This window comes from Rhipicephalus sanguineus, chromosome 4 (assembly GCF_013339695.2).
Source record: "Rhipicephalus sanguineus isolate Rsan-2018 chromosome 4, BIME_Rsan_1.4, whole genome shotgun sequence".
Lineage (NCBI taxonomy): Eukaryota > Metazoa > Arthropoda > Arachnida > Ixodida > Ixodidae > Rhipicephalus > Rhipicephalus sanguineus.
The window spans coordinates 202337699-202409787 of record NC_051179.1 but is presented as its reverse complement, the minus strand read 5'-3'; the positions used below and the strand labels follow the sequence as shown (position 1 = coordinate 202409787).

The 72089-nt window shown below is 47.0% G+C and overlaps 1 protein-coding gene across 1 annotated transcript; it reads right to left on the bottom strand.

The window, feature by feature from the left end:
• Nucleotides 1-38469: 38469 nt before the first annotated feature.
• Nucleotides 38470-44001, bottom strand: LOC125758373 (uncharacterized). The gene is made up of 3 exons (XM_049415466.1): nucleotides 43774-44001; nucleotides 42233-43646; nucleotides 38470-38660 (listed from the first exon to the last, which is right to left on the bottom strand). Exons 1-3 carry the CDS (start codon nucleotides 43999-44001, stop codon nucleotides 38470-38472), a joined length of 1833 nt encoding a protein of 610 aa, XP_049271423.1.
• Between the last annotated feature and the right edge of the window lie 28088 nt (nucleotides 44002-72089).

Sequence of the window (72089 nt, the reverse complement as noted above, 5' to 3'; positions counted from 1 at the left end):
TACGGTCTCTAGAATTACGTATCTATGCATTTTCTATTAAAGGAACACATCACCTAATACTTACCTAGTGATGTTGCGCCTCAGATATGCGTAATGTTTGCTTTTTGATCAATCATGTAGAAAAGTATGAACCTAGTGAGCCGTTCACGATGGCTGGCCCTTGTGCAAGTGGTTCAACTTTGGCCGAGTGGCTGAATCGAGGGACGTGCCGACAAACAGAAAGACAGACAGACAGAAAGACAGACCAAAATTTCTTCAAATCAAATCAAATCAAATCAAATTTTATTTCAACATACAAGCGATGTCGTGGACAATGAACTAAAAGCCAGCAAGGCTTGACAGGGTCCATTGCCCATTTTTCAGGCAGTGACAAAACGGGAGAAACAAGAAATACACCGGAATTAAACTATAAATATATCGCTTGATATTACAAGAATACAAGAATTACATGAAACACAAGAAATAAACAAAAAATACACAAGAATTACACTATCAACACACCGAAACATATAACAGGAATGCAAGAATAACACAAGAAGTACCCAGCATTATAAGCACTAATACATAAACATTGGCATTGCAGTAAATAAACATAGTACATAAACATAGGCATTGCAGTTGCATACATGTTTTTTTTTTGACATTATGAAGAGTTATGTTACATTTTTTGTATTTAAGTGATAGGGTAGTCTATAACGTAGCATCTGATAGGTATAGTTCGTTCTAGACCTCGGTAGTTCCCATATTTCAGAGCTCCTTGTATTGGCCATTTTATGCTTTCGCGGTAAATTAGAAATACGTTTTAGAGTGTCATTGTTCTTTTTAATAGCATTCTTATAACTTCTTATTAACAGGTTTTCGTAAATGTTAGGCATTGGTACCAAATTTAGTTTTTCGAACAGAGGACTAGTTGGCGTTAAGTAAGGCACATCTAAAATGCAACGCACGGTTTTTTCTGCGTTCTATGCAGGGTAATGATGTTAGTAAGTGTCGTAGTGCCCCAGACGAGATGACAATGGTGTACGTACGACAGGAACAGGGATTTGTACAGTAGAAGTTTAACACTTTCAGGAAGAAAAAAGCGCAACTTGCATAGTATTCCAGTTAGCCGAGAGAGCTTACCTACTACCATTTCCACATGAGCATTCCATGATAAATGTTGCTCAAATACAACACCCAGACATTTAAAGGTAGGCACAATAGGCAAAATAGAGTTATTGAGATGCAGATTTGTTGTAGTAGCAATGTTTCGATTTTTCGGCCTAAAAAGTACGGCCTTTGTTTCACTGACATTTATTTTCAACGAGTTAGCGGTGCTCCAGGATGATAATTTTGACAGTACTTCGCTGGCTTTAATCATGACATCTTCAGCATCTTTCGCGGTTACTAGAATTGTAGTGTCGTCTGCATATATAATAAATTTTACGTCATTATCAATACTAACTACGTCATTAATATAAATACAAAAAAGCAAGGGCCCCAAAATACTTCCTTGGGGTACTCCTGCAATAACTGGTTTCAAATCGGACACGTGACTATTTATAACTACTTTTTGCATACGGTGCTGAAGATATGATTTTAATAATTTCAAAAAAACCCCGCGAAAGCCATAATATTTAAATTTTTCTATAAGTGTGGTATGATTGATGCAATGAAACGCCTTTGAGTAGTCCACAAAAATACCCAAAGTACATAGCTGACGTTCGAAAGATCTAATATAATTTCCTTCTGTGTTAGAAGCGCAGTTTCAGTAGACTGCCCTTTCGTAAATCCAAACTGCATATTTGTCATTAATTTATGCTTAGTTATAAATGATGTAACACGGCTGTGAATTAATTTTTCCAGCGCTTTTGAAAAAAATGGTAAGACTGATATTGGTCTATAGTTAGTTAGCGCGTTTTTATCTCCGCCCTTATGCAACACTATAACCTTAGCAACCTGGAGTGCTTTTGGAAAGGTACCATCAGATAGAACTAGATTGTAAATATGGGTCAGTGCCGGAGTGATGGCATCTAATACGTACTTTGCGGGTCCGATTTCGAAACCATCTATATCGCAACATTTACTATTTCTAATGGATAAAAATGCGTCAGTTATTTCCTTAGGTGTCGTAGGAGCCAAAAATGCAGACTGGCTGGTCCGCGAACTTAGAAAATTTAAACAGTTGGGATCGTGAGAACTCTTTACCAAACTAGTAAAATATTCATTGAAAGCTTCCACCAAGTCCTTTCCTGACATTATATTGTCATCAATCGTAATCTCCTTAATAGTCTCCTTACAGACATCTCGGCCAAGAACAAAGTTAATGCGTTTCCAAAGAATATCTGATTTTTTCGTAACGTCAACGTTAAATAAATGTTGTAAGTATAATCTTTTCTCACGACGTAGAAGGCTGTTTACTTTATTCCTTTGAACCCTAAACTGGCGCAGGGTTTCCTCAGACCGCGTTGAAATAAAATTATGAAACAAGCGATTTTTAATGCTTATTTCCTGTAAGCATTGTTTTGTGACCCATGGCTTTCTACTTCTGCGCGCAGGTTTAACTACCTTGTACCTAAAACATTTTTCATAAGAAACTTTAAACTTCTCATGAAAATAATCGTAAGCGGTTTCGGGGTCGGTAATGAGCAGTAAAGGCGACCAATCAATGAGCAATATTTCATTACGAAATATCTGCGTTTAAGTTCCCCAAGAAAGACTATCGTCTTTAAAATTCGGCAGATCCCACCTGCCATGGGCATCGACGTGATGCGAAGCATGCGCAGGATGGTGACTGTGGCGTAATTTTTCACGTTGAGCGAAACGTTACGGAATGACACTAGAGAAATGTGGAAGTGGTATACGCACACTCATATGTTCAAGAATAGCATATGTATTATATAACCCGTTGTTTACAGTTGCGTAAAGATGCCAACAGCAACATGGGTGTTACCAACACCAGAGGCGGTAAGCTTATATTCTTCAATACTGGATAGCACGAATCCGAACAGGACAAAGAAAGAACACAGATGCACAGGACCGGCGTTACTCGCAACTAAGCTTCATTCAGGATAGTTTCCCTAGATATATACATAGCCGAGTGCCACGCGCAGGCGCACTGCACGTACCTTACAGTCACAGTTACAGTTGTTATGCTTATACTTTTCCGTTATGACGGAGAACGCACGCACGTTTCACGAACCCGTGTGTATGTGTAAAGGGGTTCTTGACAGTTCTTGAACAAGGTCACCGTCACAGTGATCAGTGAGCACCAGCAGCTGGACCGGACTTGTTAATCGGATCCGTTCGTGATCGCGGTTATGAGGAATCTAAATGTAGTGAAGTGCGAGACATTGTGAAGCTGGTGGAAACGATGAAATGATCTATGATGCCTTCTGTCGTGGACGTGGCAGCGAGGTCTTTTGATGCCCTGTCCACATCCAGGCCGTCTTTCACACAGTATAAGCATCAATCATCGTTGGGTCTTGATAAATCAATGTTGAAGTCACTGGTAATAATGAGAGGCCTAGTTCTCTTAGCAGATTTATTGTAGAAAGCACTGACCCAGGTTTTTGCGTAATCCACGTGGTCCACGTTGCGGACCACTTGGACGAGTGGATGGTAGTTGAGCGACTTCCACGGGTGTTCTGTCTTCAGCTTCCTCACTTTCCTTACGTCCGCCGCGGTGGTGTAGCGGTTACGGTGCTCGGCTGCTGACACGAAGGTCGCAGGTTCGATCCCGGTCGCGGCGGTTGCATTTCGATGGAGGCAAAATGCTAGATGACCGTGTACTGTGCAATCTCGGTACACGTTAAAGAACAGCCAATGGTCAAAACTTCCGGAGTCCTTCGCTATGGCGTCTCTCATAATCATATCGCAGTTCTGGGACATAAAAGCCCAACAATTATTAATATTATCACTTTCCTTGCGTGTCAATGTGTGTGTTCGCGGTTACTGTGTTGGTTGAGACTTTGCATCACCTGTGGCACATACCCGCATAACATGAACTCTGGTGTACGGGTATGTGCCACACGTGACTGAGAGAAAGGGTTTCATGACGTACGCGACAGGTATTTTGCGTTATTCATGGCATGACCAGTGAATTGTGTTCGTCATACACTGATCCCCTGCTACGCCAATCTTGGCATATTACAAGTTATGGAGACGACCAGGAGAGCGCCGAGACGTAGGCGGCTAGACAGATATCTAGATAGATAGATAGATAGATAGATAGATAGATAGATAGATATCTAGATAGATAGATACGTAGATAGAAACGGCCAAAGTGCCTGAGGTTCGCTAAGAAATGCTTCACATTTAAAATTCGTACTGCGTTGTCTGTGCAAGGGGAGTGCCAAGTACACATGGACGTTCACAACCTGAAAGTACAAGTGCATTAATTTTTTATTTTGCGGGAGACATGTCACTGGTAAATTTGTGGATGTTGTGCTTTACCAACATTACTAGATACGCTTGACATCGGGGCACGCTTTTGGCATGCGCTTTGACGCGGTGGTGTGATGCTTAATAATAACGGTTAATTAGTAAGATAGTAGGTATTCTACGAGTATGAAAGCAACTAAATACACAATATTACTTATAGAGAACCTCTGTATGCCACGCTAAAGCGCGAATTGCAAATAAGTACCAATTGCGGAACTACATTATCGTTCAGCTGCTCTGAAGGCGCTGTTGCCCCTGATTGCAGCTCGCGACAGTATAGGCGCGCTTTAAATGCACCTAATATTTGCGCGTTACAATATCCTTGTAACTCTGGCGTCTACATGTGTGACTTTTACATGCTATGGGAGCGGCAGCCGCGAGCGCGCCGACGGTAGAAGAGAACGATGGACACGGACACGCTCGCGGTTCGCGCTCAGTGGCCGTTGACAGTGAGTCATCGAGTTATTACACTTGCTTTCCCACAGTAGAGGTTGCTTGATTGACAACCCTCGGTATATGTTCTCGGAACGGGATGAGGACCAGGCTTTGCTGGATAGGACGGTGCAGCTGACAAGGGGAGAGGGAGAGAGGGTGGCCTGCGCGGAGGGAGTCGGCCGCCGAGGAGTGAAGAGAGACGTTCAAGCAACGATAAACGAAGGATCCTTGTTTATTTCTCTAACAGTTCTAAATATGCAAATAAACAATTTGTTCTCATTTCCAAATCTAGCGTCATCGAATTTTTTAAATCGAACCGTTTTATAACAACCAACATGGCGCAGACCAAGCCACCCGAATTGTGCGAAGCATTCGGCCGCGTTTGGAAAAAGGAAATCGTTACGTGCACCTTGTGGACATGGCAAGCGACTACAAGCGTCAACCAAGGTTGTCATCGACAGCAGCAAGTTCCGGGAACCTTAAAGGGACTATCTACCGTCCTTCATCGTTTAGTTTTTACAGCGCGACTGGACGCGGACGGAGAAGGAACACGCAAACACACACACACAGCGCTGTGTTCCTTCTCCGTCCGCGTCCAGTCGCGCTGTAAAAACTAAGCATGAACAACCAACTAGCCTGTCAACGCACTGTAGCCCTTCATGGCTTTCTGTTTTGTACCGCAATAGAAAGCGTACCGTCTGAAGTGTCCAATCTTGCAGCGGTTTCACTGGAAAATGAGTAGAAATTTTTAAAAAACAGAATTTTTCGATCTGCGTTCGGTCTTCTTCCATTGGCGTGAAACATGTTCACAACACTGTTTGGTGGACGCGATGACGATTGTAGTGCCGGTAAAATGAAAACCGAAAGCAGATGTGATTTCTGTAGGATTACTTTATTTTCGCTGAACACTAATGTAATGAATGTAACAGTCGTTTTCAGCGCGCTAGCGGTTAAATGAACCCTTATTATACGATTACAGAACACTTGCTTTGCCGTAATCCCAGTCTATGAGTTTATTTTAGCACTGCTGCCGCAATCCAAGCCAAGTTGATTCATCAAAAAGAGACGATATATCCACCCCTTCCCAGCGCAGTACATGTGAGACATCCTAACAACAATACAGCGGCACAGTACGACCAGCGTGGAGGGCCGCATGGTACGCGCATGATATGAAGCAGACGAAATCGAAGATGGATGGATGCTATGAGCGTCCCCTTTTTAACGGGGCGGTGACAAGTGTGCCAGCAGGCTCGACAAAAAAATCACGCCATATCCACGCAATGAATGATGATAAGTGGGTGAAGCTCGAGAGGGGGAGATCATCGGTAAAACCGTAACCCTCCCGTGAAAGTTCGCCCATTACATAATTAAGAAAGACGTGAGACTCTGTGCGTATATGCAAATCAACTTTTATTTTGTTCTTTTATTTTGTTCGTCTACTGTCTACAGCCACTTGCTCCATCCGGTGACTCGCTGCGAAAGAGGAAGCGCGTCAAGAGCGATTGCCTTTTATTGCGTCAGTCACGTGCGAGTGACGTCATCATGACGTCACTCACACTAGCGCCACCTGCTGAGTGAGTCATACAACTAGGTGGTTGCGAGCCGGTCACAGAGGAAGGACAGATCCACGACGTAGTAAAGAAGAAAGAACACCACACAGGCGAACACGCACGAGAGTGTCACTTCTCAATGTCGTCTTCTTCTTCTACTGCATACCAGAACTGCCGCGCAGTAAAAAAGAAAGAATGCCACACAGGCGAACACGCACGAGAGTCACTCGTCAACGTCGTCTTCTTCTGCTACTGCATACCAGAACTGCATACTAGCTCGTGAGAAGCGCGCGTTCTGGTATGCGGTAGAGGAAGATGACGTTGACGAGTGGTTACAAACCGGTCACAGAGGAAGGAGAGACCCACGGCGTAAGGAGCTTCGCCCCTAAATAAATCTTTTTGTAGCGTTAGCTACACTTGCCTTGCCGGAGCCGATTTCGCGTGGAGCGTCATGAGCCGTGGTGCGCATGCGCGAGGATCAGTGATGTCACACAGCTGGGTCACCGGAGCCGGCATCTCACGCGCTCTCCGCTACCGCCGCGCGCGGCTCACCGCTGCTGGTGGCGGAGAGCGGGAGGAGTGGCGTCGTAGGCGGGCAGACATACTGGCGCCGGCGCGCGCGACTCGCCGCTGCTGCTCTGCGCATTCGAGAGGGGTGACGTCGTAGCCATGGCGCACGCAGCTATTCGCCTTCGCTGTGCAGTCGCCGTCTGACAATGCGCTGGTGCCGCTTGATAGCGCCTCTGACTGGCGTTTGCAGGTGAGTAACGCCATGCAGAAGGAGAGCGCAAATGCTGCTCAACGACGCAGAAGAGCCGAGAAGCTTATCTCATCGGATCCCGAAGTAGTTGCCTGGAAATTAGCGATTCAGCGTACGAAGAATGACCAGAAGAAGGCTAAACTGCTGCGGAGACACTGAAGGAAAGGGAGGAACGTCTAGCAAAGCGGCGTCGCCAGGATGCTGAGCGACGGCAGCGTGTTACTTCGCTGACCACCGAGCCGTCTTTGTGGCAATAGAGAAGTAACCTGACGTTCAATAAAAATAAATATGCATGTGCCACATAATACGTGTACCGTGTGTGTGTCATTGCAGCAGCAGTAAGCATGACAATCAAGCTAATCCTAGACAATCTGGAAAGCTAAGAATAATCAGCTTAACCTTTGCTAACGCTACGTATATCCTGGCATAGCCGAGCTAAGCCACTGAAATTTTTCCTTTTTCTTTTTTTTAATGGCCTAATGCCTCTGCTTCGATAAAATATATCCTCCTACAGGGAAAAAAACGTAATTTCTCAGCCCAGTTCTCTGCACTTTACGGCAGGCTGTCCTTATTTTTCGAATATTTATTGTTGTCATTTCTCTCAAATTTTCTGCCACCAATGCTGTAACCGTCTCTTACTTATTTCAATCGCGGGTGTGTTCAGCTTTCTATTGTCGTCCTTAAAACACAAGGCTTCATGTAGGCTCGTGCCCAAACGTACACCCGGGTGGATATCTCCACATCCAATCAGAACATGCTCCGCCGTTTCCTTATCTTCCCCGCAGCACGTGCATTGTTCTTCTTCTTTACTGAATCTCGCTTTATAACTATGCGTTCTAAGGCAACCCGACCTCGCTTCAAACAGTAAAGCAATTCCCCTTGAATTATCGTAAAATGCCTCCCTCCTCATTTCATTTTTGCTCTTTCGGTAGTTACTCAAAGCCGGTTTTTTCTCCATAGCTGCCGTCCAGTAAGTCATCTCCGCCTCTCTGACTTTTCGCTTAACGCTCTTTGTTGACATATTGCTTACACTACCAGCCGTATATTTACTAGTGAGCCTCCTAGTTCTTTTTCTCCACTGTGTGTCCACGCTCTTCCTATACAAGTAACGGAACACCTTCTCTGCCCATCTACTCTCCTTCATATTCCTTAGCCTTTCTTCGAACCTTATTTTGCTCTGAGCCTCCCTCGCCTCAAAACCTGCTCGTCCTATATCGCGCTTTACTGCCTCATTTCTCGTCTTCCCGTGAGCACGCAACGCGAGGCGTCCCACAGTCCTTTGAATTATATCCATTCCCGATTGTACCTCTGCCCTCATGCACACCACTGATTTCCCAAAAGTAAGCCCAGGAACCATTACACCTTACCACAGTCCTTGAAGCACATCGTACCTATTGTATCCCCACAACGCTCTGTGCTTCATTATTGCAGCATTCCTCTTTCCTTTTGCTGCCGAGGCTTTTTCCTGTAGCTCCATGTACCTGTCACCCTCATTTATCCATACTCCGAGGTACTTGTACTCGCTCACACTCGGTATTTCTTGGCCCTGTATTGACACCCCCTGATCACAAGGATCATTGAACACCATCAATCCACATTTTCTTACACCAAATCCTAGTCCTAGAGCTCCACCTTCCCTTCCGCACATCTCCGCCAGCTGCTGTATATCATCTCGACTGTCAGAAAATAAGACAATATCATCAGCACAAAATAATCCTGGAAGCTTCTGCTCAATCATCACGCCGCCCTGTTCGTGTGACAGATTAAAACCAATGTTGCTACCTTCTAGCGCTTTTTCCATATTCACTATGTACAGCATGAATAACAGCGGGGACAAAGGACATCCCTGTCTCAGCCCCTTGCTAATATCAACGTTCTCTTTGCTACAAACTCCTTCCCATTCTGTGCAAACTGTATTTTCTCAGTATACCTCCCTTAAAAGCTGTATACAGGCGTCGCCTGTGCCCATTTCTTTCAATATATCCCACAAAATTTCCTGATTAACGTTGTCGTACGCCCCAGTGATGTCTACAAAAGGCACGTTTTCTATTTTAGATATTTCTATACACTGAGTGAGAACAAACAGGTTATCGTCTAAGCACCTGTCGACTCGAAATCTCTTCTGGACTTCTCCCAAAATATCGTTATGTTCTGTCCACGTTTCTATTTTCATTTTTACTGCTTGCATCGCCAACCTATATAGTACGGATGCAATGGTTAGTGGTCCATACGAGCGAATCTTATCATTTTATCCCTTGCCTTTATAGATTAAGTTCATTCTACTTTCTCGCCAACTGTCCGGTATTTGCCTGTCCTGTAAGCCTTTTTCTACGGCTGTCAACAATGCTTCTTTAGTGTCATGTCCTAGTTCGTTAATTAGGCTAAAGGGAACCCCATCTAAACCCGCGGCAGTGCGCTTTGGGATTTTTCCTTCGGCCGTTTTCCAGATGAAATTCTCCAGTACTAGCTCTTCCTCGGTTGCCCTCTCCGCCACACTTTTACTCACCGGGGAAATCCCCTGGACGCTCTTTTTAAACTAATCGGCGGTTACCTTTCGGATGTAACCTAGCGCTTCGTACCCTTCTGTGATGAGTGGAGTGCGCGTTTGAATTGAGCGCCTTTGGAAAGTGCGCGTCACAAAGAGAGACGACAAGGAGTGCGAGCGCGGAGAGGGGCACAGTGCCGAATGGAAGACGACGACTACGAATACCTTCGGCGCGAGGCGCAAGGATTCGACGTACAAGTGGCCCAATAAGAAAACAACACGGATCATGTCAGGGGCCAATCACTTGCCAACACCGAGGTCCAAAAGTCTCCAATGAGGAGCGGACAAGTGTGCCCGTGGGCAGAAAAAAACATGGTTGATCCATCCGTCATAGGAATCGAAATAGCACGAAAGTAACGCGTGCCCTTACAGAATTAACTGAATGTTTGCCGTACATTGATATAAGAGAGTTTGCACAGTGTATATTGATGTCTCGCAGCTATAGCACCGTTTAACGTGGATGTGCCCACTTTGATGATTGGTGGTACATCTCCATCCCGACAACTAACGTCCATGTTAAATGATTACACAAAACCTTGTGGTAGCTGTAGTAGTTGACGGTGAAAGCGTAATCAGACTAAAAAGAAACAGGGCGTGCAAACACGGACAAAAGAAAGAAATCAGGACACCACAAACGCCGACTAACAACTGAAGAGACGCATGACGGCTGAAAAGAAAGAAGGCACGAAAACTTATCTGCGCATGCCCATGCAACCGGCGAACCTATCAATCCGGCACGCGTGGCGGTCTACGTGGAAGATAACTGTTAAGGCATTTGATTTCATCTTTATGCAAGTTAATCGACGGTTGGCTCACGCATGCGCTACCACTATTCTCGATATGCCATGCTTCAATCATCAGGCGCGTTTCTTCACTTCTATGCCGGTACAACACTGCGCATTCATCGAATTTTGGCGTGCACTTACAATCTCGACAATGTAAAGATAGATTAGAAGGTGAGCCTCCTGTTAGCGACCTCTTATGTTCCAACAATCTCTGGTTAATGCATCGGCCCGTCTGTCCTACGTAGAAGCGGCCGCAGCTGAAAGGAACCTTATACACCACACTCGTACGGCAATCAGTCAATTTGTTGGTGTGTTTTACGAAACAATTATCGGTCCGCTTGTTGTCTTTTACTCGCTCATTCTTCCTCTGCACAGCGGCACAAATCTTACCTAGCTTATTGGCAGCCGTGAAAACAACATTAACGCCGTATCTACTTCCTACTTTCTTTAGCCTGTGAGATATGCAGTGAATGTACGGAATACCTACGACACGTTTCTTCCTATCGCTTTCTGCAACCATGCTCGGACTTAACACAATATACTTCTTTAAACGCTCAGCGACCGTGGCCACTGCATCACGAGGATACCCTACATCTAAAGGACGCGTAACCTGTGCGCTAAAGCTATCACTCATTTTGTGCTCACACGACTTGCTGAGGGCTGACCTAAGGCAAGACATGGCGATGCCGTTTTTTACAACCTTCGAGTGCTTCGACGAAAAATTTAACAGCGGTTTGGAAGATCTAGGAGAATACTGCCAGCACACGTGGTTCTTCTGGAACGTTAAGGAAATGTCTAGAAATTGTATTCCATTATTCTGAGGCACCTCTTTAGTAAAGCTCAGCCCTCCTCCATTTAATTCAAATTTTTCGCTCACGGCAGTTACCACCTTTTCAAAGTCCTCATCACTACAAAAAATCAAGTAATCGTCCACATAACGAAAAACCTTAATAACCGAATTACCTAAGGCGCCTTCCAAAAGATTGTCAATCTTGCTAAGGTATAAATCACTAAGAACCGGAGCAACCTTAGAACCAATACATATCCCTGATTTCTGCACATAAACGCCTTCCCTCCAAGCTACCAGCGTCGACTTTAAATACATGGAAAGGATTTCTAGAAATGCCCCGGTAGAAACACCACATTTATCGGTGAAAACCGTCTGGTGCCCTTGTTCGTTAATACATTCATTAACACATTTTAACAAGTCCTTATGCGGCAAAGAATAATATAGGTCTTCAATATCCATACTAAAAGCTTTACAACAGCCGGGGTTCTCCTCTGAGAGGAGCAATATGAAGAATTGAACCAAAGCAGCGGCGAAACTGAAACCGAAACGAGGAAGCGCTCAACTGCCATATTCTTCTGAGACGCCCAGAATGAGTGAGCGTCGTTATATCGAGCATCAACCGCCTTCGTTGTGCTGGTGTGTGGGCTACGCCTGCTATTATAGCACGCATGGCGCACATACATTAACGAACGCTGAAGAACTAGACCTCTGTACTCGTTCTCTCGAACAGCGACGTCATTCTGGTCGTCTGCTTGTTGCGCTCATCGGTGCTTCGGTTTCGGTTTCGCCGTTGATATTGGTTGAATTTCATTACGCTGCAATAACTAATAGAGGTCGCTTTTTCTTTATCTCAAAGCTGCGATGGGTTCTTCGCATAAAGAACTTGAATTCTCCCATTTGACAAAACCGCCTAACTCCACTAATATTAAAAAGGTAATTAATCTAACTTTCCTAATTACAGTGCCAAATGATGTCTTTAACCATTTTTTTTATTCACATACCCTAAAGGCCCTTGCCGGGCATTACATAGGGGGGGGGGGGTTACAGTAAACGGGGTGGGGGTGAGGTTACATTTGAATAGAAATACACTTGTTAACACCAGTATAAGCGAGGCAAACAATAATGAACACTATCGCACACAAAATAATTTACAAGGTTCGATATACAGGTCTTAAAAAAATAAATGATAAAAAACATTCTTTTCTTGCTTTTTTTATACAATATTAATCGATTTTTTTAACATTTCTACAAGCGCGTCGTGGTTTTTTATGGACACAACATCGTGTGGTAGATCATTCCAATGACGGATGGCACACAACAAGGGCGAGTTATATAAGATGTTAGTGCGCGCATATGGTGCTAAAACTTTGAAGGGGTGATCTAGGCGCGGAAAATAGCGATGGGCAGGCAATATGTAAGCGGTAGCAAATGACGAATGATTATGATAAAGCTTGTGAAAATGAGATAGCAGTGCTAGAAGTCTTCTTTTCTCTAGTAATGGGAGGTTCAGTGATGCTTTGATATTAGTGATGCTCGAATGACGTAAGTAGTTTCTCGTTATGAATCGGGCAGCTTTATTTTGGAGAGATTCAAGTTTGTTAATTAAGTATATCTGGTGTGGATTCCAAATGAATGAGGCATATTCTATTTTAGATCGAACCAGTGAGGTGTATGCTGTAAGTTTTGTCTTCCAGTTAGCTTGATGTAAGTGGCGTCTAATGAATCCAAGTGTTTTAGATGCTTTAGATGTTATTGTGTCAATGTGGGCATTCCATGTCAGGTCGGCGGAAAGGTGAACGCCTAAGTACTTTATTGATGAAACGTGTTCTATTGGCATTGCGTTAATTAGATAGGAATTCAGCGGGGGGTTGGTAGTATTCGTAAACTTTATAACTTTTGTTTTAGAAGTGTTAATTTTCATTTGCCATTGATCGCACCAAGTAGAAATGCTGTCGATGTCTTTTTGTAAAGCAGTGTGGTCGTCTCGGTTAGTAATCTGTCTATAAATCACACAATCATCGGCAAATAATCGAGCAGTAGATGTCAGGTTTTTAGCAATGTCGTTAATGTAGATGAGAAACAGTATCGGTCGAAGTACTGAGCCTTGTGGTACCCCGGATTTGACTTTAATCAATGTAGATGAAGAATCATTTCCAGCCACGAATTGATAACGCTCACACAAAAAGTTATTTATCCAGCTGGTAACGTTTCGGTTTATGTTAAGGCAGTCTAGCTTCATTAATAGACGATTATGGGGGACTTTGTCAAATGCTTTTGCGAAGTCGATAAATACGGCATCAATTATTGTAGACGCATGAACGGCATGATGGAGGTCGGTAACTAATTCGAATAATTGTGTTTCGCATGAACGCTCGCGCTGAAAACCATGTTGGTTAGGAATAAAGTAATTATGCTCAGTTAAGTACTTCATTACTGCAGATGATATGATGTGTTCAAGTAATTTGCAAGGTATGCTGGTGAGTGAAATGGGCCTGTAATTTGATGGTATGGTTGAATCACCCGATTTGAATATTGGCGTCACGCGAGCGATTTTCCATGTGTCAGGCACACATCCAGTATCTATTGATTGTTGAAATAAAGCTGCAAAAACACGGGATATGACTGGCTTAGTGATTTTAAGTAACTTCGGACATATACCATCGGGTCCAGGTGATGAGTTGTTTGCAAGGCGTTCAATAGCCGATTCGATACCTTCTGGAGTGATCACGATGTCATTCATTGTGGCGTTAATGGAGTCAAATTTTAAATCGGCAGAAATGGGCTCCTCCTCAGTGAAAACAGATCCAAAGAACAAGTTGAGTTCTTCTGCAGCCTCTGACGGTGACAATAGTTTATCGTCTTTAGTTAGATGAATTGACTGTCCAGAACAATTCCCAGGATTTACCACTTTCCAAAATTTTTTAGTATTCTTCGTTAGCAGCGCAGGTAAATCTTCATTAAAAAATTTGTCTTTAGCTGTTTCTATTTCTTTGTCGCATAACTTTGCATAGTTTCTGTACTCTTCCCAATCGGCATCAGTGTCCGAAAATCTTGCTTTAGAATACAAGCGTTTTTTTTTGTTGATGCACCGCTGCGAGGTGAACCATGGGTTCTGAGTCGAAGATGTGATTTTTATTGTAGGAATGTATTGGTTTTTTAGTTGTAAGAGTTTCTGGTGAACCATTCGCCAGTTTTCATTAGTGTCACGAGAATGGAGGCTGGTGAGAAAGTGATCAGAGAAAGACGACAAGTCAGAGAGAAGGTGTTCTACGTCAGCTCGTTTGTAGTCGTACAATAATTTCTTTTGTTTCTTAAAGGCTACAGCGCACAAAGACGGAGACAACAGAAGAAAACACAGGACGAAGCGCCGAACTGCAACTGATACTTTATTCTCTGAAGGAGGAACCTTATATGCGCACATCGAGCCAATGAAAGCGATATTAGGCACAGCACCAACACGAGATAAAGTTACAACCAACCTAAACTCATTATTTTGCACACGGCCTAAGACATGTTTCCGTTCAAAAATTCTATCTCATTAGTGGAGAGGGTCACAGAGGGAGTACTCACGCAACTGTCTTTTTGGCGATCAATTTCATACGCTTCAATCACTTCACGTGTCAGCTTATCCTTTTCCTTTCCGATTACCGAGCACTGCCCGAAAAGTGGTTCACATGCACAAGTCCTGCAGTGCATTGACAACTGGCCTGATATGGCTGTCTTTCCTACCAAATTCTTATGCTCCCTGAGCCTATCGTTGATACATCTACCGGATTGTCCAATATATCTTTTCCCGCAGCTCAAGGGCAGCGAGTAGACTATACCTTCTTCACAGTCAACAAACCGCTCCCCATGTCTTTTGGTGCATCCTTCTTTTTTGTTGCCATCAGCGTTAACAAGCATACATAGTTTTGAAAGCTTGTTAGGGGCGGAGAAGACTACATCGACACCAGCACGCATACCTATCTTTTTGAGATTGTGCCCGACCTTATGCATGTGCGGCACTACTACTAACTTATCTTTCTTTTTCTTTATCGTCTGGCCTTGCTGATCACCACGCTTCATCTCCCTTAGCAGGACACGAGCCACCGAGTCAAGCATATGGCGCGGGTACCCAGCCGAGACCAGGCGAGTGGTTTGAGCAAAGAAGCTACTCTCTGTTGAATGCAAACAAGACTTCCGCAAAGAATTCCTTAGACACGACGCGATGATTCCCCTTTTGACAAGCTTTGTATGGTTTGAGGCGAAGGGTAGCAATGGTTTACTAGCCCTAGGCTCATAACACCAGCAAATATGTCCTGCTGTAAAATTCAACCTGAGGTCAAGAAACTTCAGAGAATTTTCCACCGGAAGTTCGTGCGTCAACTGCAGTGGCTTGAGACATTCGCTAACTAGGGCCAGCACACTCGAGGCAGACGTCATAAAATCCTCGGCGTCAGATTCCAAAACAACAAGGTAGTCATCGACATACCGAAATATGCGTTTCACATTCAACCCTTCTAAACGTTCACACAATATACGATCATAGTAGGCTAGATACAAGTCGCTTAAAAAAGGCGCAATGCTTGAACCGATACAAATCCCGTTTTTCTGAATGAAGGTCTTACCCTGCCATGTTATGAAAGTAGATGTCAGATAAAATTTTAAAAGTTCCAAAAAGGCCCCTTCATTCAAACCGGCTGTGTTCTGGAAACCAACCACACCGTGGTCGTCAATCGCGTTTTGAACGCAACTCATCAGCTGATTCTGCGGGATCGACTAAAAAAGATCCTTAATATCTATTGAAAAAGCCGAATTCCCTTCATTGTCAGAACTTAAAAAGTGAATGACCTGGTCTGAATTCTTGATTAAGAAAGGGTCATCAACTGTCAGAATCTTGAGCTTCTGCTGCAAGAACTTCGAAACTGACTTTTGCCATGCGCCATTCTCGGAAACGATGGCACGAAACGGGAACCCATTTTTATGGGTTTTGGCCGTAAAGAAAACTTCCAGGCTTAAGCTCTCTTTGCGTGCTATATCACGCGCGAGAGTGTCAAGCTTCATGCTGTCGCAAAGACGCAGAGCCTCTCTTTTAACTTTGGAGAGTTTTACATCATCTCGCCTAATGAAGAGCTCTCTTTGCGTGCTATATCACTCTCGCGCGTGATATAGCACGCAAAGAGAGCTTAGGCCTGGAAGTTTTCTTTACGGCCAAAACCCGTAAAAATGGGTTCCCGTTTCGTGCCATCGTTTCCGAGAATGGCGCATGGCAAAAGTCAGTTTCGAAGTTCTTGCAGCAGAAGCTCAAGATTCTGACAGTTGATGACCCTTTCTTAATCAAGAATTCAGAGCAGGTCATTCACTTTTTAAGTTCTGACAATGAAGGGAATTCGGCATTTTCAATAGATATTAAGGATCTTTTTTACTCAATCCCGCAGAATCAGCTGATGAGTTGCGTTCAAAACGCGATTGACGACCACGGTGTGGTTGGTTTCCAGAACACAGCCGGTTTGAATGAAGGGGCCTTTTTGGAACTTTTAAATTTTATCTGACATCTACTTTCATAACATGGCAAGGTAAGACCTTCATTCAGAAAAACGGGATTTGTATCGGTTCAAGCATTGCGCCTTTTTTAAGCGACTTGTATCTAGCCTACTATGATCGTATATTGTGTGAACGTTTAGAAGGGTTGAATGTGAAACGCATATTTCGGTATGTCGATGACTACCTTGTTGTTTTGGAATCTGACGCCGAGGATTTTATGACGTCTGCCTCGAGTGTGCTGGCCCTAGTTAGCGAATGTCTCAAGCCACTGCAGTTGACGCACGAACTTCCGGTGGAAAATTCTCTGAAGTTTCTTGACCTCAGGTTGAATTTTACAGCAGGACATATTTGCTGGTGTTATGAGCCTAGGGCTAGTAAACCATTGCTACCCTTCGCCTCAAACCATACAAAGCTTGTCAAAAGGGGAATCATCGCGTCGTGTCTAAGGAATTCTTTGCGGAAGTCTTGTTTGCATTCAACAGAGAGTAGCTTCTTTGCTCAAACCACTCGCCTGGTCTCGGCTGGGTACCCGCGCCATATGCTTGACTCGGTGGCTCGTGTCCTGCTAAGGAGATGAAGCGTGGTGATCAGCAAGGCCAGACGATAAAGAAAAGAAAGATAAGTTAGTAGTAGTGCCGTACATGCATAAGGTCGGGCACAATCTCAAAAAGATAGGTATGCGTGCTGGTGTCGATGTAGTCTTCTCCGCCCCTAACAAGCTTTCAAAACTATGTATGCTTGTTAACGCTGATGGCAACAAAAAAGAAGGATGCACCAAAAGACATGGGGAGCGGTTTGTTGACTGTGAAGAAGTTATAGTCTACTCACTGCCCTTGAGCTGCGGGAAAAGATATATTGGACAATCCGGTAGATGTATCAACGATAGGCTCAGGGAGCATAAGAATTTGGTAGGAAAGACAGCCATATCAGGCCACTTGTCAATGCACTGCAGGACTTGTGCATGTGAACCACTTTTCGGGCAGTGCTCGGTAATCGGAAAGGAAAAGGATAAGCTGACACGTGAAGTGATTGAAGCGTATGAAATTGATCGCCAAAAAGACAGTTGCGTGAGTGCTCCCTCTGTGACCCTCTCCACTAAGGAGATAGAATTTTTGAACGGAAACATGTCTTAGGCCGTGTGCAAAATAATGAGTGTTAGGTTGGTTGTAACTTTATCTCGTGTTGGTGCTGTGCCTAATATCGCTTTCATTGGCTCGATGTGCGCATATAAGGTTCCTCCTTCAGAGAATAAAGTATCAGTTGCAGTTCGGCGCTTCGTCCTGTGTTTTCTTCTGTTGTCCCCGTCTTTGTGCGCTGTAGCCTTTAAGATGCAATACCAACTAGCCCACCAAGCCATACTTGTGTTCTTTTGTTTTTCTGGCTTTACGACTTTTATCATGGCCTCGCAGTGCAGAACATTGTGGTCACTAATACATTCTAGTACATGGACGCGCATATTCTCCGGTTCGTTAGTGAGCACTAAATCAAGAACAGAACTTCCGCGTGTAGGGAGAGAAACCATTTGTGTCATGTTAAATAGCGAGAGCGTATCAAGGAATTCTATACATTCATTTTTCCTTGTACCGCCTATAGGTGTGCATGTCCGCCAGTCTATTCCTGGATAATTAAAATCTCCAGCTAATATTATTGGTGATGTTGGATGTTTGCATTGAACAAAACTAAGTGAGTCGTTGAGATTATCGAAAATTCGATAGAAGCGTCTGGCGGACGATAGCACACCCCGACGATACAAGTTACACCTTCCGACAATCGCAATACAATCCACAAAATTTCCAAGTGTGTGTCTCCGTCTAATAGTTGTGCCTGAAAATGACTTTTTACGGCAATCATTACGCCGCCACCACGCTGGTATGACCTGTCCTTTCTGAAGATATTGAAATCAGCGGACAAAGTGAGTTCGTCATTAGACACATCAGCATCTAACCACGTCTCCCTACCGAGGACTAGATCCGCACTGCAGCATTCAACGAATGTGGCAAGTTTATCTTGTTTGTTATAGATGCTGCGAAAATTCGATACAACAAGAGATAATGTATGCGTACAACAATTCCTGCGTCGAGCAGTGTTTACACGTGGTTCGTGCCTTGGTATTTCAGCAATTGTGCTGTCATTAGCATTTTCAAATCCGTACAATCTATTTCCCAGGAGGACCTTATCAAAGAGCAGCTTATACTTTTCACCAGTCCGCCACGGTGGTATAGCGGTTACGGTGCTCGGCTGCTGACCCGAAGGTCGCGGGTTCGATCCCGGCCGCGGCGGTCGCATTTCGATGGAGGCGAAATGGTAGAGGCCCGCGTACTTAGATTTAGGTGCACGTTAAAGAACACCAGATGGTCGAAATTTCCGGAGCCCTCCACTACGGCGTCTCTCATAATCATAGCGTGGTTTTGGGACGTTAAACCCCAGATATTATTATTATTATACTTTTCACCAGGCTTTCGTTCTACCTTTACGAAATCGCGAAGTTTCTTTCTTATCATCTGTATCCTTGGCGAGAAGTCCTCCTCTACCCAGACTCGGGGTGAAGATAACTTCTGCAGCTTGTAGGCGTTTCTTAGAATGTTACTCTTATCTTTGAAGTTCAAAAGTTTCACTACAATCGGCCGAACTCGATCATCTGCGACTCGCCCTACTCTGTGGGCACGTTCGATTTCACCCGGCTGAATGCCAAGGTGCTGTGTGACAAATTCACAAATTATTTTTTCTGTGTCCTTCCATTTTTCGGCTGTCTGCTCCGGAATACCTTTGAAAACCAGGTTATTCCTTCGCATTCTGTTATTCAGGTCGTCGACCAGTAAATCTCCTTGCTCTGTCTGTTTCGTTTCAAGGCTTTTCAACTGGGCGTGTGATTTTTGTAGGACTTCGTTCACGCTTGTGACATCTTTACGCAAGATGTCTACGACGTCAAGTCGTTCTTCTATTTTTGAAAGCCGCCGTTTCGTATCTGTAATAGTCATTTGAAGGTCCTTCAACTTGTTTGACGTTTCTTTCTGGAATTTGTCAAGTGACTGTCCTATATCTTTCACCAAAACCAATAGCTGGTCTACTTTGTCAGGCCCGGGGTTTGTTTCGATATCGCCGGCGCAAAGCAGTATGTGTGCAACACTGAACAAAACCACAAGTAGATGGCAACTTGGTCTCCAGTAACCAAGAAACGCCGTTGGCCGGAGCCAGACAGCGCACTGCTGTTTTAGTTGTACGTGACGCGCGAGGAAGCGTCCTATGCGCGCGCGATACGTACACACATCAACACCCATAGCAAACAAGCAATTGTATACAGTTGGGATTTGCAGCCAGTGAAAATGGTAAAAAACGTGGTGAAATAGGTGGCACACACTTACCTACACAAGGTAAACAGCCACCGTTAACATCGAGCACTCGGCCGCTAATCCCGCAAGCCTGTCGTCGCCGCAGTTATGGCTCATTCACACTGGGGAATCCGCCGGGTACAGTGACCGGAATTCGCGCGCCGCCGAATTTCCACATTGTTCACACCACTTAGCAACCGCACCGCCGAAACAAGGGCGTCTAGTTGTCATCGTCCCTTCGCGCAAAGGAGCGCTGGCATCGACGCGCTCTGCGTTGTGCACGCGTTTCGTTATGGCGAAGCGCAGGAGCAGGGTCGTCGAACTGCTGGGCCTGCTGGAAAGCAACTTCCTGGCGAAGTCTGACGAGGATAAACATGCATTCGCCGAACAACAAACGACGCAAGTGGTTGTGGTTGGTTCGTCCTGATTTGCAAGACGCGAGAAGCTTGGTCGAGCCGAGATAATGCTACCCGTTTTGCGAGATCGCGATGATGTATTGCAAAGATGCTAATCGCGACAACACTTGGCAGTTGTCGAGAGCTACAGGATGATTACGAAAGACTTCGCTGTTGCTGCTGGGTTCGACGACTGCGATATCACAAGCGCGCCGCCATTTTTCGAGTGTTCGACTCGCGTTCCGATTGGTTAGCGGTGAGAGAATCCGGCGCCAGCTGCCGCAAAAATCGGTCCAGGACCGATCGGCGCGGAATGGGCTTTTCCGCCGAATCTCGCTGCCGCCGAAGCGGATTCCGCGCGCTGTCGCCGCCGAATGTCTCAGTGTGAACGCGCCATTACTTGTAGGTGACCATGGACCACGGGGTGCCGCACTTGTCGATGCCGTTGACAGCGCAGAGCGAAGTGGGAAACGCACGCGCGATTTCTTGAGATGACAGGCCCAGATCCGAGGCCTCTAGATCGGTGATCCGCTGTTTTCTCGCAATCAGCTGAACCGGCTCAGCATGCGCAGAACAAGCGTCTTTCACGATAGCTGGGCTCGGCGTTGCGCAGCAGTTGCGTGGTCCACCTACACAAGGTAAACAGCCACCGTTAACATCAAGCACTCGGCCGCAAATCCCCCAGATATTAAGATGCCTGTCGCTACAGAAGTAGCAATTGTAAAGGCAGTGAGCAAATATCGCATTTCCCTGATTTTAGAGGATTTTTGGACACATTCCTTGAAACACCCTGTATGTTGTTGCATTGCGACAGACTTCCTACCTAGCGCCTTTATATGGCTCCAAAATATCCTAGGCGCGGCGTCCTTTTTTTTCGTGAATCTCTGTCACCCTGCGTTCACATTCACCTTTAATTTTTGCCTCGACCAATTTCTGCACAATGGCTCTTTTCTCTAGATATGTTTCCCATATTTTGTTGACTGCGTCCTGCGGCCGTTTCTCCTTTTTTGACCTTGTATGCTCCCGTGATGCTTCACGCCGCTTCTCGATCGCTTCCCGGATTTCCTTGTTCCACCAACTTTTTGGCTTCCTCTTTCCTTTCCAGCAGACAATTTTCTTCTCTCTCCCTATCTCTTTCGTCATTAGATGTAATAGCTCACTGTACTCCCAGTCCTTGTCTGGTATTTTTCCTACTTCTTCCTCGACTCTTGCGGCTATATTTATTATTTGTTTGTCATTTAAATACGAGGTACCAGACTTTCCTATATGATCACTACCCAAGCTTTTAATCCCTTCCTCGTCTATTCTCATTTCTCTCATCATCATCATCATCATCATCATCATCATCAGCCTGTCTACGCCCACTGCAGGGCAAAGGCCTCTCCCATGTTCCGCCAATCAACCCGGTCCTGTGCTTTCTGTTGCCACGTTATACCTACAAACTTCTTAATCTCATCTACCCACCTAATTTTCTGTCTTCCCCTCACGCGTTTGCCCCCTCTTGGAAGCCAGTCAGTTACCCTTAATGACCACCGGTTATCCTGCTGACGTGCTACGTGCCCGGCCCATATCCATTTCTTCTTCTTAATTTCAACTATGATATCCTTTACCCCCGTTTGTTCCCTGACCCACTCTGCTCTCTTCCTGTCTCTTAAGGTTACACCTATCATTTTCCTTTCCATCGCTCGCTGCGTCGTCCTCAATTTAAGTTGAACCCTCTTTGTAAGTCTCCAGGTTTCTGCTCCGCAGGTAAGTACCGGTAAGATGCAGCTGTTATATACCTTCCTCTTGAGAGATAGTGGTAGACTACCATTCATGATTTCTCTCAGTTTGTGATAAATTCCTTCAGACATGAGACATTAATCAATACTTGATTGTTTGTTTCCGACTTCCCACGTGATCTGGCCGTCACATTTAGGCCCCGCGTTAACTATCTCCGGACTATGTTGTTCGCAGAGGTCTAGTAATAAATTCCCATTGGTGTCTGAATATCCGTCAAGGTCATGTATATGGGCATTGTTGTCGCCTAGAAGGATGATTTCCGCCCCATTACCAAATTCCTTAATATCCGCACTCATGCAATCCGCTATCTCTTCAATCTTTGCTCTGCAGTTATTTCCCGTTCAAAAGTAAGCAACTCCTAGCCACATTTTCTTTCAACCTACTGTGCCCAAAACTGAGACGGCGCCGCAGGCAGCGCCACCGGGCGCCTTTTTGGATGCCTGAGAAAAAAAAGCGAAAAATCACTCTCTGACGCAACCGAAAGCTGCCTCAAGTGCGTAAAACACAATTTCAAGTTATGCAAGTTTGTTTTTAAGCAAAATGAGGAATGACCTGCGAGGATTTCTTGTCCTCCCAGTAGTGGATTGAACCACATCGCAGTTGGGTGACGCTAGCGGTCATTCTTCCACAATTTTAAGCATCAAATTAAAAATATAATTCCTTTTTTATGGGGCAAAAGCATGCACGTTGCCGCCGATGTGACGAACAATCTTCACATTTTCGTCACAATCAGAGAATCTTTTTCCGAGCGGTTGACAGTCCCTTTAGCCGTGTGACGGTGCCGTGCAGCAAACAACACATTATGATCTGGCGAGTGGCGAGCAAGCAGACGGTCGCGAGTGCGGCGCAAAACTGGTGAGTGAGCTCTTTTTGAATTATCTGCGTCATTTTTGTCGAAAAGTGCTACGATTGGGTACTGTTATGTTGATAACCTAACAGGTTACCAAGACTGGGCTAGCATTAAAGGACGGCAGTAAAAAATCCAACGGAAATTTCGAAAATGCGTTGTTTGGACCACGTGTTTTTTTTTTTTTTTAATGTGGATAACTGCGCTAAGGTTAAACACACCACTGTAATATTGGAGCGCGGAGTGACTCTAGAGATATGCATTAATGGAAAGCATCATAGTTGTGGGTTGCTTCAATAAAGAGTTAAGTGTTATAAGTAAACCTAATTGGTAAAAAGATAAATTTGGTCTGGTTAGTATATATAAAAGGTAATTTTTGTCCGCTTTCGACATTAATAAGCGCCAAGTCGAGGCCTATCATTACGCGTAAATAACCTTGATCTTTCATGTAAACTGAACTAATAGAATATGAAAAACTGAAATCAGTATGAATTTCTGATATATTTAGCGAATTGAGCTAGAGAAAGGTGTTTGCTACAGATTTTTAGAACGCATACCTGCTCATTTTGGCAAAAAAATTATTTGACATGACAAGTGGTATCCGAGATATCAATCAAATGTAATTGACACTTCGGAGAATGTGGTCCGTGCATAACACCATAGGGAGAGAGGGGTGACGAGACCAGTTTGTGGGTGACGGGGAATGGGAAAGGAAGGCAGGGGTCGCTTGGCCCAAAAACGTGTTGTGGGGCGCTTGACGTTTCGTTGGAAGGGGGGTTATTGTCTGTCGACTACCCTTCCATGTTTTGGGTTATTGTAGTAGTAATGATTTGACGATGAAAAAAACGCTTATTCCTGCAACGCACTATAGTGCACGGGTCAGCGTCAATGGGGCGAGGGTAAGGAAATAGTATATGAAAGAAAATGAAGGAGAAAGAGAGGGCGCTTTCTTGAGAAATTAGCCGTCTTTTCCGAGTTGCTGAGGGTGGGGTGTACAATTGCGCTGCGGCTTTTATTTTTCTCTTTTCCGCCCTGCTGCCAAGGCCGTCTATGTAGTTTCTTTTTTTTTTGGGGGGGGGGGGGGACGTTTGGAGGCACTTTTAAATCTGAGTTTATTTCCCCAACCAGATAGTTAAAACTTTCAAGATGTTCACCTTCAGGTAGAGTGTCTCTGTGAATAAAACATTTCTCTCTTTCTCTCTCAGACGAACAGTGCTCCAAGACGGGACATAGTTTGGACCTGGAAAATGCAACGACGCTGGCCCGTGAACAAAAGAGGGAAAAAGGAAATTCCTCGAAAGCTGGTGCACACATCGTGACGCCTCGGTGTGCAACACCATCCTTGACCTCCTGCCGGACGTTTGCAAGGACCTGTGTGTTGAGTATAACTGGTCGACGTTCCCTCATTTCTGTCAGTATGTAGTGAAGATGCAATTGGCATAGGTGGCGTAATGTTTGTACCTTTTATTATTAATTTGTTTTGTCAAGTGAGAGTTTTTTTTTTATTTGTGATCGAGGCAGTACGTTTGGAAACTATACATGCTCAAGCAAAAGCTGATTTGAAAAATGTCCGTTACGAAAAGCGTCATGACAGAGCGGGCGCAGCAAATTGAGAAAGATAGGTACAACGCCAACTTGCCCCGTAGCCCGTTTTGCAAGGCAGAATACACGTACGCTCTTCTTATGGAGCGGCCGGAAGCATACGAACTGGAAGCGCCTAATATGCGGAAAGTAGGACGATAAGCACTCATAATAACCTGTAATATTATTTTATAAAATTAATACCTTAATCGGGAGAGGTGTTCGTGATACTTTCGTCGAGAGTACCGAAATTCGGTCATTTTAATGAAAAAAATTGTTTTGAAAGATTGAGCATAGTGAAAAAAATGGTTTTGAAAGATTGAGCAGAAGTAGAAGCACCGATTTAGAAGTGTATGGAAAAGTTTCGCGCGTTTTGCACTTTGTTCGCGGCGCGGAGGTATGTGTTTATCACAGAGCGGCTGGCTGACACCAGAGTACATGTGATGTCTTTTAAATGCGAAGCATTTCTTAGCGAACCTCTGGCACTTTGAGCGTTTCTATCTATCTATCTATCTATCTATCTATCTATCTATCTATTTTAGCCGCCTACGTCTGGGTGCTCTCATGATCGCCTCCTTAACTTGGTGTAGACCAAAATTTGCATGGGAGGGTAAGAGGATTTGACGAATACGATTGTCGGGTCATGACATGAATAACGTTAAATTCCTGTCGCGTACGTCATCAAACCCTTTCCACTAGACACGTGTGGCACATACCCGTTTACCACGGGCCCGGTGTACGGGTATGCGCCACAGGTGATTGACATTTCATATCTACCCAGGAATGGCGAGAACAGACATTGGTACTTTAATTGCTAGAGCATTGGCAGCCAACATTGACAGCGTTGACTCAACGAATGGAAAGAATGAAAATTACGATCCCAGCAGGAATCGAACTTAAGCATTTTGCGTGGCAAACAGGTATTCTACCACTGAGCCACGCCAGTTCTATAAACTGGTTTGGAAAAACAGTCTACGCAGGCGTAATATCGGTGCAACGTCAATTGTGGTTGCGGTGGTGGCTATCTAATTTTACAAGAAAGGAATAAACACTACATGATACTCCTACGATGTGTATACTCCTACGATACAGGCGTCATATCAGATTAATGTCTGTGGTTCCAGTGTTTGGCTCCACTTTCATAGGAGTCTAATAAACAATATGTTTGTATTTTTATGATTCAGCAAGCTATATTGAAGCATTGCTCGACCACGGAGGAATACATTTACGAAAGTTACATATGATATCCACATCACCGCACCGTAAGGAGCACTTCGTCCAATAGAACGACGCAGTGTCCTCTTCATTTCTTACGAGGCTGAGCGATGGCCTCGTGCTGACCGAGGATGACGCCAGATTGATTGACAGCCACTTTGTAAACTAGGCTACGTTGGCCACATACGCCCAGGTAGTCTGCGAATACGACAAGCGCCATCCACTGATGTTGGCCTACGTAGCACTATCCAGGCCTACCAGCCTCGACGGCCTATACCTGAGCAACGCGAAAGGTGGCTTCAGGTTCAGACATGTCGCCGACTCTATCGACTCACAATTTGTCGACGAAATGACCGAGGCATCCACGAATTCCAACAGCTCTACTATACCACATACGTCTCTACACATTGACCCCTCGTCACCACGGTCATGACCGGATCCTATAAAAAGTCATGACCAGCTGCTGGTGCTCACTGATCACGGTGATGATGCCCTTGTTCAAGAACTGTCAATAATTTCTTGCACACATGCACACGGGTTCGTGAAACGTGCGTGCGTTCTCGGGACACGTATAAGCACTACATATCAGCTTACCGCTTCTGGTGTTGGTAATACCTATGTTGCCATTGGCAGCGTTACCCAACCGTAAACAACTGGTTATATAAAACATATGTGGCTCTTCAACATATACATATGTGCGCGTATAAAATTTATACAAATCTTTAGCGTCATTTTGTAACGTGTCGCTAAGTAAAAAAAGTTACGCCCCAGTCAGCTACCCGCCGCATGCTTCGCATAACATCGACTCCCACGGTGCGTGGGATCTGCCGAATTTATTGATATTGACTTCTTTGCGATATTGTGTACTTTGTGTGGTCTGTTTAATTACTGCTGCTCTGTCAACGTTGTCGTTAATTTTAGTGTTGCCTATGCTCTAAGAACCTGGGTGTTCTCATGGGCTAGCACCCTGTATGGAATTTAATGAGTGTCTGTGACGCCACTGTCCTTAGTTTTCGTACTTGTGGCATGATTTACAGTTCTCATGCACTATATATTGCTAAACTATGCAAGAAGAAATCAGCTCAGCCCTTCCGTCGTCAGTGGATCTGATGAATGGTCCAGCGTGGATGGTTCCCCGCGACTACGGTTCCTTCGTTTGTTATGCATTCTTTTGCAGCATCCTGGGCTTCATTTCGACACGCTGCGCTTAAAACTTGAGTGCTGTTGATTTCACGTGATCTGACTTGTGCTTTTTTTTTTCTTGGTGGCTTCTTGCATCTTTGTTTCTTGTATTGCTTTCCCAAATGCTGCATCGTGAACCGAAAACTGCAGCTTATTCTGAATAAATTAAATAATAAGAACTAAAGTGTTCTCTTGAACTTCATTTGTGTAAAGTTCCGTGCGTTATCGGCGTGTGTGAGGCATTGACGAGGCTGGCATGTTGACGGGCGAGAGAACGCCCAGTCCTTTATTGCGCTTGCTTATAAAGCAACAGCAAAGAGGGAAAGATAAGGGAAAGGACACGGCTCGTGTCGAGTAGAACTGATGACGTGAGTTGCACTATCACATCGTGATACAATCAATCAGTCAATCAATCGTTTTATTTTACACTTCAGGAAGTAGAGGGCATGGGAAGAAAAAGCTCTTGTGAGCTTGACTAGGCTTCCCAGCCGATTAAAGTTCAGCATAGAGTGACGGTATACAAAAAACTGGCGTACATAAGTATAAACACGCAGAGAGCATACATAATTCATGCAAATATTCACAAAAAAAGAACGCAACAGGTGCACGCAATAAAAACATACATCAAAGAAGTTCAAAGCTGACATTTTAGGTATCAGCTCACGAAAAAATCATGAAGCGCAGGCCTGCAACAAGAAATATCAAAATCATTTTGCGATAAAAGATTTAACACAGAGGGCAAAGTTACTCTTAGCATCTGGGCCCCGTAATTTGTGCGTGGTGTTCTTGTTTTGTACTTTCTCATGAGCCGTAAGGGATACGAAGAAGAGCATTCAGCTAACTCTGCCAAATCTGCAAGCATTGAAATATTGTTCTTTATTTCATATTTATATCTAAGAACAAGGCGTAAGTTATACGTATTAAAAACCGTTGGGATATCGGCAGCTCGGAAGAGCTGTGCAGAAGGGTGATCTCTGGCCAAGTTATAAATGATGCGTAAAGCTTTCTTTTGTAGGACGTAGAGCTTCCCTAAGGTTGTGTGCGTGCCAGTGCCCCATACAAGTTGGCAATAATTCACTTGAGACATAAACGACGATTTGAAAAGCAACAATTTGATATTAGTTGGAAGAACGCAGTTATTGCGATATAAGAGACCAACAAAACGCGAGACAGCTAAACACACGTGGTTGACATGCACATCCCACAGCAGCTTTTCCGTAAACCAAACACCAAGGGTTTTAAAGGCTGCTACGATTTCTATGTTTTTGGAGCTATAAGTCAAAGATTCACAAAATGATACAGCTTTACCCTTAGGGCGGAAAATGACCGCTTTCGTTTTGGTTGCATTAATTTCTAGCACATTTAGTTTCGACCAGCCTTCCAGTGTGGTAAGCATTTCGTTCGCTTTTCTTATCAGTTCGTCGGGATTTTTACCGCTGAAAAATACACTGGTGTCATCCGCATATATAACATAAAATGAGTCATCATGGATATTGACGATGTCGTTAATATATAAATTAAACAGAAAAGGCCCCACTATACTTGCCTGCGGCACACCTAGCGTTTCTGATGAGTTCCCATTAACATATTGACGTCGATGCGCCAAATACGAGTTCACGAGTCCAGCGGCACGTCCTCGAATCCCATAGTTTTCAAGTTTGGCAAGAAGTATTTTATGATGTAAACTATCGAAGGCTTTCTTGAAGTCAATAAAAAGGGCAAGTACTAGGCGTCTTTCTTCAAAGTTTCGAAGAATGAATTCTTTCTGCGCCAGTAGCGCAGTTTCAGTCGACCTATTTTTCCTGAAACCGTGTTGAAATGGCGTCATAACGTTACGTCGCTCAATGAAACTGGATAGACGTGTTAAAATAGCTTTTTCTAAGCCCTTGGAAAAAAGAGGAAGTAGCGATATCGGCCTATAGTTAGCAACGTTATTCTTATCGCCTTTCTTGAAAACCGGGATGACCTTAGCGACTTGCATTTGAACAGGGAAACTGGACGTCGTAAGCCAAAGGTTAAAAATGTGGGTCAGTGGGGCTGCAATGAGGTCGATAACATGTTTAACAGGCGATATCTGTAAGTCGTCTCCATCCAACGAAGTGCTGTTTTTAAGGCTACGAAATATGGTGGCCACTTCATGGCTATCAACAGGAGAAAGAAAAACACTGCCATGGGCACTCGGTGAAATAAATTTCAATGCGTCTATACTACCAGTGGACTGGGAATGCGCAAGGAAAGAGTTATTGAAAGAATTAGCAAGTGAAGGACCACTCTTTACAGTTCCGTTGCAAATCATTTTATCAGGTATTTCACTTTTACATCCAGGACGTAGAAAAGTGGATAGCTGCCGCCAGAGAGCGTCGCTACGGCCGCTGCTGCGCTGGAAAATGTCCGCATAATACTGCGTCTTTGCAGCTCTTATATCCTTGTTCAATTTATTTCTATATACCTTGTATTCTGATAGCGTTGAAAGGTCTCTAGTTTTGATAAATGTTTTGTAAAGCTGGTCTTTGACACTGATGCGATGAAGCAAAAAAAGGCTAATCCAGGGCTTCCGAATTCTCTTTCGTCGTGATGCTTTTTTCATAGGGAAATGCTCAGAGTATAGTGCTTTAAATTTATTAATAAATGTTTCATATGCAGTATCTGCTTCTACTGCGCAGTATACGTCATCCCATGACGCATTCCGTATAGCAGCACGAAATGGTTCAAGGCTGTTATCAGTTATTGACTGATAGTATCGAGCACACTGTAATGGGCGTTTACACGTTTGCTTCAGCGCACACAAAAATATTCCCATACGATCGCTGAGGTCACAGCAAACAACACCAGATTTTGTCATTGATAATTCGACGTTAGTTATAAATGTATCAAGAAGTGTCGCCGACTGTTGTGTAACGCGAGTTGGCAAAGTAATCACATGTGCACATGCATTAGAAGTTACCGTGACATCAAAGTCAAATCGCAGTGCGCTATCACCCAACATATCAATGTTGAAGTCTCCACCGCAAAAAATAGTGTAATTATTTTCATTGACATACTGAAGAAGACCATCTAAGCAATTTATAAACTCCGATGCAACATCATTTGGAGGACGATAGACAACAGAAAATATGGTGCGGTTGGAACGAAGAGAGAGCACTTCGCAATTATCAGACATAAAAGAAAACTCACGAATCAAGTGACATTCGAGACCAGAACGAACAAGCACCGAGACACCACCGCCTCTACGTCCACTTGGACGGTTAACAAAATACGTCTGATACATCGGTAATGTGAACACACTGTCACCTGCATACCATGTCTGAGATATCATTATCACATCAAAGCAGAAGCCGAAGCGATTCACCAGTACAGTAAACTCATCATATTTGTTGCACATTGAACGAGAATTGATATGAAAGCACTTAACGAGACCGGAAGATAGGAACTGGGAACCGATGTAACCTTTTATCTGCTCAGGATTCATGTAGTCAGCGGACCCCAGTGTAGGCATTACAGAGCGAAAATTCAGAAACTTTGGCCCCAAGCAGCCGCTCATGCGTGCAACTGCTCAGTCTCAGGCCCTGCAGTTGGGCTTAAGGCAGTCATGCGATCAACATCTGTCAGCGATACGATGTGCAGCACAGGTGTCGAGTCCCCTCGACGCGCAAGCACTCTGCTATTGCTGCTCCAGACATGCTTCCAGCCAACAACTTTTTTACGGGAAATGGCAGCGCCAAGCAGCTGCTTATTTTTGCGTGTTAGGTGCTCGTTTACAAAAATGGGTCTTGATTGCCCACCGTACTCGAGGGACTGAGTAGTCAGTCGAGCCTTCCTGGCTTTAGCCAGAATAGCGTTGCGTTTGGAACGGCGCGTAAAGCGAACAATGAGATTCTTTGCTCGACCTTTCGATGTTTCGACCATGTGACAAACATCAACATCCAAGTCATCAATGGTTTCACCCAGTTTCATGCCAATGGCCTTGATAGCTGCAGTTGCATTACAACCGTCAGGCAGACCCTTTACCTCAATGTTGTTCGACCTCTGGTACTGTTCAAGTTCGTCAATCCTATCCCGTAGTCTCTGGTTTTCGTGCTCAAGTTGCACATTATTTTCCATGAGCCTCTTCATGCCAAGCTTGAGCTCCTTAATATCTCTCTGAATTTCAGAAACACTGTCACTTGTGTCCGAACAATACTTTACGCTCTCCTTAAGAGAACGAATTTCAAGGCGAAGTTCCCTGCGGAATTCCTCGAATTGCTTCGCCATTTCTTTGCTTTCTTTAGACATGGTTCACAATGTACAGCCCACAGGTACAAAAAAAAAAACAAGAAACTCAAAGTCTGTGTTCGGCAGCGGTGTTTTAGAAGCAGGTAATACGAAAAGAGCAGTATTCTCACCTGCAAATATGCAAGAGACGGGTTTAGCTGCGTCCAAGGAACACACCGCTGCCGAACTGAGCTCGGGAAAGGCACGCTGAGTCCTTTTTATCGGCAGGCGACGGTAGGCGCAGGCGCGCAGGCAACGGTAGGCGCAGGCACAGTGGTGCAAACAATGCCTGTGGTTTCCTCCCCCTTGGCCGGTGACCACGAGGTATCTTCGCAGGTGGGTTGCTTCGTATTTGTAGCACTCCACGCAAGCGATCCGCTGCAAATATGCAAGAGACGGGTTTAGCTGCGTCCAAGGAACACACCGCTGCCGAACTGAGCTCGGGAAAGGCACGCTGAGTCCTTTTTATCGGCAGGCGACGGTAGGCGCAGGCGCGCAGGCAACGGTAGGCGCAGGCACAGTGGTGCACACAATGCCTGTGGTTTCCTCCCCCTTGGCCGGTGACCACGAGGTATCTTCGCAGGTGGGTTGCTTCGTATTTGTAGCACTCCACGCAAGCGATCCGCTGCAAATATGCAAGAGACGGGTTTAGCTCCGTCCAAGGAACACACCGCTGCCGAACTGAGAGCAAGAGCTCTGTGGAAAAAAACCACACAATGACTCTGCAGTGTTTTGATGAGAATTCCTTCACGTAACCATCATCATAGAGTAAAGAAACTGTAAAAGCGGAGCAAAGAGAAAAATGTTCCGGATGCATTTCACTGAAATTCCGTCCGGACGGAGTAAAGAAATTCGTGAAATACTCGGGAAGTGCCACGAAAAACTCCGGATAGCCGGAATGAAACAACAGCGAAAAATACTCCGAAAGTGCCACGCAGTCACTTCGGCCACCCGGAGTGAAGGAACAGCAAAAAATACTCCGAAGCTGCCGCGCAAGAACTCCTGCCAGCCGGAGTGAAAGAACAGCGAAAAAAACATGGTTGATCCCTCCGTCATCGAAATCGGAATAACACGAAAGGAAACCGTGCCCTTAAAGAGCCCCTAAACCACCAACAAACGCTCGCGTGCTCCTCTCCGTGTGTTTCCTCAATCGACAACCGCCGTCATGACGTCACCTGTATGTTTAGGTGACGTCGCCAGCAACAGACGCTGTCAGTGGGCTTACAAGAGCCTGTTTTCTGCTAGCAGATGAGCGCGCTTCTTGCGTTTCCACTTCGGACGCTGAGGAAAGGCACTCGGAGAGGTGGATAGACGTAGATAGACGAGCCAACTAACGCAGCCTAGCGAAGGAAAGAGCGAAACGAGAAAACACGTGCAACTCCGTCAGCGTTCGCTGTAGACTCGTGCACAACTGCAACGCCATAACTCAATGTCGACCTCTGGGTGGTTTAGGGGCCCTTTAAGAAGTAACCAAATGTTTACTGTGCATTAATATAAGAGAGTTTGCACAATGTATGTTGATGTCCGGCAGCTAATGGCGCTGTTTAACGTGTATGTACCCACTTTGATGATTGGTGGTACATCTCCATCCCGACGACTAACGTCCATGTTAAATGATTCAACAAACCCTTGTGGTAGCTGTAGTAGTCAACGCTGAAAGCGTAAAGAAGGAGGTGTGATAGCCAGAAGAGCGTCGCATATTAGACGCAGAACTTGGTCGCCTCCCGCGGCATGTTAAAATGTGATTGAACACCACGGCCGTGCTAGAGGGAAACGCAATGCGCGTCGTGCCGCCCCGATAGCCCGGGCGCGATTTTATGGGCGAAGCTCCTTAAGGCGGCACCCGTTCGTCCCTCGTAGTGGTAGTCGTAGTCGTAGTGCGTAACCAGTCTTACGCTTTGACCTCCAAGGTGATGCCGGTGGGAGATTTTTCCTGTGCGTTGTTGAACAATAAAAAATTCGAAGCGTTAGCTAAAAGCCGACTTCTTCTGTCTCTCATTCCCATTAGCAGCCATTCTTTACCTCCAAGGTAGTGCCTGGTGAGATTTCTCCTGTGCGTGATTAAACAATAAAAACTTTGTTCAAAACGCCCTTGATTGATGAAATAAACCAACGAAAGACGCCAGATGTTTTGTAAAAGCAAAATGAAAGAACGCCAGATGTTTCTAAAGCAAAACGAAAAGACGCCAGCTGCTTAACGAAAGACGCCAGATGTTTTCTAAAGCAATGGTTTTCTAAACAATGAAAATTTACAGCGTGCATGTAAAATTAAAGAGAGCTGCAAGTCGTCATAACTCATCGAACCTTTAGTATAAACGCGCCCGATCTCACGTCGGTGATGATGTACTGGGCAGAATTCACGGAAGATTCACGGTTTACCGATGAACCTCCGCAGCTTCGCCCACTCATCATCATTCACTCCGTGGATATGATGTGATTTTTTTCTCGGGGTGAGCGCGTGTGCGGGGAACGCCGTGTTACAGCCAGGTGAGGCAGGCGCGAGTCCCAGAGGTATTTTAGGGGCGAAGCTCCTTAAGGAGGCACCCGTTCGTCCCTCGTAGTCGTAGTCGTAGTAGTCGTAGTGCGTAACCAGTCTTACGCTTTGACCTCCAAGGTGGTGCCGGTGGGAGATTTTTTCTGTGCGTTGTTGAACAATAAAAAATTCGCAGCGTGCGCGTTAACTAAAAGCGGAATTCTTCTGTCTCCCATTCCCCATTAGCAGCCATTGGCATGTTCCAGTAGGAAACGTTAGTAGAAGTAGAAGTGTAAGTGTTAGCTAAAAGCCGACTTCTTCTGTCTCTCATTCCCATTAGCAGCCATTGTTTACCTCCAAGGTAGTGCCTGGTGAGATTTCTCCTGTGCGTGATTAAACAATAAAAAATTTGTTCAAAACGCCGTTGATTGATGAAATAAACCAACGAAAGACGCCAGATGTCTTGTAAAAGCAAAACGAAAGAACGCCAGATGTTTCTAAAGCAAAACGAAAAGACGCCAGCTGCTTAACGAAAGACGCCAGATGTTTTCTAAAGCAATGGTTTTCTAAACAATGAAAATTCACAGCGTACATGTAAAATTAAAGTCAGCTGCAAGTCGTCATAACTTATCGAACCTTTAGTATAAACGCGCCCGATCTCACGTCGGTGATGACGTACTGGGCAGAATTCACGGAAGATTCACGGTTTATCGATGAATCTCCGCAGCTTCGCCCACTCATCATCATTCACTCCGTGGATATGCTGTGATTTTTGGTTTGAATTAGCGTGATGCTTTGAGCGAGGCCGACGCTTTTACGACGCTTGGGCCAATGTCGCCACCTCACGTTGTGTTAAGGCATTGACAAAATTGAAGTTCTATTGCAAACGCGCCGAATGGGACGGACGTCTAACGAGTTGCAGGTGCTAATCGCGGAGGCTATAGTAATGACGACTTAACGTTACCGCTTCCAGAGGGCAACACTACCCCGCCGACCGGGAGAGTGGTAGATATAAAAGGCGGGTTTGTAAAGCCTCTAGAGTCTGCGACCGTAGCGCAGTGGATAGCGTGCCCGGCATCTGTTGTTGCGGACCGAGCGGTCGTGGGTTCGATGCCCGGTGACGTAACCTTTTTAGGGGCGAAGCTCCTTAAGGCGGCACCCGTTCGTCCCTCGTAGTAGTGCGTAACCAGTCGTAACGCTAGTACCAGATCTTGACCTCCAAGGTGGTGCCGGTGGGAGATTTTTCCTGTGCGTTGTTGAACAATAAAAAATTCTCAGCGTGCGCGTTAACTAAAAGCCGAATTCTTCTGTCTCTCATTCCCCATTAGCAGCCATTGGCATGTTCCAGTAGGAAACGTTTGTAGAAGTAGCAGTGTTAGTGTTAGCTAAAAGCCGACTTCTTCTGTGTCTCATTCCCATTAGCAGCCATTGTTTACCTCGAAGGTAGTGCCTGGTAAGATTTCTCCTGTGCGTGATTAAACAATAAAAATTTTGTTCAAAACGCCGTTCATTGATGAAATAAACCAACGAAAAACGTCAGATGTTTTCTAAAAGCAAAACGAAAGAACGCCAGATGTTTCTAAAGCAAAACGAAAAGACGCCAGCTGCTTAACGAAAGACGCCAGATGTTTTCTAAAGCAATGGTTTTCTAAACAATGAAAATTCACAGCGTACATGTAAAATTAAAGTGAGCTGCAAGTCGTCATAACTCATCGAACCTTTAGTATAAACGCGCCCGATCTCACGTCGGTTATCATGTACTGGGCAGAATTCACGGAAGGTTCACGGTTTACCGATGAACCTCCGCAGCTTCGCCCACTCATCAACATTCACTCCGTGGATATGCTGTGATTTTTTTCTTTGCCATCTGTTGGTGTACCTTTTTGCGACGTCATTTCCGTGACGAAAATACATCACTGAAGTCTTGGTGGACCCCGGCATAAAACACTTTCGTGTTAAAAAATTACAGCATATCCACGGGTGAATGATGAAGAGCGTGGGCGAAGCTCCTGAAGTAATCATGGTCTCGGGATCCGCTTCTCGTTGAGGCCGTTTCGCAGCGGCGTCCTTGGCGCGCACCGTCGCGGGATCCGCCTAGCTGCCGCCAAGCGAGCGCGGCGCCAGGCGGATCTCGGGGCGGTGCGCGCCCACGAAGCCGCCGCCAAGGGCGCGCGGCGCCTGGGGGCAGCCTCTTGAGCTCGCACCTCGGGATCCTGCCGACGAGCACGAGACGCAGCGGCCTTCCGCACCCGGCGCTCCTCGTCGTCCATGGTCTGCCAAGCAGCACGATCCGGCAAGCGCACTCCTCCACGTACGGCGACCACAGAACACTTATACTACCATTTAGAGAAGGGAAACTGTACTTTTGACAGTGCAACGGAAATAAAGGTAGCGGTGGCATTGTGAACTAAAGTATCCGACCAAGAGATGGCGCTGCGAAAACTATCATCATCATTGCGTTGGGGCAATATGGCTGTCGCATTGCTGACGGGTGCGGGCGGTCGCGGTGCGCGCCCGCTGGTTCTGGGCGTTTATTCACTGCTGTCCGGGGGTTGTATTCGATCACGCGGCAGCCTATCGTTACTACAACTATTTACGTTACGTCGCCAGGTGACCGAAAGGCCTCAACTGGCAAAAAACACGCCAAGCAAGTAAGCTTACATTGTTTATTGGCAATCGTGAATGTAGCAGTATACATGTAAACAAGTAGCACTGTCAGTTACAGAGTTGAACAATACCTACAAGAAAGAGAAATATCCATCTGCTTAATAAAATTGCCAGCTGAAACTGAGCAACTCTATGTCTCTTGGCTCGTTCATCATACCTCTTGTAGTACGCAGAACGAAGCGTCAGACAACGATACTATTTACGATGGGTGACCCTTGTACAGTACTTGCGTACAGTGCTGCCCGTCCTCTTTCTCACTATAGATGCGCGTTTGGCGATTTCAGCGGTAATAAACAAACAGCATCAAAGCTCGCAAAAGATGCAGTGCCAGTAAGATTAGCCTCAACCCTACGTACTATTTTGACAACACATTGGCGAGAGCCACTCGGCCCTGGAAAAAAAAGTGAAACCACACTGTTGTGCTAGCTATTAGATGCGAAGCATCTTAAGGCGGAGCTCAATCCGGTAGTGGTGGTGTGCGGCGTGACCACCCCTACTGCGCATGCGCATACCCTCTCCACACACCTCCTCTCCACTCACCCTCTCCCCTCCCCTCTCACCTACCCCTTTCCACTTTCCCTCTCCCCTTCCCCTCTCCACTTTCCCTCTCCCCTCCCCTTTCCACTCTTCCTCTGAAACGTGGGCTAGACATGCCGAAATTCTCTCCTGCGCAACGCCGCGATGAGCTCGAGCGCATGCGCGTCCCCTCCGCTTCTCTCTCCTCTCACACGCAGCCCCCCCTCTCGCCCGCCTGTCGACCGCGTTCCCTGCTCGCCCTGTGAGAATTAACGGCCAGGCTAGATGGAACATACGACGCGCGTAGCGTCCCTCTTCGCGTTCCACGACGCGAGGTCGGTAGCATGCCCAACGAACGCCAACGGAACGCGATCGTGCAAGTGCTCCGGCTTCGCATCGCCCCATGGTCCCCTTTAGCGGGAGATGGTCTAATTTTCTTGTACATAACGTGTTCTCTTTATTGTGCTGAATATCCTTATGTTCGTGCCTGCGCGCCGATCTTTTTACGATGAATTCCGACCATTTAGCTCAGCTTTCAGTTCAGCTAAGCACGTGTGTTCTGGGAAAACACCATTTACGGTATCACGTTGAAAAGGAAACTCGGTTCATGTTTGAAAAAAGGTTGCAGTGACAAACACTTCAGTTGAGCAACTGTTGGCGAATAAGGAAAGCCTCCCCGCCACTGTGGTCTAGTGGTTATGGCGCTCGACTGCTGACCCGAAGGTCGCGGGATCAAATCCCGGCCGCGGCGGCTGCATTTTTGATGGAGGCGAAAATGGTTGAGGCTTGTGTGCTTGGATTTAAGTGCACGTTAAAGAACCAGTAAAGTTTTGATGGTCCTTCGTCGTCATAGATCACGGAGGTCTTCGTTGATGATCGGCAGCGATGATGCATTCACACGTAGGCAGAAGTGGTGGTTAGATGAATTTAGTAGTTTATGTGAACGTAAAATAATGGATACAACTGAGCTAGAAATATACAAGAGATTAAACAGGAATAACACACAGTCTCACTCTTCTACTTATTGAAGAAGTTAGAGCCCAGACTGTCTTACGTTGCGCTCGCCGCTAGCCTCACTGATCTATCAACACATGATTTCAGCCCAGGCTAGCCTTACGTACATAGTACGGAGCCTCACCGATCTATCAGCAACGCTGATTACAGCCCAGACTGTCGTGCCGCACTCGTGCAGCTCAATATCTCCTGCCAAGAACAAAGAAAATGGGCGGTGGCCGCTCTTTGTCCATCCCTTGACCACGGCGGCCAATCAGAGCGTAAGTATTTCTTGGCCCCCCCGCCCACCGGGCAGGGCCTAAACGGAAAGCCCAGATATTCCGAGAAACATTGCTTTCCTCCTTTCTCTTCCACGCGTGTTCATTCACGGTGTCAGGAGCCAACACCACGTGCGCGGAATTTATCGCTTACACATTCCACTCCTCGGCCAGCAAGCAGGCCGTCGCCTGCGACTCGGCGCGAACATGACACCACAGGGGGTACTCTGCAGTGTGTCCCCGTGGCCGGCAGATGCCTTCAAACAGCGCGGCCAGCGCCTTGGACCCAGTCCGTGTTTTGACCGGAATTCCTGGAGCTCGAAAACCAGACCGCCGCGGCTCTGGGCCAGATGTCACATCCAAACGGGAGGCAGCACGCACTTGCCCGCATGGCGCCACCGCAGACGACTCGACCGTCCTGAACGCTCCCGAACACAGCGGGAGACGGCGCCGACCCCTCGCGGCCTTCCGCGAACTCGCGGTTTGTTCCTTGGCGCGAGACCGCGGCCACCATCGGCGTGCTAAAAGGGCCCTTGCCCTCTCTCCTGAACGGCTCGCAGCCATAGGCGGCCTTACACGCCCCTCCTAAAGAGTATACTGGGCTCTAAGCGTGCTCAGCTATACTATAAATTAAACAAAGGCCGCGGAAGCATTACGTCCGGGCTCCATGAAAAATTATTTACAGATCAATGAAAAGCAGCCTTTTCATGCGGAATAACGCTGAGAATGATACACTCAATAAAGCATACATGTAAAATGGGCTATACAGGCAAGGTAACACGACATATTTCATTTCACTATAAAGCACAACACTCGCAAAGAAACAAAAAAAGAAATCTAGTATGCACGTGGCACAAGCGCTCTAGATACAGCTACATATATCTACAAAGAGTCCAATGCACCACGAAGAGTTCCGTGCAGTTCTATAGTTCAGCACACACCACACTTGAGGTGAACGGGAACATTCACGCCCGTCCAAGCTAGCATGGCTCGTTATTGAGCTGGCTCCCATGAGCCATTCTGAAGCCCTGACAGTGCATCCGCATTGGCATTATGCGCGCCTTTCCGATGGCGCACCGTGACATTGTATCGCTGCAATGAAAGTGCCCACCTAGCTAGCTTTGCTCCCTGCGGAGTGCTGGTGGTCAGGTAAGACAGAGGGTTATGATCAGAGACCGCATTCACCACTGCTCCAAAGAGCCAATAGTCAAATTTCTTGAGCGCCCATATTATTGCAAACGCCTCCCTTTCTATCGTTGACCAGCGCCCCTGTGTCGGGTTAAATCGATGGCTAGCGAACGCTATCGGTTTTTCTTTCCCGTCTGCCGACATTTGAGCCAAACAGGCTCCGGCTGCCGTGGCCGACGCATCCGTGAAGAGCCAATATGGCTGATGAGGGTCAGGAGTGTTCATGGCGACAGCCTGGCACAACGACGTCTTTAAGCTATCGAACGCCTCCTAAGCATCTTCTCCCCATGGGATTTCATTTGGCACCCCCCGCCTAGTTAACGCTGTGAGCGGGCCCGCGACGTCCGCGTAGTTCGACACATACTCGCGGTAATACCCACAAAGCCCCAAGAGGCTTCTCACTTCCTTCTTTGTGCGCGGCGGTACAAGGCCTTTGATAGCAGCTATCTTTTCTGGGTCTGGGCCGTGAGTTCCCGAGCCAACCACATGTCCTAGATAACGGATATGTGTCTGCGCTACCTGGCATTTTTCAGAGCTTGCCCTCAGACCGGCACCACCAAGAATCCTAAGCACGGTGTCCACATGGCGAAGGTGTTCCTCCCATGTGTCTGAAAAAATTGCTATATCATCAAGGTACGCTGATGCATAAGCCTGGTGTGCTGACAGCAATGCATTAACCATCCGCTGAAAGGTAGCTGCTGAGTTCTTCAAACCGAAGGGCATTACCCTCCACGCGTACTGCCCATCGTGTGTCACGAACGCCGTGAGATATTCACTTTGGGGATCCATTGGCACCTGCCAGTACCCTCTCCTGAGGTCAACTACAGTTATGAAATTTGCGCGCCCCACTCTGGAAATTAGCTCTCGCGGATTAGTCATTGGAAAGGCATCCACGCGCGTGACAGCATTCAACGTCCTATAATCAATGCACACGCGCATTGACCCGTCTTTCTTACCCACACACACAACCGGGTGTGCGAATTCACTTTCCACTGGGTATATAAGCCCCAGATCAAGAAGTTCTCCAACCTGCCGACTAACCTCTTTCTTTAACAGCTCTGGAACTCGGTAAGGGAATGTCCTTTTGGGCTTACAACTCTCCTCCAACTCAATACGATGCCGACCTACCTGAGCCATCCCAGGCTTTCCATCAAAAACACAGCGATGTTTCTGAAATACCCTCTCAATCTCCTTCCGCGCGTCAGGACGCAAATGATCCAGCTTTTCGGGGGGTATCACACTCTCTCTATCTGCAGTAGGCACCGCCTGTGGCGCGTACTCCACGTCACCAAACTCTTCGTCCTCCTCGAAGACCACCCCAACGTGGCTTACTCTAGCATAGTAGGGCCTGAGCCGATTTGCATGCACCACCGAGGACTTTCCGTTATTCATTTGTAGGCGATAAGAGTGTTCCCGCTCTTTACCTGTTATCGTGAACGGCCCCAACCACCTGGCCGCCATCTTTGTTGCCCTAGCTGTATCAAACAGCAGCACCTGGTCTTCAACATTAAATTCTTTACTTCGCGCCCTCCTATTGTACACTTCAGCATATCTGCCCTGGTGTGCAGTGCTTGTCAACTCCGCTACGCTCGCGGCAAGATCTAGTTGCTCACTCAGTTGTTGCAAATACTTCGATGGTTTGTCTCTTAGAGTTGCCGGCACAATTACTTCACCCGTCCAGGTCTGTTGCAAAATTGATAGAGGCCCGGTCGGGTTTCTGCCATACAACAGCCTGAATGGCGACACCCCTGTGGTGTCATGTGGCACTTCGCGGTACGCCCACAGCACAAATGGGACAAGCTTGTCCCAATTCTTTTGGTCACGTTCTATTACATGATACAGCATATTTTTGAGAACCCTGTTCCATCTTTCCACCACGCCATTGCTCTCGGGGTGTTCAGGGGTGGAAAACCTGGGTGAACAGCCCAATTTTTCCAACATCAGCTGTGTCATTTGTGACTTAAAGTTTGTGCCCTGATCAGAACAGACCATTTCCGGAACACCGGTGCGACTAAAAATTTCCAGTAATGCCTCGCATGTGGCCTTTGCAGTCAACGATCGGAGTGGCACCACCTCAGGCCATCTAGTGCAAAGATCAGCGAGGCACAGGGCATATCTGTGGCCTGTCGCCGACGGCACATCGATAGGGCCGACGACATCTACATTAACCACCTGGAATGGGTGTTCCGGCCGCGTGAGTGGCGTAATGGGTATCTTGTCACTTTGCCTTCTATCAGATCGCGTCTGGCACTGATGCCATGTCTTACAATGCTCAACAATATCCCTTTCCATTCCTGGCCAAAAGAAACTATACTTTATGCGTTGCCTGGTCTTTTTCGACCCGAAGTGTCCACCCCATAAGGACTCATGCGCCAGCTCCAACACCTCGCTGCGCCTTTCAACCGGCAGGACTAACTGTCTGACCTTGACTCCCGCTAGAGTCCCGATGGTATAAGAGCCCGTCTGCCACAAACATGCCAGCTTTCTTTTTTTCTTGCATCCTCCCATGACCTTCGAAGACTATCATCTGAAAGCTGCTCAGCTCTAAATTGCTCTCGCTGATTAGTGACCTGATCGGCAAAAGCGGGACCACTTTCTCCCGATTCTTGAACCTCATCAACCGTTTCACCGCGGCCACAGTTTAAAACTGCTGTATCGCTGTCTTTCATTTCACTTGATCGAAGTCCCACTGCACTGACGACATGCGTAACACTTTCCCGTTCACTCCCATTGTCTTCTTGTGCATGCAGTAACTCCCAATCCTCTTTTGACAGCAGACAGTTAACTCCATCCGCGAGCTGGTCAGTAATAGCACACACCAGATCAACCTTCTGTGGTTGTCCCACCCCTCCCGGGTAGTTTAAAGCTATTGGCAATGTAGCCAAAGTTGCTTGGATGGTTTTTCCAAACGCCGACTGGAGCCTTACTGCGCCCGATGAATCCTTTACCCTTTGCGGAAGTATTCCTTCACGTATCACTGTTATTTCGCTGCCTGTGTCCAGCACAGCTTCAGTAGTTATGCCACCGCACGTGATCGGGATAAGTTCCAGTTTCGACCGGCCCGAGCCAGCACTTCGCTCGAATACTTCCACCCTCGCACTCAGCACCCTTTCCTGCTCGGGTGGCGGTAACTTATCAACAATGGCGACATTATAGACTCTCTGTTTAGGCACAGTGGTCAACTTCGCATGCTGCTCCTTATTTGAGGCCTGAGGACAATCCCTAGCCACGTGACCCTGACCGCGACAAATGTAGCACCTTACATTGGCCTTTTCTATGCCGGCCTGCCTGGCTAACGGCGGAGCAGTTGGCACTCCAACCGTCTTAGTTGCTCGACCCTTTCCTTTCGCCTGTTCAAAAGTCTCGAGAACTTTAGCGACCTCTACATGTTTGAACCACTCTTCGCCCTCCCGCAAAAGAACATACTCTAGACCTTCCGGGCCCAAACTCGCCTTCATTCGGTCAGCGACCATTAGCTCAGCAACCGCTTCCTTAGTATCCGCATTACGAGATTGCAGGTAATACGCGAAGTACGTTCTGGCCCGAGAAGCGAACTGAGCCCACGTTTCTTCTCTTTTCTTCGTCACCTTTTGAAACCTGTCTAAGTACTCAGCTGGGGTGAGCTTAAGTTCATTTAGTACCGCACGTTTCACGATCTCATAATCCACACACTCCTCTTCACTCAAGCTACACAGCATATAGCGGACTCGCTCAGACAGCGCAGGCATTATCAAGTGTACTCGGTTGCCTTCCGGTACCTGGAAGGATGAAAACAGTTTTTCCACCTCATCGAACCACATCGGGACATCCGCGTCGCGCGGCAACCTGTATGCCTTCAGCATTTTAGCGCATTGTGCTACTTCGTCAATGCCGGTATGGCGGCGGTCGTTCGTTCCCGACATCGAAGGCGACCTACTCGATTGCTCAATCTCTGCTCTGCGTAGGGATACGCGTTCACATTCAAGCTGTAGGCGTACTTTTTCGAGCTCGAGCTCCAGGCATCGTACTGCCATTCCCTCTGGATATGACCTATCCGGATCTTGTAGAGCGCCTAGCGCCCCACTACCACCTCCGGTGACCGACTGCTCAGACTCAGTCTCTCTGAAGCTCGGTAGCTCCTGCTGTCTCTGATCTTCTCTCTGCTCAGGTGCACCATCCTCGCCCACACTAGACCCCACAGCGCTTGCCATTCTGCGCGTGATCATCTCTAGCCTCACAGAGCAACAGCCATGCCAACTTAGACAAAGCGTAAGGAATCCCGCTCACCCGTTTCTGCTGGGGGCCTCCGCTGTGGCTCGGCTCCCGACGACTTTCCATGGGGATGGGACTCGCTGGCACCTCCTTGCAGTCGTGCGTCTCTGGCTCGATGGACACCTTGCAGTTGCTCTTCGTGTGGCTTGCCGATCCTGTCGGGCTGCGCCAGTAAAGTTTTGATGGTCCTTCGTCGTCGTCGATCACGGAGATCTTCGTTGATGATCGGCAGCGATGATGCATTCACACGTACGCAGCAGTGGTGGTTAGATGAATTTAGTAGTTTATGTGAACGTAAAATAATGGATACAACTGAGCTAGAAATATACAAGAGATTAAACAGGAATAACACACAGTCTCACTCTTCTACTTATTGAAGAAGTTAGAGCCCAGACTGTCTTACGTTGCGCTCGCCGCTAGCCTCACTGATCTATCAACACATGATTTCAGCCCAGGCTAGCCTTACGTACATAGTACGGAGCCTCACCGATCTATCAGCAACGCTGATTACAGCACAGACTGTCGTGCCGCACTCGTGCAGCTCAATATCTCCTGCCAAGAACAAAGAAAATGGGCGGTGGCCGCTCTTTGTCCATCCCTTGACCACGGCGGCCAATCAGAGCGTAAGTATTTCTTGGCCCCCCGCCCACCGGGCAGGGCCTAAACGGAAAGCCCAGATATTCCGAGAAACACTGCTTTCCTCCTTTCTCTTCCACGCGTGTTCATTCACGGTGTCAGGAGCCAACACCACGTGCGCGGAATTTATCGCTTACACATTCCACTCCTCGGCCAGCAAGCAGGCCGTCGCCTGCGACTCGGCGCGAACATGACACCACAGGGGGTACTCTGCAGTGTGTCCCCGTGGCCGGCAGATGCCTTCAAACAGCGCGGCCAGCGCCTTGGACCCAGTCCGTGTTTTGACCGGAATTCCTGGAGCTCGAAAACCAGACCGCCGCGGCTCTGGGCCAGATGTCACATCCAAACGGGAGGCAGCACGCACTTGCCCGCATGGCGCCACCGCAGACGACTCGACCGTCCTGAACGCTCCCGAACACAGCGGGAGACGGCGCCGACCCCTCTCGGCCTTCCGCGAACTCGCGGTTTGTTCCTTGGCGCGAGACCGCGGCCACCATCGGCGTGCTAAAACGGCCCTTGCCCTCTCTCCTGAACGGCTCGCAGCCATAAGCGGCCTTACAGAACCCCAGGTGGTCGAAATTTCCGGAGCCCTCCCTACGGCGTCTCTCATAATCAAATCGTGGTTTTGGGGTGTTAAACCCCAGATATTATTTATTAATGAGGAAAGCCTTAGCCTGAATTCAACATTTCAGCAAGTGAACATTCCTGTGAAGGTTGTCACGGAAGACAAGTATCGAAAAGTGAGCTACCCTTGCTCGCCCACTGTTTATCAACTGACGTATGTGATAGCGGATGCCTGCGCGTGTTCCTGAAAGCACTCCTTTATAAATAAAAAAAAAGAATGATGTACCAGTGGACAGCACCGACAATAGACTGCACATGATGTGTGCGCGCACAATAGAGACATTTGGAACAGTAGTATACTAGACAGCTAGGAAGTGCTGGAAGTCACAGTAGCAGTGTTGGAAAAAAACAGTCACAGTTTCGCCGCAAGGCCGAAGCAATGAATGCGATAGCAAGAAACCAATGCTATATGAAGTGAGGCTCGCCAACGGATACTCTTAGTTTGAACAGCGCTCCTGTTGCAAAGGGCCGAAGCAGCGAAGGAAACTAGCGTGCTTCAAGTGTCGAGCTGTGACACTTGATAGTTCGCGCTCATCTTCTGTTTGTTCGTTTAGCGGCGTCCCTTGAGCTCGAGTGGCTTTCGTACGCTCCGTAACGTGAGCGCGGACACCACGGTAAAAGCGCGAAATATCCCTTTTCCCCTCAGCACGAGAAAACCGCGCGAGCAGACACCGGAAGGGCAAGGTTCTCCCTGCGCAAGTATAAGAAGAAGAGCGAGCTCGCCGACGATTTTTAAATGCGCCCGTCGCGCTCCTAGCGCCATCTCGCTGGTAATGAAGAAACGCTTATCAGCACAGCCGTCTCTGAGTCCGTCCAGCGGTAAAGGGTGTGTATATAACGCTCGCCGTTAGCTACATGGAGGATCTGCCTTTCGTGGCGTAGTGGTGAGCGCCACTCGCTGCGGAGCAAGAACTCCCTAGTTCAATTCCTGTGCTTCGGAAGGATTTTTCTGGATTATTTTTCTTTGGGGCTTTTATATTGCCACGCCTACTCCTTGTTTTATTTTGATGTATTCGGGTATGACCAGCAAGGACGCTTATCAACGCTCGACGCTGTCCGCGAAGCAGTGTTCGAGAAGCTTCCCGATTGTAGTAGATCGTTTTGTTAAGATTGCGCGCCGCAAGTGAACGTTCCAGCTTTGCCTAGAGATAACGCCGCCACCAGCGATATCGCTGGAAAGTTCGATACCGCCTGTATAAACGCCGACGCGCTTGACCATTTGTCAGTTGATCGACGGTCGACGCTCTGTTCGCCGCTATCAGTTTATTGCTGTAGCTTGACTTTCATTTTTCCGGCCACAAGTTCGGCCTAATAAAGAGTTTCATCTCGGACGTGCTGACGGCTGCCTTCGTCGACGTCACGACCACGTGACATCTGGTGGATGTGCTGTTCCTTCATGATCCGGACGCCCCCGTCAAGCCGTGAACCCAGCCCCCAGCGCGGAGAAGACATCGACGCCAACCACGACCAGCGAGCTAGCCGTAGGCAACAAGGCCTAGCACCGGAGTACCGGCCTCTACCCGACAACACTCGGAACAGAAAGGCCATAAACCACGACTGCGGCAACGATGACAGACACTGCGCCACCGCCCGCGATCGTGATGCAGCAGCCAAGGGAGCCGCCGATCTTTCGGGGATCATCATGTGAGGACCCGAAACGTAGCTCGAGTCGTAAGAGAGGACTGCGGCCTTCAACAACTGGGATCTCAGCGACAAGTTACGCTACGTGTAGTTCGCTTTGGAAGACAGCGCCAGGACGTGGTTCGAGAACAGGGAGTCTACGCTGACAACGTGGGACATCTTCCGGGCTGGAAAGTTCGATAGCGCCTGTAAAAAGCCGACGCGCTTGACCACTTGTCAGTTGATCGACGGTCGACGCTCTGTTCGCCGCTATCAGTTTATTACTGTAGCTTGACTTTCATTTTCCCGGCCACAAGTTCGGCCTAATGAAGAGCTTCATCTCGGACGTGCTGACTGCTGCCTTCGTCGACGTCACGACCACGTGACATCTGGTGGAGGTGCTGTTCCTTCATGATCCGGACGCCCCCGTCAAGCCGTGAACCCAGCCCCCAGCGCGGAGAAGACATCGACGCCAACCACGACCAGCGAGCTAGCCGTAGGCAACAAGGCCTAGCACCGGAGTACGGGCCTCTACCCGACAACACTCGGAACAGAAAGGCCAGGACCACGACTGCGGCAACGATGACACACTGCGCCACCGCCCGCGATCGTGATGCGGCAGCAAAGGGAGCCGCCGATCTTTCGGGGATCATCATGTGAGGACCCAGAAACGTGGCTCGAGTCGTACGAGAGGACTGCGGCCTTCAACAACTGGGATCTCAGCGACAAGTTACGCTACGTGTAGTTCGCTTTGGAAGACAGCGCCAGGACGTGGTTCGAGAACAGGGAGTCTACGCTGACAACGTGGGACATCTTCCGGACCAGCTTCCTCGCAGCGTTCACAAGCGTCGTGCGAAAAGAAAGGGCCGCTGCTTTACTGGAGACACGGGTCCAGCTCCCGAATGAAAAAGTGACAATCTTCGCGGAAGAAATGGCCAGACTCTTCCGCCACACCGACCCTAACATGACCGAGGAGAAGAAGGTCCGTTTCCTCATGCGAGGAGTAAGGCAAGAGCTCTTCGCTGGGCTCATGCGGAACTCACCCAAGACAGTCCAGGAGTTTGTCTCCGAGGCCGCCACAATCGAGAGCACGTTGGAAATGCGCACCCGGCAATACAACCACCGCTTGACACAAGATAGCGCAGCGGTTCAAGCTATCGGCTCCAACGATCTGCGCGAGACCATAAGGGCCGTAGTGCGCGAAGAACTTCGTCGAATGTTCCCGTCGTGCCAGCCTCAAGCTGCCTCAATCGCAGACATCGTCCGACAGGAAATCCAGCAGTCCCAGGGCGTCCCTGAGTCAGCGCAGCCGCAGCTGCAAGCAATGAGCTATGCTGCTGCAGCCCGACGCAACGCCCCCCCTCCTCGACCACGCCAAGAAGCCGCGCTGCCCCAGCAGTTCCGCCGCGAGGCACCACCGCCGCCACCACCGACGTCATACCGCCCGCCAGCCGGCCAGCGATACACGCCGAGGAAGACCGACGTTTGGCGCGCCCCTGATAACCGCCCGCTCTGCTACCACTGCGGGGAGGCCGGCCACACGTACCGCCGATGCCAGTACCGACAGATCGGGCTACACAGATTCGCCGTTAACGCGCCGCGCCCGTAGCCAGGCGAACGGCCTCGCGACATCGACGACTACCTCACCGGAACACAGTGGCAAGAACGACGACCTTCCCGCTCGCCGTCGCCCGGCCGCTACATGTCACCGCACCGCCGGCAGTACACTGGCCCCAAACCGGGGCCGGTCGCCTAGCCCGTATCCGAAAAACTAAGGGCAGCAACCGATGGAGGTGCGGTTGCTGTACGACGAAATACCGAAGATCCTCCGCCGTCGACGACAACGCCGCAACATTATCTAAAGAACACGCCGCAAGCCGAACGAAGCCCTGACATCGAAACTTCACCGCCCGAGGAAGACCTGACGACGCAACTTCGAAGCAGCGGAACAAACCGACGCAGCCGTGACCCGACGCCGCGACCCAACCGCCACGCAAGACGACGAACTAGCGACCTGAATGTTCTCATTGACGGCCACAATGTCACCGCTCTCGTCGACGCTGGAGCTGACTATTGCGTCATCAGTGGGCCTTTCGCCACGAAGTTGAAGAAAGTTAAGACTGCTTGGGAAGGCCCCGAAATCCGTACCGCTGGAGGCCATCTAATAACGCCGTCTGGAGTCTGCACAGCAAGAGTAACAATCAATAATCGCGCGTATCCTGCGAGTTTCGTAATCTTGCAACACTGCTCCAGGTACGTCATACTTGGCATGGATTTCTTAAACGATCGCGGCGTCGTCATCGACTTAAGAACCAAGTCAATAACCCTATCGCCGGACAAAACGACACCGCCGGATACCAATCTATGTCACCATGCCCTGAACGTGCTCGAGGATCAAGTTACCATCCCGCCTCGCTCCAGCGTCATAATTCCCGTCAGCACCGAAAAAGCTGAAGACATCGAAGGTGTCATTGAGAGCGATCAGCGTTTGCTACTAGACCGTGACATTTGCGTCGCAAGGGGCATTGCTCGGTTCCATGAAGGAAAAGGAAGCGTGATGCTAACGAACTTCAGCCAAGAATACAGGCACCTAAGCAGGGGTCCGACATTTGCATACATCGAAGAAATCTTGGCCGTCAGCGATGCGTTTGCCTTTTCAGATTCTGACGAAGCTACGACGACTACCCCAATACCTGAGCCACCCTTCGACATAAACCCAAGTCTTCCCGCTCGCCAACAGCAACAGCTTCGATGCCTTCTGCAGAAAACGACTGTTTCTCGTCGTCATCGCGGGTCCGACAAACGCCCCTTGCTAAGCACCGCATTATAACAGAAGAAAATGCTCCCCCACTCCGTCAGAGTCCCTACCGGGTTTCGACGCGGGAACGGGAGGCCGTGAAGAAACAGGTCGACGAAATGCTACGGGGCGACATCATCCAGCCATCGAAGAGTCCGTCGGCATTCCCCGTAGTGCTAGTGAAGAAGAAGGATGGGACTCTCCGTTTTTGCGTCGATTATCGTCGCCTGAACAAAGTCACGAAGAAGGACGTGTATCCCCTTCCCCGGATAGACGACACTCTGGATCGATTACACAACGCAAAGTACTTTACGTAGATGGACCTCAAGACCGGTTTTTGGCAAATAGAAGTCGACGAGAGAGACCGAGAAAAGACTGCCTTTATAACACCAGACGGCCCGTTTGAGTTCAAGGTCATGCCTTTTGGTCTTTGCTCGGCACCTGCGACTTTTAAAGGGGTATGGATACAGTACTGGCCGGCTTGAAGTGGCAGACGTGTGTCGTGTACTTGGACGACGTCGTTGTGTTTTCCTCAAACTTCGACGAATACCTTCGGCGCCTTGAAGCTGTACTTCAAGCAATTAAGACCTCCGGACTCACTTTGAAGCCTGAAAAGTGCCGCTTCGCGTACGAGGAGCTCTTGTTCTTGGGTCACGTGATCAGCAAGGATGGTGTTCGCCCGGACCCGCGGAAAGCGGCTGCCATACTTCCCGACGCCCACCGATAAGAAGGCCGTACGCCGTTTTCTCGGCTTGTGCGCCTATTACAGACGTTTCGTCAAGGAATTTTCACGGACCGCCGAGCCACTGACGCAACTCACGAAGGCCGGCGTCGAATCTAGGTGGGAAACGTCGCAAATTCAGGCATTTCAAGAATTGAAACGACGCCTGCAGACGCCTCCGATACTCGTGCATTTCGACGAGCACACCGATACGGAAGTCCACACCGACGCAAGGAGCGTAGGACTCGGCGCCCTCCTTGTGCAGAAGACCGACGGATTGGAAAGGGTCATCAGTTATGCTAGCCGGTCGCTATCAAAGGCAGAAATCAACTATTCCACAACAGAAAAGGAGTGCCTGGCCATCATCTGAGCTACATCGAAGTTTCGCCCCTACATCTACGGCCGACCCTTCAAAGTTGTGAGCGACCACCACGCCTTGTGTTGGCTAGCCAACTTGAAGGACCTTTCAGGTCGCCTCGCACGGTGGAGCCTAAGACTTCAAGAATTCGACATTACCGTCGTTTACAATCCGGAAGAAAACACTCCGACGCCGACTGCTTGTCTCGTGCCTTCGTCGACGCACCGCCGCAGGACGACCACGATGATGACCGCTTCTTGGGAACCATAAGTGCCGACGACTTCGCTGAACGACAGCAAGCCGACCCGGAACTCAGGGGCCTTGTGGAATACCTCAAGGGTAGGACCGCCGTTGTTCCGAAAGTATTCAGGCGGGGATTGACGTCATTTTTTTTGAAAAACGACGTCCTCGTAAAGAAAAACTTCTCTCCGGCCCGGGCCAACTACCTTATCGTTGTACCTTCGGCACTGCGACCAGAAATTCTGCAGGCCCGGCATGACGGCTGGCCACCTCGGCTTTTCCCGCACGCTCGCGAGGATACAGAAAAAATACTACTGGCCACGCCTTCCTGCCGACGTCGCCCACTACGTTAAGACTTGCCGAGATTGCCAGCGACGGAAGACACCGCCGACTAGGCCAGCGGGACTTCTGCAGCCAATTGAACCACCTCACCGGCCGTTCCAGCAAATCGGGATGGACCTACTGGGGCCGTTCCCGACGTCGACCTCCGGCAACAAGTGGATCGTCGTAGCAACTGACTACCTCACCCGCTACGCCGAGACAAAGGCCTTGCCCAAAGGCAGTGCCGCCGAGGTAGCCAAGTTCTTCGTGGAGAACATCGTCTTGCGTCATGGCGCCCCAGAGGTCCTCATCACAAACAGAGGTACCGCCTTTACTGCGGACCTAACTCAGGCGATCTTCAAATACAGCGAGACAGGCCACCGCCGCACCACCGCCTACCACCCACAGACCAATGGCCTCACCGAGCGTCTAAATAAGACCATCGCCGACATGCTGGCCATGTACGTCGACGTTGAGCACAAGACGTGGGACGCCGTCCTTCCGTACGTGACCTTCGCTTACAACACCGCCGTCCAAGAAACGACGCAGATGACGCCGTACATGTTGGTCTACGGAAGAAGCCCGGCGACGACGCTCGACGCCATGCTACCGAACGTCACCGACGAAGAAAACCTCGACGCCGCCGCTTACTTACAACGTGCCGAAGAAGCTCGACAGCGCGCCCGCCTGCGCATCAAGACCCAGCAGTACACCGACAGCCGTCGCTACAATCTTCGACGACGGTTCCTGGAATACCAGCCCGTCGACCGTGTTTTGGGTTTGGACGCCGATTCGCCGACGTGGGCTTAGCGAAAAACTCCTTCGGCGATACTTAGGGCCATACAAGGTTCTTCGACGTCTCGGCGCTGTCGACTACGAGGTCATCCCGGACGGCATTACAAACTACCAGCGACACCGCGCACGACCTGAAGTCGTCCATGTCGTGCGCCTTAAGCCGTTTCTTGCGCGTTAGCGAACCTGGGGACTCTTTTTCCTTTGTTATTCTAATTTATTTATATATGCACTTGTTTTTTTTTCTCTTCTTTGTTCTTTCACAAGCATCAGGACGATGCTTTTTCAGAGGGGGGGCAATGCCACGCCCACTTGTTTTATTTTGATGTATTCGGGTATGACCAGCAAGGGCGTTTATCAACGCTCGACGCTGTCCGCGAAGCAGTGTTCGAGAAGCTTCCCGATTGTAGTAGATCGTTTTGTTAAGATTGCGCGCCGCACGCGAATGTTCCAGCTTTGTCTAGAGATAACCTCGCCACCAGCGATATCGCTGGAAAGTTCGATGGCGCCTGTATAAACGCCGACGCGCTTGACCACTTGTCAGTTGATCGACGGTCGACGCTCTGTTCGCCGCTATCAGTTTATTGCTGTAGCTTGACTTTCATTTTCCCGGCCACAAGTTCGGCCTAATAAAGAGTTTCATCTCGCACGTGCTGACTGCTGCCTTCGTCGACGTCACAACCACGTGACAATATGTATATACATACTTATACATATTCGGTGCATGATGGCGGCGACGGCAACGGCAAAATCCAGCCGAGACTGTCCATATAATTGCTATCGCAATAATAAGCAGTGAGTAATCTTTTCTGTCAAATGTGTATAATTAGCTTCTTTGTTTAACTGCTATGTTTTGCAATGAAAAATAAATAAATTAGTCCACTTTTTCTGGTGGCAATGGTGCATAGTCGTGAAAGACACTGCTTAAATGATGGACGATTGCAAGAGCTGAATTTACATTTTCATTCTTCACTACCTCCTAACTGTCTGCCTCACACTTAACATGGGAGTCACACAAAACTAATAAGGCGGCAATCGGGGCTAGTTGGCACGTCTTCGTGCTTGCGATGCGCTGCAGGTAGACATGGACCAGAAAAAACGAGAACAGCACAGGGTGTTGCGCATCACCCTGTGTTGTTCTCGTTTTTTCTGGTCCGTGTCTACCTGCAGCGCATCACAAGCATGAACAAAAAAGTAGCCCTTTTTGATATATAGCTCATGCCAATATCAAGGAAATAGCAGTTATTACACATTCAAATCTTTAACATGCACAAACACTGGCCAACTCTATTGAACTCTGATTATATCTATTGAGTGCACTCATTTATTTTTCTGTTAAAAATAAACATACTTTTAAAAACTCCGTGTCATGTGTCAGGTCTGTTATCTAGAACTAATATTATTTGCTACTTCTCTGTGGTTCCACTTCACATAGAAAACAAATTGCTTGCACAGATGTAACGGTGCTGTACCATCTTTTCTGGATGTGTCTGTTTATATATCATCCCATTAATGTAATGGCAAAGTTCATTGAATAAAACTAAATACTAAATTTTCAAATGTTTTACAAATTCAACAGCCTGTTTCATAGAACACTGCCCAAAATGTCCTTATGCACATGTTTGTATTCTCCTACTCCCATCATCAAACGTTATTTATTCCAGAGTAGCGACCCGGAAACTATTCTCCAGGTGACCACTACACGAAATGCCTTGTTTAATGAAGGCACGAGTGTTTGCACACAGTTTTCTATTTTAGAACCTTCACAATGTCCCTCCCTAAAAGCAATCGGTACACATAACTCTTTGTTTCAGCACTACTGTAGCTTTCCCTGCCATTGCTTTGCAACAGCCTTCACAATTACAGCAAACTATATTCACGAGAACGGATAACTGGGCTAGTTTGTGGGAACTCATGTTAAGGGAGGTAGCGCAAAGAGCGTAAGAGAAACTATATTCACTGGGAAAAACAAGTGCTGCTAAATATGCACTCCTACTGGCCCACTTGCTACCAAGTTACATGTGATACTCTATGCAAAGTTTCACACGTAGATTAAAGTACAGTATCTGCGCCCCATCATATGCAATATCCAAGAAATTTGAAGCCAGCACATTTCCTCTAAACTGAGTAATTCACGAAGCAAGAAGCAATAATTTGTGGACTCAATTTTGTACTGCATCAACATACCGTACACTATCACTGCTGTTCAGTTTAAGGCTTGCATTTGTCCGCCTGGTAAACTTTGGTGGCGCATAGGGTTGTTGCTGTGGCGACTCTTGAGCTTCTTGCGACTTGGTGTAGATAGCTTGGAAACCAATGGTCCCTCTTTTGTCCAGTTTACTGAGAAAAAAAATTGAGTCATGAGAAAAAGCAAGAAAGAAATGATGAAAGAAAAATTGGTTCAATAAGTAAAGTGCCCACAACCATACCTTGTGAGGATTTTGGACCACGAGTTTACTTTCAGTAGTGGAACATCCTCTGCTGACTTGAGGTAGGTTCAGAGATAAAGCATCCGAGCATGTGCTGATATGAGCAGTTTCTTGGAGGCTGTGGTTGGGTTGGAAGAGGAAAAAGTAATGATTACTATGGTAGAATCGTGAGTGGATTTGTGATTCATGTCTCAGAAGAATGTATATGAGAGCACTGCATGAGAAAAACAGTGTGCACATAACATTGCTTTGTTTGTGAATTTGTTTTAGTGGTGACCTTCAGTAGATTATGTCTGACCAAGCCTCAATTAGAGGATACTAAGTTAGTCAATTGCCCAACTCTATAAACTACATGGTATGTGCAAATGTAATACGTATGACTGTAAACTTACGAAAATGTATAAATGCATATACATACTATAAGTTCACTTGGCTCTACCATGCATTGGACTCATGAGCATTTATCTCAGAAGACTAATTTGTGCAGAAATAGGTAAAACTTATGCTGTGATCTGTGTTACAAAGTTTAGCAGTAAAGATATTTTTTGCAAAAGTGAGAACGAAGTAAATATTCTAAGAAAATGTCATTGGAATCCACAAGCGGTGCATCCGATCAGCTGGACGAGTCGTAAAACCTTTTGAAATAACAAAAACCGTAGCGCATGCAAAAAAAAAAGCTATGTTCAAATGCATAGCAGTGCATTTTCGCCCACCGGTGCGCACACCCACATGGTGCATGGTTATTCCGTTTTCGTAGATAGTCTCCGAGCCCTTTGCTGGCCTTGAATTTTCACGCAGGCAGTCAGTGAAGCGCCGCAGCTGACGTGATTCACAGGCTTTAGACACGTTCGCTTTGTGGCAGCGGGATGTAAAATTTGGCGCACAACCAAAACTGATTTAAAACGGATCTGCATAACGCCGATCAAAGAAAACGACCGCGGTACAATTTGAATGAAATAAACGACCGAAGCGCAGTCGATGCCAATGGGCTGCTGCTTTTCGAGCGTCAGTGTAATCTCAATACTTGTCTTCAAACAATCAAGCTCTTGTATTAACTGTAGAAGTAACACAAAAACTGGTCCCTACTAGTTGTATGAAAAATGACACGGTAACTAAGCTTTTAACAATCTGCTGACACATTCTGAAATAAAATTTTAGGCCGCGTTGAGCGCCCCTAACACGGAAAATGCGAACTAACTTATCCGACCGCTAAAAGAGGAGTCAGTAGCTCCACTCTCCGCGCATATCGATGGAACTCGCCGCGGTTGATTTTTTCGCCCTCTGTGGCGATCGCTGGAACTTGAGACTTTCCGGGGCCTGCGGCGACGATCAAGGAGAATGAGAGATAAAGGGCGCAGCAGCCAATCTGAGAGCAGCGGCACCTATAACGCCATCTAGCGTGCATTCACCCAACCGCCATATTGCACATGAATGGATGGACGGATTATATGAGCGGCCCCTTTATAACGGGGCGGTGACATCTCTGCCACCATGCTCGAAGAAAAAAAGAAAAAAAAACTTCCTTGTTATATGTATGTATCATACCAAAAAAATGATAAATTCACGGTCTATCTCTCTGCCTCTTAAGGCAGAATGACCTTAATTTTTTCCCCATTATTTATTTTTGTACTTTATCTCTACTTTTCTGCCACCAATACTCTAATCGTCTCTTACTTATTTCTATCGCGGACGTGTTCAGCTTTCCATTGTTGTCCCTAAAACCCAAGGCTTCATGTAGACTCGTGCCCACACGTACATCTGGGTGAATATCGCCACATTCAATCAGTACATGTTCCATCGCTTCCTTAGTTCCCCCGCAGCATGTATATTGTTCTTCTTCGTTACTGAATCTCGCTTTATAACTACGCGTTCTAAGGCAGCCCGACCTTGCTGCAAACAGTAAAGCGTTTCCCCTTGAATTATCATAAAACCTTTCCCTCGTTATTTCATTTTTTCCCTTTCGGTAGTTACTCAGAGCCAGCTTCTTTTCCATCGCTGTCATCCAATAAGTCCTCTCCGCCTCTCTGACAATCCACTTAATGCTCCTTATTGCCATATAGCCCGCACTGCTACCCGTATATTTACTGGTGAGCCTCCTAGTTCTTTTTCTCCACTGCGTGTCAACGCTTTTTCTATACAAATACCTGAAAACCTTCTCTGCCCATCTACTCTTCTTCATTTTCCTCAGCCTCTCTTCGAATCTAATTTTGCTCTGAGCTTCCCTCACTTCAAAGCCTGTCCATCCCATATCACCCTTTACAGCCTCATTTGTCGTCTTACCGTGAGCGCCCAACGCGAGGCGGCCCACCGTCCTTTGATTTACATCCATTCCTGATTGTACCTCTGACTTCATGCACACCACTGAGTTCCCAAATGTAAGCCCCGGGACCATCACACCCTTCCACAGCCCTCGAAGCACCTCGTACCTATTGTATCCCCATAAAGCTCTGTGCTTCATAATTGCAGCATTCCTCTTTCAATTTGCTACCGATGCTTTCTCTTGTACCTCCATATATCTATCCCCCTCATTTACCCATACTCCGAGGTACTTGTACTCGCTTACCCTCGGTATTTTTTGGCCCTGTATGAAGACCGCATGGTCTTCGTGATCATTGAATACCATCAATCCACATTTTGTTGCACTAAATCCTAGTCCTAAAGCCTCACATTCCCTTCCGCATATATCTGCAAGTCGCTGTATATCATCTTGACTGTACGGAAATAAGACAATATCATCAGCATAAAATAGACCTGGAAGCTTCTGCTCAACCATCGTGCCGACCTGTTTGTGTGACAAATTAAATCCACTGTTGCTACCTTCTAGCGCTTTTTGCATCCTCAACATGTACAGCATAAATAACAGCGGGGACAAAGGACATCCCTGTCTACGCCCCTTGCTAATTTCAACGCTTTCCTTGCTACTTATTCCTTCCCATTTTATACAAACTGCATTTTCTCGGTATATTTCCCTCAAAAGCTGTATACAGTCGTCCCATATGCCCACTTCTTTCAATATATCCCACAAAATTTCCTGATTAACGTTGTCATACGCCCCGGTGATATCTAGATAAGCTACGTATAAGGGCCTGTTTTCTATTCTCGATATTTCTATACACTGGGTAAGAACAAACAGATTATCGTCTAACCGCCTGTCGATTCGAAATTCATTCTGAAGTTCTCCCAAAATATCATTTTGTTCTACCCACGCTTCTATTTTTTATTTTACTGCCTGCATCGCCAACCTCTATAGCACCGATGTAATGGCTAGAGGTCTATACGAGCGAATGTTATCCTTTTCTCCCCTGCCTTTATAGATTAAGTTCATTGTACTTTTTCGCCAACTGTCTGGTATTTCCCTCTCCTGTAAGCACTTTTCTACGGCTTTCAGCAGTGTTTCTTTTGTTTTCTGTCCGAGTTCGTTAATGAGGCTGACGGCAACCCCATCTAAGCCCGGAGTAGTGCGCTTAGGAATTTTTCCTTCGGCCTTCTTCCAACTGAAATTCTCTAGTACGACATCTTCGTCAGTTGCACTCCTTTGCGTACTTTTACTCACCGGGGGAATCCCCTTGGTGACCTTTTCAAACGAATAGGCTGTTATCTTTCGGATGTAACCTAGCGCTTCGTACCCTTCCAATGGATTTCCTCCTTCATCTACCAAACGTTGTTGCATTGTAACAGATTTCCTACCTAGCGCTTTTAGGTGGCTCAAAAATATCCTGGGCGCGGCCTTCTTCTTTTCGCGAATCTCTGTCATCCAGCGTTCACTTTCACCTTTAATTTTTGCCTCGACTAATTTCTGCACAATGGATTTTTGCTCTAAATATATTTCCCATATTTGGTTGACTTCGTCCTGTGGCCGCTTCTCCTTTTTTGCCTGTCTGTGCTCCCGTGATGACTCACGTCGCTTCTCGATCGCCTCCCGGATTTCTTTGTTCTACCAACTTTTTGGCTTTCTCTTTCCTTTCCAACAAATAGTTTTCTTCTCTTTTTCCATTTCTTTCGTGATTACATGTAGCAGCTCACTATACTTCCAGTCTTTGCCTGGTAGTCAGGGTTGCCACTGACTTTCGAGTAAACGTTGCCAGGCGAAGAGCAAAAAGTAACCAAAAGTCGCCATTTTTGTACAAATTTCGCCAAAAAAGTCGCCATTCTAGATATTTGCGTCATACCTAGTAATAAGGTTCCACTCACGTATGGCCCCGTAGAATACAGTGCCATCAAATGCCCTTAGATTATATTGACGTTTCTCAGTGCCAGTCGTATCGCCCGTTTCACCATGGGAGTGCATGGTGCTGCTTCTCCGACTAGCCGCAAGATGTGCGTAGTGGCTCAAGGGTGAATGAATGAAACGCTCATGATTTCCTTCCATCCCTGTCCGCTTGTTTCAAAGGTAAAAGTGTGGTAAACCTTGGGCGCAAACCGTGAAAGCGTTGTTTGTAGACAGCTTTACGTACCCTTATGTGAATTAAAAGGATAATTAGGTTTATTGTAGGTAACACGACAGAATTCTTACAGGAACCGATCATTAGTGAGTCTTACACGTTTTCACTGTGAACAAAAGAACCCCAGGTGGTCGAAATTTCCGGAGCCCTTCACTACGGCGTCTCCCATATTCATATCATGGTTTTGGGACGTTAAAGCGCAGATATTATTTTTACTTATATCTACACGCGTCAATCCGATGCGTTATCAATGAATAGGTAGACAATGTGAAATGTTATCGCAGAAGAATTGATGTTTGCGCCGCCCGTTTCAAAGGTGTAAAATGTTATATAGCAGTTGTTTTCATTGCACATGCTCACCAGCAACAGTGAAAAATGATTCAATAAATAATTTTTTTATTGTACAAATAGCAGCGTATGCGCCTCTCTTCGATATTCCAAAAAGTCTTTACGAGCTGAATTGTGGGTACTGAAACAGTGAATAAGTCACCAAGCTATACAGAACAGTTAGAGCTTTGGCGGAAGAAATGGTCGAAACACGCCGCCAACCCGTAGCCTAGCCCCTTCAGAAGCGAAACTTTATAGAAGCTTAAAGCACCTAAAGCCATGAACTTATAGTCAAACACTGCCCCCTCGCGGTTTGCAAGAGATTCAGCTGACTTACATTTTGCTCAAATGTCGCCGGGGGACGTTCACTGCAGTATCTCCTGCATCTAGATGAATTCAGGAGATACACACGAGTTACAGGACGGACCTACCGAATGACGCGTAATGTGCACATTCTACTCGTAGGTCTAAAACCAAGAAAAATACAGAGAATGTTGCCGCTAATTCATTGGGAAGACACTGAGCTTAGGATGCATAACTCAGTGGAGACCTAAGCCGAAAATCGCCAAACATTCGCCATGTCGCCATTCATAATTTTAGGTCGCCACGGGCCTCTCAAATTCGCCAATTTGGCGAAAAGTAGCCACCATTGGCAACCCTGCTGGTAGTTGGTCTACTTTTTCCTCGACTCTTGCGGCTATATTTGTTATTTGTTTGTCATTTAGATACAAGCTGCCAAATTTTGATTCTACGTTCTTATTTTCAGTTTTATATCCCATTTGTAATATTAGGCGTTTATGATCACTACCCAAGCTGTTAATGCCTTCCTCGTCTATTCTCATCTCTCTAAGTTTGTCATATATTCCTTCTGTCATGAGACAATAATCAATGCTCGATTGCCTGTTTCCGATTTCCCACGTGATCTGCCCCTCACACTTAGGCCCCACGTTAACTATATCAAGACTATGTTGCTCGCAGAGATCTAGCAACAACTTGCCATTGGTGTCTGAATATCCGTCAAGGTCATGAATGTGAGCGTTCATGTCCCCTAGAAGGATTATTTCGGCATCATGACCAAATTCTTTAATATCGGTGCTTATGCATTTCACTATCTCCAGATTCTTTTCTCTGCAGTTATTCCCCGTCCACAAGTAAGCTACACCTAGCCACGTTTTCTTTCCATGGGACTATGGGACAGCGCTAACAGCGCCATCTACATATCCAGCTTTCAGGGACACTGGATGATCAGCGTTCCAAGCGGCCACTGCTGGAAGCTCGCCAGTTTTCAATGGGAAAGGGTAATTTTTCGGCGATAAAAAATGGTAGAGGCGCAACTTCCAAAAGTTCCCAGGAAGGCACGTTCTAGAAGTTGTACTGTACCTGACTAATGCAGCCCTTTTGCCATCGAGGCGTTATATTTTCTTCCCACGACGAGTAAATTTTAAACAATGAGATCCTATGGGAGCCACCGAAATTTCGCCTTGTTTTTCAGGACAAAAACGTGCCGTCTGAAAAAAACTAGACGGAAACCTGCAAAGTTCCCAGAGATCTAAGTAGTATAAAGACACAGTTTTCATTGGAGCCTGCGATCATGGTTTGGCGTGAATGAAAACACGTTCCAAATTGAGGTTTTCTACAACCCGGTCGTGTCTTTGGCTTGCATCTTTCATCGTAGTATCTTGATAAGACCAATTTTATCACCGCTGGCTCGGCTGGCCTTGTGGCCGAATCGGTAAAGCAGTAGCATCATGTGTCGCGCTTGGACGTCGCGTCGAAGGTTCTAATCCGGGCAGTAACTTCCTAAAGACGATAGTCTTTCTTGGGGAACCTAAACGCAGAAATTTAGGTCTGTCTTGCTGTCTGTCTGTCTTTCTGTTTGTCGGCACGCAGGGCTGGGCAAAGATACTTCGAAATTGTATCGCGATACGATACAAGATACTCGGGCAAGCAGTATTTGAGATACAGATACAAGACACTAGCGCTATAATTGTATCCGATACGATACTACCGAATTGTATCTTAAGATACTTCGATACATTTGCAAATTTGGTAATATATATCTATATAATCAAGCAGCAAAGACCTGTGTACGAATGTTTGTACTTGAAAATTTGTTATTGCGACCAACTCTGTATAATTTTATTGAAATGCCTGTTTGTATCTCGAAAGTTCTATCCTTCTTGCTCAAAGTATAATAATTTCATTCCGAAACAGCTTATTCAGATTTGCTTCGCTGTTTAACATGATAGCTCTGTGGCGACCACTGCGCACAGACCTACGCAGCCTCCGTCTCGTCACTGATTAGCCCGGCGTGACACAGCTACCTGCTGCAACACGCTTCCGATAAAAGACAGCGCCACGCAGTTTCACCGGAGGCTTACGTCACCACTGCTGGCTATATAACCCAAGCTACCAAGCTTGGTTTCATGTTTGTTTCTCTAACCTTCCGAAGCGCAGCATCGGCATGCTTGCCCTGCTGCTGCTATTACGTTAATAAACATCGTTTTGTTTTATGTTGGGATCCGTCCTTCACCGACTCCGCATCCCACAGCTCTTTATGCGCTGAGCTGTCACTGGTTTTTGTTGACACTTTTGTAATTGGTGGGTGTCGCTGCTCTACTTGGCGATCAGCTAGCGGGTTTCCATGTATTTGCAAGAACACCATTAAGGAGCCTCCGCACGATCTCGCGATTGCCGCTGTGCAGTCTTACCTTGGCCGTAAGCGTATTACCGTTTTCGCAATACCGCATCACCGGACAGGTATAGAGCAGCAGCGCTGGTAGCGGTATTTTTTGTGATGCATCATGTGAAGGCGATAACTACGGAGTCGGCACTCAGAATTCATTGAGGACATAAAACTGCAATGCGTTTGCATATTCTACTTATCAGCTACCGTAAAGCGTTCGTTAGCAACATATTCACTAACGTGCAATCTTGTACCATTTCTTCTCCGAGAGGAGTTGTGCCACCCAGAAACGTCTCAGACGTATAGTATACCGACACAAAGCGTCGCAGGATATCATTGCTATTCACACTATTGCCACTTGTAGCTCTGCCACCTGCCGATTTCTAAAAATAAAAAAAATACTGTGACCTAAACAAGGAACGCGAATATACGTGAAATAGCAGGGCGGTTCCGTATTAAACAAAGTGAATAAGTATACATGTTTTTTTACGTAAGCAGAACCAAATATTTAAAGAAGTGGTTAACCGCGACTGAACGAAACCGACGGCATATGGTCTACCGTCACGTGGCCGTCGTTGTAGTATTTTTACATTGCGCTTCATTCGTTAATGAACTAAGGGCAATTATGCAACATTTCCAATATTCCCTTTAGGGCCAATTGTGCTTCGTCACGTAATAGAGCGCATTTAAAAATTACCGATAAAACGTTTTTGGCGACGCACATGCTGCGTGATGAAGGAAATCCAACCACGTGACTGCGCTCATGCGCTACCGTACGGCAGCGCTCTCAAACGTACCTCCAACGAATGAACCGGCGCGTGAACCGTCAGCCTATCGCTTCTCAGGGATGATGGCGTTTACTTGCCGTGTGCGGCAGTTAGAAATGAGGACGCACTCTGGAGAAGATGCTTAGAGCAGCGGCCGCTCATTTTGCCGCGATCCACTCGCGGTTTGTTGCGCTCGATGCACGTTTGGGAGCGCTGCAATAAGGTAGCGCATAGGGTGCCTGAATGGCTTTCCCTCGCCCGCCGCTCCGTACAGGGTGGGGATATTCTTTGACGGGGTGCCCGCCGCCTCGACCGGTTTTTCCCGACGGTCGCCGCCATTGCAGATCTCACTTCGCAAGGCGACGGGAGCGAGCAAGGAGCTGTGGCCGCTTGGTCACTTCCTTTTTCAGTAAATTGATAGGATGCTGCCTGCCCATGTGCACGAGCAATTCCAGAAATGGTTGGAAGCTCTACCATTTTCCGACAGAGCCCAAAAGAAAGCTGCAATGGATCGTGAAGATTAAGCGAGACAAGTGGCAACCCACGAAGTCGTCGTGTGTATGCAGTGTGAGTATCACGACATGTTCTTTTCCCCCCTCGAAAAATTTGATACGTATTTTTACACGTATGTATTCGTGTCTGTGGGTCACTTTTCTCGGTGCTGCAAACGCTTCAATTGTAAGTGTTTTTCTTTTGCGATCTCTGAACGAGCGGTGATGGAGAACAGGTGTTTGTATGCCGCAGTATTTGAGGCTGTTGGCAATTTTTAGTCACTATAAACGAAATAGGCTGCTTGTTTGTAAACTGCGTATTCTTTCAAAAAAGTTTCTTTTTGTTTTCGTTTATTGCAATTCGCAAAATTCATCGAAAGCTGTTTGGTATACTGTGCTTCTCACGTTATTTTTTAATGCTAATCTAAGCACGGCCAATCTAAGCATGGTTCACAACGAACGTACAGGCTCACTTTGAAGCAAGCAACTTCGAGCAGCACCGAGCTGACCGGTGGAAAAAGCTGAAGCCGAACGCTGTGCCAACGGTGTTCCCTCTCAGGGGTGAGTTACTGTTTTATTGTGCATCAAAAGATTCTGTGTCAACCCAACAGGCAGCAACAGTACAAGGCTAGACTAAAATAGTTTCAAACATTAAGATGAGACGTGGAGTTTCTCGTTTGGGGAGATTAGGAAAAGTTAGGATAATTGAAACCTATGATACTCCTAGAAGCCTGTCCAGGCCCGTAATTAGAGCTGGCTGCCTTGTAATACTAGCAGCTTGTGACGCTCCTTTTTTGTACTGCAGATTTGCCTCGCCAAAGGATAGGGCAGGACCTGCTGTGTTGCTGGAAGCATGCCAAGAAACACGCGATGACGGCTCTGCGGCCATTATTTGTACGCCGCTCGCAAGCGAACATGTGGATGCAGATTCACTGGCAGATACCGTTGATGCGCGGCGACCGCGGAGCTGCAGTCAGCAGACGCCCGATTCAGTAAATGTACCACAAATTATGGAAGATCAACAAGTTTTGACCTCTGCCGATGCACCTGGCGGGGCATGCGAAAACAGGCAGCTAAATAAGCAGCTCTCCGATATGGGCAGGAAATACACTCAACTTCATCAGGTCCATAAGAAAGCCACCTCTACCATTCAAGCACTAAAGAAACAGGTAAAAGATTTGGAAAGCAAAATGGAATTATTCGGACAGCGTTTGAAATTTCTCAGTGATGACCAGCTGCAGGCTCTTGGGCGCCACAGTAATAAGGGAAGCACTTGGTCCAAAGAAACGATCAAGCAGGCGCTTCAAATTAAGTTTTCGTGCGGAAAAACTGGTTACGAAACACTGAGAAATCTGGGCTTCCCCTTGCCATCCGGGAAAACCCTTGCACGTCGCCTTCAAGGCCTGAAGTTTCTTCCCGGAATTTTGACCGAAGTCATCGATGTTCTGAGAATGAAAGCAGAGAACATGCACGATATTGAGAAATACTGTGCCTTGTTCTTGGACGAAATGAAGATCGCTCGCGGTTACGAGCTCGATCGCGCTGAGGATGTGATATTGGGAGGGAAAACTATGCCAGAAAAGTCTGACGAGCCTGCACACCACGCGTTGGTGTTCATGTTAGGAGGCCTGAATACGAGGTGGAAGCAAGTCGTTGCCTACCACTTCACCGGAAGTCATGTAGAGGGTTGTATCCTCAAGGACTATGTCATGGAGATAGTGCAGCTCTGCGTGGACATCTATCTACGCATCCGCGTTGTCACTAGCGACATGGGCGCTTCGAATCGCGCTATGCGGCGCGAGCTCGGATTCTCCACCCACAGCAATTCCAGTACTGTTTGTTCAGTACTTCACCCCTGCCTGGAAGACAAAGAATTGTTTTTCACAGCAGATGCTGCACACGTGCTGAAGAATGTTAAATCACAGTTGCTCACATCGGAAGTGTTTATTCTTAGTGATGCAACAGTATGCCTGCACAACCTGCCATCCAAAGAAGTGAAAGTTGACCATGTGTGCACTGTAATACAATATGACGCTGATCGAGAGCTGAAAGTCGCCCCGAGGCTCTCGGAGTTGCACATTGCGCGAGGCCATTTCACTAAAATGAAAGTGGGAGTTGCTGTCCGCTTCTTTAGGGAAGCTCCCGGAGCAATTCGGTACCTAATCAAAGAGAAGGTGATAGGGCCGGAGGCAGAGACAACAGCGTGGTTTCTAGAGTTGGTATTCAACTGGTACACCCTAATGTCTTCCCGCCACCCGTCAGTTGCTCTCAGCCTACGAGACATGAAGAGGTACTGCGAAGCAACTGAGCTGCTGAACTCGGCCCTTGAAGTTTTTCAAGGAATGAAGATTGGAAGCACGGCGCAGTGGAAGCCTTCGCAGGCAGGTTTCCTGATAACAACAACAGTCGTTCTTCGTCTCCAAGACATTCTCTTGCGCAGTGAAGGATATGAATTTTTCCGCACGAGCAGAATCTTACAAGACTGCCTCGAAAATTTGTTTTCAGTGGTGCGCATCAGGAAGCCTGTTCCGAACGCTTATGACTTGAAGTGTGCTCTGAAGCTAGTGTGTGTGAGCCGGTTCCTTCATACACCTGGAACGACAAGCTACGAAGTCGACGACGCTAAGTACCTAGCCGACATGCTTTCAAGAGGCAAACAAGAGCACGGAGAAGTGGAGGCTGATGTAATCGATGACTCGGAAATTTGTTCATCGAAGAACTTGAGGCAAACGAATGCAACATCCTTTTCTACATTGGCGGTTTTCTTCTGAAAGGTATGCGAGCATTGTAATTCTGCCTTGCTAGGATCAAGTGAGAGCGAGCACGCAACTCTGACAGTTCTTAAAGAGTAGAGACGTGAAGGTGGCAACCTCACATATCCCAGCGAGGATGTTTTGCTGACACTGAAGTCTTGCGAAGAGCATTTCAGGGGCATCATCAGTTGGACTGAGAACTTGCTGCACTTAAGGTCCCCTTTGAAGGGGGTGACCGACTATCTGAACAAGATGGTGCGCCCTTGCGTGAAGACCTGCTCCGAGCACGGCGAGTCTGTAGAGAAACTCCTCATCACGAGCTATGCAAGGCTCAGGCTTCGCATACATTTGCGCCACGTTGGTTCGAGCGGCGTCAATGAACACGGAAGCAAGACATGCGCTGGGGCAAGCCTCCAGTGACCGACCGATGTGGACGAGTTTTTTATAGTTTGCATCGTCAGCTTTTTCTTTCAGGACACTTTATTGTTTAATAAAGTATTTTGAGTTCATAGATATTTCTCTTATTTGTGATAAAAATATCACATGCGCACGTAAAAGCAGCATTGTGATCTTTGAGCTGACTAATGTTCTGATCTTTGAAAGATGCTTCTTCCAAGTGAATATTGTTGTCGAAGCGATTCCGACACAGCGTCACGGAGGCGGGAATACGATAGCCATACTTCGGGACTGATTAGATCACGCGCTTATATAAACGGAGTTGAAAAACGAAGCAGATCTATGGCAGCAACAACATCGTTATTCCTCTATTTCATCTCCTATTCTGCAATAGATCAGTAAGAAGTTTTTCTCTCAATGACCGCAAAAAAAAAGACAACGAGAGATTCAGTCATGTGAACGCTGTTTCATGACCTCCATCAGCTATAAAAGAAAAAGAGCAATGTAACAAACTGGAATCTTCCTCCCTCAAGATTTGTCAGAGCTACGAGGGCACGCATCATAGGTGGCGAAAGAAAGCAAGTTGAGGTAGCTTCCAAGCGCACAATGAGAACACTACCGAGCGGCTGGCGCGCCGCACGGCCACAGAGGAGTGCAGTAAGTTTCGGTAACAGGAAATAGCATGCAAATACTGAATTAATGTAGATTTAACCTTCAAACAGTTTTCGAGCACAGATACGCGTATTCAGACTGGTATCTATTCCGCGAAATGCCCTTGGTTGCACAAAACTCTTGCTATACGCGCGCGCAAGCAGTGCGCTCAGTTGGGAGTGAGATATGTAATGGCGGACGCAGTAGCAGACGACGCGGTTGTCCCCACCCTGTACGGAGCGGCGGACGAGGGAAAACCGTTCAGGCACCCTAGTAGCGCACGAAGGCAGTAACGTGGTAATATTTCTCCGGCTTTCTTTAAACGCCGGAAAAAGCCACCACGTAGTATGTACAGTGGGGATGGAAAAAAACGTGAAGAGCGCTGCGACCTTGGTGACAATAAAAAGATGCTGGAATTGTTCTTGATTGTATCATGAAAGACTCTATTGGCTTTTTTTTTATTACCATCCAGGCTACAATCGCTTGAAAATAAGTGCAAAACAGTGGGAAATGTAGATGCCGCTCCGTTCGAGTTTCCATTAAATCGTAAGCAGAACTTTCGTTACGGCACGCTCAGATTATTCTACCTTTGTCCTCATTATTGCCTTCACATAACAGTAAATTCACATAGAATTTATACATGTAAATAGTAGCAATGACGCAGGCAGTTCAAGCAGAGAAGGAATTTAGCAACAGGTTACAAAAGATATATTACAGTAAATAGACGGGCAAAAACGATACAGAAGCCCAGGTAATGGGGGGGATACAAACAGAGGACAGCAAAGAGAGCACTGTGCTAACGGTCAAATTATCATTAAAAAACTTCTTAGATAATTTAGCAGGAAGAACGAAAATACAGTACGCCAAAATATCGTCTCTTAAATAAATGCTCGTTCTATTGCGTATAGCATCGACAACAAGGGTGCGACGGCTGTTATTATCTCATTTGTATATAAGTGAATATCATCGTATGCAATTGAAGCTTACATCCACGAGATATCGCAAATCGCTGATGTGTGAAAGAAGCGAGACGCGAAGCAACCCCATTCTTGCATTCTTGACACTGCAAACGAAGCACAACGCGAGAAAAACTTACATAACGACACTTTAGCGGCATCAGAATTTGAGCGGAAGACGCCACACGCATTGGAGTACGCAACACAGTAACCGTGGTTACGAACAAATGTCATAACACTGACACAACTAAAAAGAAAGTAAGCATCTAGAAAGCAGAAGGTGGGATGCGCGTAGACTTTCGCGCGCTAGTTTTTGTCGAGATGGCCCGAGTGCCATCACGTGACTGCTCCACCAATGGGGACGCGTAGACCTAATAGCGTGTGCTCGCTCAAGCATTCAGGCAGAAAAATAAAAGAATGACACTGTCGTCTAGTTTTATTCTGGTGGCTTCAGTATCAGCTTGAGAAGCGGAGTGCGGCTGACGTTTCTTGTTTCGCTCGGTGGTATTTCTATAGAAGTATCTTGTAGCTTAAGATACTCGATACAGTATTAAATATATCGGAAATACAGATACAGATACTCGTTTTGCGGGACGTATCGCGATACAGATACTTAAAGAGTATCTTCGATACTGCCCAGCACTGTCGGCATGTCACTTGATTCAGCAACCCGGCCAGAGTTGAACCACTTGCCCAAGGGCCAGCCATCTTGAACGGCTGACTAGGTTCATACTTGTGTACATTGTTGATCAAAAAGCAAACATTACGCATATCTAGGGCACAACATAACTAGGTAAGTATTAGGTGGTGTGTTCCTTTAATAGAAAATACATAGATACGTAATTCTAGAGACCCTAGTTTTTTAAGCTGCGCTGAAACTTGCCTTTCTCCGTGCCCTCTGCACGAGCTCATTTTTGTGTTTCGGTTTCGGTTCAGTATTCAGGTTTCGGTTCAGAGCAACACGCTGCATCTCCGAGAGCTCTCACTTTGTACTGCGAGTCCGACCGAGATTGATCACGTGACCCTCGCGTCTCGTGTGTTTGCTACAGAAGAGGCGGTGACGCGCATCCTATTCCGGCTTTTGGTGTAGCGCGAAAGGAAACACGGACACGAGAAGGCACACAGGAACACCACACAGCGCTTCTAGCAACTACTAGAGTTGTGTGTGAGCAAGCCGTCGATAACATTGTCACCTAAAGAGTTGGGGTTCTTGCGCAAGTGGTGATTTACAGTTTTATCCAGTCATGATTTTGCTTAGGCGAAGTGTTTTTTTACGCATTCTCTGAGTGATCCCACGTGTTCAGCTGTCTGCCTGATTTTGATGATATATAAGCGGTCTGGTTCTTGAAAATAAACATGTTGTTGCTAGTAAAGCTGTGTGGTGCGCTTTTTTACCCATTATCTGAGTGATCCCACGTGTTCAGCTGTCTGCCTGATTTTGATGGCATATAAGCGGTCTGGTTCTTGAAAATAAACATGTTGTTGCTAGTAGCGCTGTGTGGTGTTCCTGTGTGCCTTCTCGTGTCAGTGTTTCTTTTCGCGCTACAACAAAAGCCTTTCATATGAGTAACCAACAAGCCCATGTTGCAACCCTCATCCTCTTCCGGCCTCCGATTGCTCTGGCGAGTGGCTGCAGGTACCGCTCGGACTCAGTCGTGTGAACACAAAATCTTTGATAGCTTTAATGGTCAGGTTAGGCGTCCTTTAGGTGTAAAGTGCCGTCAACTCTTAGGGTGAACACGGCTCAGCGTGGCCGCGCTCCGCGGAGCGCCAGAGCATAAGCGCGGCCGCGCATCGAAACGAAACGGCGCAGGAGCACGGGAACGCGCTGCTCTTGCTGTACTACAGCGAATCAATCGCGGGCGTGCCAGCACCGCCCAGCACTGCAGCATACGATGCGACGTAGTCGCTCCTGTTGGTTCTTGTGCGCTTGCGCCACTGCCCTTTGATGCGCGGCCGCGCTGGATGCACTAGCGCTCCGCAGAGAGCGGCCACGCTGAGCCGTGTTCACCCTAAGATTGGACGGCACTGTACGTTATCCTCACGATGCAGTAGACACTGCCGCGGAACGTTTAAACAAGTCCGTTATGTTACGTCCGAGCGTGGTTGCCGAAAGCGATAGGAAGAAATGTCTCGTAGGTATTCCGTACATTCATTGCGTATCTGATAGGCTAACGAAAGTAGGAAGTAGATACGGCGTTAACGTTGTTTTTACGGCAGCCAATAAGCTAAGTAGGATATAATCGCCGCTATGCAGAGAAACAACGAGCGAGTGAAAGACAAGGAATGACCGATATTAGAGGCGGAGCTCCTTAGGGGCCCAACCTTGTCGTTGTCCGCGTCCGACACGGTCCACGAAACCGAAACCGACGAAAAACAGAAACATTTGTGAACCGCAACCGATAAAAATAAACATCTGTGAAAAAGAATACTTGACGAGGCGCTGAAGTGAAAAAAAAAACATCTATTAAAAATTCCACGATAAGGCGCTGCAGTGAAAATTGGTATTTATAAGCGCGTTCCAGACCACACAAACTCTTTCTGCCATGGACCGTGAACGCGTTCTGGCCCGCGAAAGGCAACGTCGACGCATACAGCGAGCTACCACCAGGAGGATGTGCATAGACTTTGTTTTTGCCAACTTCCGACTAGATCCGATTGAAGAACCATTGCCTCTGCATTTCACGGACCACAAAGCAGTAATGAAGGGAAAATGGAATCCACAACTCAACACGACATTGCATTTATGACCAATAAACTTTTTACATCTGTACACACGCGTTGTTACTCATTTACATGCGCGAGTGGGCACGGGAGATTCAGGGTTACCGAACGATCCCCAGTGCTTCGCGCACTCATCATCATTCACTTCGTGGATATGCGTGGATTTTTTTTTCTTCTTTTTGTTGAGTGAAACACGCGGACAAATTCACTGACTGCCTACAGGTGTGGTGTATAGACTATTTGACGGATGGGTTGGGTGCCGGCATATTGGGCTGTTAGCCTTGCCCTATGGTATCTTCAACAAAAAACGAACTGTGCTGCGGCTGACGTGCACACATGCTAACCGTTGGGTTGGTGCGTTCAACGTTTCTTGCCGCAACGTTGGACGTTTCTTGCTGATGACCATATTTCTGACGACCTACGAATGTGATCGCCACTGTATTGGTGTACAGCGCGCATTGTTAGTACTTCGAATACTCATTACCTCGGCACAAATTCACCCAATAAAGAATTTTCCTATGTACCACCTTGTGTTTTGCGTACTTCACCATCACGACGGGGTGACAATATTTCGGCAGTTCTTCATAATGACGATCATAAGATTGAACATATCTGGTGGGTGGAACGTTTCTTCTTTTGTGTGGTTTATCAATTCTTTAGATGGGCCCCGACTGTATGAACTTGTACCAGACATGATTTCAGGTGCCTCCAACTAACGAATCGTTAAGGACGGTTTGATTACTTTGGCAAAGCATGTTAGCACGTATGCTGCGGTCAGCGCGTGACCAAATTTGCTACCTGCAGTAATGGGCACAATGCAAGCGAACAGACAGGAAAGGACAAGAAGTGCGCAGGCTACTCGCCCCTATCGATAGCGAGGTCCCACTGACATGTTTTTTTCACGAAGCAGCTGTCATTGAACGTCGCCGCACGTTCTCGTAGAAGACACGCGATAATATTAACAGTAAAAGGCACCTTAAAAAATCTTTGACCTATTAAAAGTCTACATTATTGTGAGATGATATGCATTGGTGCACATTTATAAAGGACTCAGTGAAGCGACAAATACTAAACCTATTTTACGGGTGCTTTAACGCGGTGCAAACATGGGCGACAAGCTATCCCCACAACTGTCAGCCTCCGCGGCGAAGAAACGCAAAGGCGCCGCTAAAAACCATGCATTAAGACAGAACAAAGCTCTCGCAAAACAAAACATGTATTGGCCTTCGGCGACAAATCTGCCCAGAAACTCGGTTTAGTGAGAGCAGATACATATATCTAGCGAAAAAAGTTCGGGCAGGAAAAGGGAGGACAAATGCAGGAAATGAAATCCGGTTAATTGTCCGCCACGCTGGTATTGTGGTTACGATGCTCCGTTGCTGACCCGAAAATTACGGTTTTGATTTTGGCTGCGGCGGTCGCATTTTGCTGGAGGTGAAATTATAGAGGCCCGTGCAGGCTCGTATCCAAGAATATTTTGAGTGGGGAGGGAGGGCCCTCTTGCTGAAGGCCTTGAAAAACACCAATTTTTTCTCACAACCATTAGAATTCCAGGAAGGGGGGGGGGGGATCAGCCCCCTTCCTTTCCCACTGCCTACTT

Bases quoted from the DNA above. Each gene is read 5' to 3' on its own strand.
- LOC125758373 (XM_049415466.1), bottom strand. From the start codon at position 44,001: ATGCATCATCGCTGCCGATCATCAACGAAGATCTCCGTGATCGACGAC. The intron at 43,647-43,773 runs GTGAGCGGGATT...GCACCTGAGCAG, and splicing joins GAGGCCCCCAGCAGAAACGG to AGAGAAGATCAGAGACAGCA. The intron at 38,661-42,232 runs GTGAACGGGAAA...CATCTGGCCCAG, and splicing joins TGCACAAGAAGACAATGGGA to AGCCGCGGCGGTCTGGTTTT.